Source organism: Eucyclogobius newberryi, unplaced genomic scaffold (assembly GCF_026437365.1).
Source record: "Eucyclogobius newberryi isolate DKJ021-1_F unplaced genomic scaffold, fEucNew1.0.hap1 SCAF_22, whole genome shotgun sequence".
Lineage (NCBI taxonomy): Eukaryota > Metazoa > Chordata > Actinopteri > Gobiiformes > Gobiidae > Eucyclogobius > Eucyclogobius newberryi.
In genome coordinates this window covers 1,146,244-1,218,332 of record NW_027315857.1, presented here as the reverse complement: position 1 = coordinate 1,218,332, position 72,089 = coordinate 1,146,244, and the positions used below count along the sequence as shown (strand labels likewise).

General features: G+C 50.0%; 1 protein-coding gene across 1 annotated transcript; it reads left to right on the top strand.

Moving 5' to 3' along the window:
* The first annotated feature begins 16,168 nt into the window (after positions 1-16,168).
* Positions 16,169-49,360, top strand: tmem102 (transmembrane protein 102). Its single transcript, XM_072459100.1, has 6 exons — positions 16,169-16,351; positions 27,724-27,927; positions 29,849-30,190; positions 46,279-46,469; positions 46,703-46,915; positions 48,765-49,360. The coding sequence occupies exons 2-6, from the start codon at positions 27,726-27,728 to the stop codon at positions 49,347-49,349; spliced, it is 1,533 nt and encodes a 510-aa protein (XP_072315201.1). The 5' UTR covers positions 16,169-16,351; positions 27,724-27,725; the 3' UTR covers positions 49,350-49,360.
* Positions 49,361-72,089: the final 22,729 nt, after the last annotated feature.

The following is a 72,089-nucleotide window of genomic DNA, read 5'->3' as shown; positions in this document are numbered from 1 at the left end:
TTAGCAGTGTGTTCATTTGGGCTGCTAAGTGCTCGTGGAGTGAGGCGAGTTTCTTAAGCCAGTATGTATCATGTCAGGGCCCGGTGCTGTCCAGTTTCTCATACCTGAGACTCTTTGCTGTATGTCTGCCACAGTGATGGTTACTATGGTAACTGGGTTCTGCTCAGGGATGTTGCTGTGGTCCTCTCTCAGAGCCATCGGCCCCTGAGCATCTCGGTTGTGGGATGCTTCCCTCTCCCATATGCCTTTCCAGTCCTGTTCAGTTTTGTGATAAAATGTGAACATATGATTATATTTCTGTGATGTATTTTATCTGCATAATAGTGATATTTTATCTGCATCATTAGTCTAAGAGAAAAACGGGTGTGTGACAAACTGCATTTGTGAAGGGGTCGTAAAGATGGGCCAAAGGATGTTTACCCGAGGGGGGGTGACAGCCCAGAGGAGTTTGGGTAATGTTTACCCAAGGCTTGATCTCTACGGAAAAATACCAACTGTAAAACAAGTGCCTTGATGTGAAGCTGACCAATGAGAAATGTGACCCGCCTATTCCAGAATATCTAATAAAACCAACCAGCATGGGAAAAAACGGGGTGAGACGCAGGAGGATCACGCAGGCTGCGTACCACAGCTTGCGTGATCAGTCCCGGCGTTTTCTCCCAAGCTTGTCATACAAATGTCTGATATTTCTGTGTCGTTTCATATTCTAAGTTGAATTGTGTTCTCGATGTGTTACGGAATAGCATCGGTGTATATCTCATTCCATGACATTTTCTGGTCCTTCGAGCCGGACGACAAGCAGCCCCTTCGCGGAGATTGTCGGGTGAATCGGTGAAAGTCTGTGTGCACAGCAGAAAGGAAGTCCACTTTTCCCGTGGCCGCCCATCGCACCTCATTCTCCGCGAGGAGAGCGCGTCGTTTCGAAGCAGCAGGAGAACACAGGCGACGAAGAAGGTCAGACAAAACTTTGTGTGTGAAAGAGTTAGCCATGAAACGTTTTATGCATAGGCTTTATGCAGGAGTTTAGTTACTCGCATAAAGAGGAGTTTAATATTTCTCACAGACAAAAAATACAGGAGTTTAATATTTCTCAGTCAAAAAATACAGGAGTTTAATATTTCTCAGTCAAAAAAATACAGGAGTTTAATATTTCTCATTGACAAAAAATACAGGAGTTTAATATTTCTCAGTCAAAAAATACAGGAGTTTAATATTTCTCATTGACAAAAAATACAGGAGTTTAATATTTCTCACTGACAAAAAATACAGGAGTTTAATATTACTCATTGACAAAAAATACAGGAGTTTAATATTTCTCAGTCAAAAATACAGGAGTTTAATATTTACTCATTAAATAAAATACAGGAGTTTAATATTTACTCATTAAATAAAAAACAGGAGTTTAATATTTACTCATTAAAAAAAATATATATACAGGCTTTATGTAAGAGTTGTTTCTCACATAAAGAGGAGTTAAATTGCTCACCACGAGTTAAGTTTCTCACCGAAAGAAAGTCATGAAGCCTTATGCCGAGTTGTTACTGACATAAAGATGAGTGAATGTAAGCGCTGTGCACGAGCGAAGTAAGTAAGAGAGAAGTGTGAATGTGTGAATGAGGATTAATAAGTGATTAACTAACAAGTGTGAATCACAATTAATCATACAAGGGTCACAAGGCGTTATTCTGAGAGATCTAAAATTTGCAGTCACGGGTGAATCATTAAACACCACGTTTATGTCCGGAGGAATCTAATATGGAATTTTCTCTAGAAGCTTGACATTGACCGTGACTGTAAAGCAAGTAGCATTTCTCTCAGACGACGAGACCACATAATGCCAAAATTATCACCCCAAACTATAAAAAGACAAAGGAAAAGTCATAAGAGGATTTTGGAGGGAGACTTCCAGTGTGCTCAGATGACGTGGCAGAGAGGGGGAGATAAGGGGGATCAACAAGGCAGGAGAAGGGAAAGCACTCAGAGGACGGTCTGAAGGAATGAATTAGGCGAACTAAACCCAGCTGGTTTTAAATTTTAGTATTTGAGAGCTCTGTAGAACAAATTTTAAGGGTTTTGTTTGATTGACAACAATCAATTATAAAGATTTTATTAAACTTGATAAGAGATGAAGATTAATTCAGATTTTTATAGATGGCCAATTTTTTGGGGAATGTGATCACAGACAGGACACTTCCTGTCCCCGACATAGAAGACAAAAGTTGTGTTTTTACGGTATCGTGTTTTTTTGAGTGCACAGAACAAACCTACGTTTTGTTTTGTTTTGTTTTAATTTTGGACTTGACGAAAATTATCTTTTTGGACTTAATGCATGACTAGATAAAAGTACAGGACGAAAAGACAGAAGTGTTTTTAAATTTAGGATCAAATGCAGGCATAGGCCTGGAAGTGATAATATGGGTAAATGAGTTTTTGGACATAAGAGTAGAACGGGCAGTAAGTAAAGTGATAGTAAAAGTTATATCAGTAACTTATTATTTGTATTATCATGAGGAAACCTCGTATTGCATGTAGACATCAGTGAGGGAATAAGTTAAATAGTGATGTGCTAATGCCGTCCCAAGACATGACTGTGTGTCATTAACTAGGGCAATTGACGCAGAAGTGGGGGGACATGGGACATACATGTGTTTATTAACTAACAGGGTGACAACACGACACCAAGTCATAAAAGATAGTCAGAGATAAGGGGCTATTGACTGGGAAATAATCTGGAGGACTCAGGATGGAGCAGATGTTGTTATCTTTACGGATCACAGGGACACCAACGGTTACACCTCAGGGGGGGTTGACTGATGAGTAATAGGAAAAGTTAACATTAACAGGGAAAGAATTTGACATTCTAAAGTAAATACCTGAAGGATTGTTGAGATTCAATCAAGAATTGAATAGATTTAAATTAGACAATATCATCTAAATTTAGACGCTATAGAAGTTATGAAACCAGTGATAACGGGAACTAAACAGGAGGAGTGAAGAACAATGGAATCCCAGGGGATGCAGCGTCTGATACTTATATCAGCAGCAATTAGAAAGTAAAAGCAGGTTACAAGTGAGGGTAAAGAGTAAGTGGAAAGAGAGAAAGAAAGAGCAGGTTTAGAAATTTGGAAATGGGTGTTTCCTCCGTTAAGAGGGGAAGACAGAGAGCAAGAAGGAAGAGAGACAAAGACAGAGGGGAAGACAGAGAGGAAGACAGAGAACAGACAGAGGGGAAGATGCATGCGTTACAGAGAAAAGACAAAGAAAGTAGGCAACAAGGGAAAAAAAGGTTGATAAAAGAAACGTGCCTTATAACCAAGGGGAAGGTTTAGAATCATTTTGATTTTAATACACATATAGACTTGCTAGAACAAACTAATACACAATGTTTGTAAAGCACCACATGAGCAGGTGTGAGTGATTGAGTTTGAAACTCACCTGAAGCACATATAGAAGATTAGCACATATTACATTAGATGTGTGACTTTATTCAGGCCACACCCACAGAGGAGATGAGAAATGTTATGTTAATTATGTGAAAAATTCTAAGTTGTGAACTGACCCTTATGGCCAGCTCAACGGGGGAATTATTGTGATAAATATTATTGTTTGATGTATTTTGAATTGCACACACCCACACACACATACATACATACGCGCGCACACGTGGAGACCAAACTTTTAGAGTTTGAAACAAATGGTGGTAAAACAGATAGGTTTGGCAGTGTCGGATTACAGACACAGACACATGGGCCCAGCGCCGTGTAAGGGGGGGCTCAGCCAGGGATGTGACCACTGAACTGTGAAAGGTCAAGAGGTGACATTGCGGAGTGGAGTGACAGACGCAATTCCATCTCTTCCTTGATTACATCCTGGATTAGTGAACGTTGTAAACTATCTGGATTATTTAATTTTGTTTAAATGTAGAAGTTTGAGAAATGGGCAAGGCCATATCTCAAAAAGGAGGGATATGTACGTGTAAACAAATATTCTGAATCAATAATTACTAAAAAAAAATTGTAAACAAGAAAACTGTTTGAAATACACTGAATTGTCAAAAAGACTTTGTTTATCACCGCAGAAACGTGTTGGAGATATGGTGTTTACAGAGACGGAGCCAAGTGGACGAGCCAAGTGGACGGAGCCACACCGTGTCGTCCTCACACCGACCATTGGAGGGACGAGAACATGGGTGCTCTCATGGGAAAGTGAGAGAAATGTCTGGACAACACAGCGGCAGATCCATAACATCACAGACGCAGGACTTCGTTTGTATGAGTTTTGTCCAGAGTCTACGGTAGAGTACGATACTTTGCTACAATGGATGGGGAGACAGATTCTACAGTACGCAAAATACTATACTCTGCTACGATGAACGAGAGCCAGAGGCTACGGTGCGCAGAGTACCATACTCTGCTAAAAGAATCAACAGTTATCATCATCACAGCGATGACGGTAATATGGGTGCTGAACACCTGTATTATACAATCGGGACAATCGAGACAATCGGGACAAACCGGACAATCGGGACAATTGGGACAATCGATCAACATACACAGACCTGGAATAGAGGGAAGAAAATGAGTGATCAACATGAAAGGTTATGAAATGTGAAATGTGAAATGTATAATGTATAATTGACATGACAGAGGCTGAAGAAACACAATGGCATATTACACTACAGCCACTGTTGTTTGCACTAATTAAGAGACGCTTTTTTATCTGCTACAACATAACTACATGCAATGTTAATGAGATTATGAATTAAGATGGGAAATGTACCAGTTCATATGTGTCATAGGTGTGACCGAAGCGAGCAGCGGAGGAAGGTCTCTTAAGAAACCAAGCGAGGACATATGGTGGTGTGGAGACACAGTGCTGAGAAGGCACTTGGAGGCAAAGGGTGTAGGACGTTGTGCCTATGTATCCCTTTTGTGGCCAGCCATGGTCATAACAAAGACCAGCATCACCCAGAACCATACCGCAGGGTCAAGGTCGAGAGGTTAGTGGACAATCTGGTCCCAGTAGCACCTGATACAACGTATTTGATTCTATTGGGGTGTCCAGAGAGGTCCCTGACGAGTCAAAGTGACTGACCAGAGAGCAGCGGGTTTAAGGGCTTTCCGCTTGTACTTCTATATTTCCCATCACACCGCACAAAATGATAGACAAGACAAATTGTCTGTTTGTCAAATTACAGAGATTGACCAATCTGACTCAAAATTTAGGACAGTAATGCAGTAGAAATGTTGTGGGCCGAGAGAAAAGAAGTGTGTTCAATGTTGAGAAATGTGCATTACCTTTTTTGTGTAAAAGTGTAATTTTAACACCAATATGAAAGACATGTTGAAAACTGAAAAGAGTAATATGTTTGGCATATGAGACAGTGACTAATGCTTTGATAAACAGGAGGGAAATGTGATAAAATGTGAATATATGATTATATTTCTGTGATGTATTTTATCTGCATAATAGTGATATTTTATCTGCATCATTAGTCTAAGAGAAGAACGGGTGTGTGACAAACTGCATTTGTGAAGGGGTCATAAAGATGGGCCAAAGGATGTTTACCCCAGGGGGGTGTGACAGCCCATAGGAGTTTGGGTAAACATTACCCAAGGCTTGATCTCTACGGAAAATACCAACTGTAAAACAAGTGCCTTGATGTGAAGCTGACCAATGAGAAATGTGACCCGCCTATTCCAGAATATCTAATAAAACCAACCAGCATGGGAAAAAACGGGGTGAGACGCAGGAGGATCACGCAGGCTGCGTACCACAGCTTGCGTGATCAGTCCCGGCGTTTTCTCCCAAGCTTGTCATACAAATGTCTGATATTTCTGTGTCGTTTCATTTTCTAAGTTGAATTGTGTTCTCGATGTGTTACGGAATAGCATCGGTGTATATCTCATTCCATGACATTTTACCAGCCTTGGTGGGTCTAATCTGCTGTTATTACTCTGCCATTGAGCTACACTTTCGCCGGTTGAGCTACCGGTATATAATATTTTTTGATATTATCTTTTTTGTTTGCCTGTGCAAATTGTCCTACATATCTGTAGGCTATTTGCACCTAATTTGACATAATTTAGCTACTTTGTTATATTTATTAGATTATAATGTTTGAGCTATTGTGTCTAGCATTTCCCTGAACAGTTTATTTAAGTCTAAATAATAAAATAATAGCCTTTTTTGACCATTTCGATGGCCTGAGTCTGTCCACTAACCTGACCACCACCAGACACTGTCTCACCTCGGGACAGAGGCTTTCTTAGGGATCGTCTCAAAATAGGTTGAACCTCAAAAGACTAAAAAACAAAAATGTCTGGCACCACGTAACATTTTACGCGTTGATAAAACGATGGTAGTTTGATAGACCTGCTCACCTCTGGTCCCTGAACATCCTTTGGTTTGTTTATCAGTAGAAGTTATCCATCCATCCATCTTCTGCCGCTTTATCCGGGGCCGGGTCGCGGGGGCAGCAGTCTGAGCAGGGACTCCCAGACTTCCTCCTCCCCAGACACTTTCTCTAACTCCTCCGGGGGGATCCCGAGGCGTTCCCAGGCCAGCCGAGGGACATAGTCTCTCCAGCGTGTCCTGGGTCTTCCCCGGGGCCTCTTCCCGGTGGGACATGCCTGAAACACCTCCCGAGGGAGGCGCCCAGGAGGCATCCGAAACAGATGCCCGAGCCACCTCAGCTGGCTCCTCTCGACGTGGAGGAGCAGCGGCTCTACTCCGAGCTCCCCCCGTGTGGCCGAGCTCCTCACCTTATCTCTAAGGGAGCGCCCAGCCACACGGCGGAGGAAACTCATTTCGACCGCTTGTATCCGCGATCTTGTTCTTTCGGTCACTACCCAAAGCTCATGACCATAGGTGAGGTCAGAACGTAGACCGACCGGTAAATAGAGAGCTTTGCCTTTCGACTCAGCTCCCTCTTTACCACAACGGTCCGATGCAGCGACTGCATCACTGCAGCCGCTGCACCGATCCGCCTGTCGATCTCACGCTCCATCCTTCCCTCACTCGTGAACAAGACCCCGAGATACTTGAACTCCTCCACTTGGGGCAAGGACACCCCACCCACCTGGAGAGGGCAAGCTACCTTTTTCCGGTCGAGAACCATGGCCTCGGATTTGGAGGTGCTGATTCTCATCCCAGCCGCTTCACACTCGGCTGCAAACCGTCCCAGTGCATGTTGCAGGTCCGGGTTTGATGGAGCCATCAGGACAACATCGTCTGCAAACAGCAGAGATGAGATCCTGTGGTCCCCAAACCGGACACCCTCCGACCCCTGACTGCGCCTAGAAATTCTGTCCATAAAAATTATGAACAGAACCGGTGACAAAGGGCAGCCCTGGCGGAGTCCAACATGCACTGGGAACAGGTCTGACTTACTGCCGGCAATGCGAACACAGCTCCTGCTCCGGTCATACAGGGACCGGACAGCCCTGAGCAAAGGGCCCCCAAAGGACACCCCGAGGGACACGGTCGAAAGCCTTCTCCAGATCCACAAAACACATATGGACTGGTTGGGCAAACTCCCATGAACCCTCGAGCACCCGATGGAGGGTATAGAGCTGGTCCAGTGTTCCACGACCAGGACGAAAACCACTCTGCTCCTCCTGAATCCGAGGTTCGACTATCGGTCGGATTCTCCTCTCCAGTACCTTGGAATAGACCTTACCCGGGAGGCTGAGGAGTGTGATCCCTCTGTAGTTGGAACACACCCTCCGGTCCCCCTTCTTGAACAGAGGGACCACCACCCCGGTCTGCCAGTCCAGAGGCACGGTCCCCGAACGCCACGCGATGTTGCAGAGACGTGTCAACCAAGACAGTCCTACAACATCCAGATACTTTAGGGACTCAGGGCGGATCTCATCCACCCCCGGAGCCCTGCCACCGAGGAGTTTGCGAACAACCTCAGTGACTTCAGCTTGGGTGATGGATGAGCCAGCCACCGAGTCCCCGGTCTCCACTTCCTCTTCGGAAGACGTGACTGAGGGATTAAGGAGATCCTCAAAGTATTCCTTCCACCGTCCGACGACATCCCCAGTTGAGGTCAGCAGGCCTCCACCCGCACCGTAAACGGTGTTGGTGAGACACTGCTTCCCCCTCCTGAGGCGCCGGACGGTTTGCCAGAATTTCTTTGGTGCCGACCGATAGTCCTCCTCCATGGCCTCCCCGAACTCCTCCCAGGCCCGGGTTTTTGCCTCTGCGACAGCACGAGCCGCGGCTCGCTTGGCCTGCCGATACCCGTCGATGACCTCCGGAGACCTACAAGCCAGAGTGGCCTGATAGGCCTCCTTCTTCAGTCTGACGGCATCCCTTACTTCCGGTGTCCACCACCGGGTTCGGGGGTTGCCGCCACGACAGGCACCGGAGACCTTGCGACCACAGCTCCGAGCAGCCGCATCAACAATGGAGGCGGAGAACATGGTCCACTCGGACTCAATGTCCCCAACCTCCCCCGGGACATGGGAGAAGCTCTCCCGGAGGTGCGAGTTGAATACCCTACTGACAGAGGGCTCCACTAGACGTTCCCAACAGACCCTCACAATGCGCTTGGGTCTGCCAAGTCTGTCCGGCTTCCTCCTCCGCCAGCGGATCCAACTCACCACCAGGTGGTGATCGGTTGACAACTCTGCCCCTCTCTTCACCCGAGTGTCCAAGACACGCGGCCGGAGGTCTGATGACACGACAACAAAGTCGATCATTGACCTCCGGCCTAGGGTGTCCTGGTGCCATGTGCACTGATGGACACCCTTGTGCTTGAACATGGTGTTCGTTATGGACAATCCGTGGCTAGCACAGAAGTCCAATAACTGAACACCGCTCGGATTCAGATCGGGGAAGCCGTTCTTCCCGATCACCCCTCTCCAGGTGTCACTGTCATTGCCCACGTGGGCGTTGAAGTCCCCCAGTAGAACAACGGAGTCCCCGGTCGGTGCACTGTCCAGTACCCCTCCCAAGGACTCCAAGAAGGCCGGGTACTCTGCACTGCTGTTCGGCCCGTAGGCCGCCACAACAGTGAGAGACCTGTCCCCCACCCGAAGGCGGAGGGACGCGACCCTCTCGTTCACCGGGGTAAACTCCAACACGTGGCGGCTGAGCTGAGGGGCTATCAGCAAGCCCACACCAGCCCGCCGCCTCTCCCCGCGGGCAACACCAGAGAAGTGGAGTGTCCAGCCCCTCTCGAGGAGATGGGTTCCAGAGCCCAAACTGTGCGTGGAGGTGAGGCCGACTATATCTAGTCGGTATCGCTCAACCTCCCGCACAAGCTCAGGCTCTTTCCCCCCCAGCGAGGTGACATTCCATGTCCCCAGAGTTAGTCTCTGTGTCTGGAGATCTGGTCGCCGAGGCCCCTGCCGTCGACTGCCGCCCAGATCTCTCTGCACCGGCCCCTTATGGATCCTCCTGCGGGTGGTGGGCCCACGGGAGGGCGGCCCCACGTCGCTCTTTCGGGCTGTGCCCGGCCGGGCCCCGTGGGGTAAGACCCGGCCACCAGGCGCTCGCCATGGAGCACCCATCCCAGGCCTGGCTCCAGGATGGGGCCCCGGTGACGCCGATCCGGGCGACGTAAACGGCCTTGTTCGTGTCGTCGTCATAAGAGGCTTCTGAACTGATCTTTGTCTGATCCGTCACCTAGGACCTGTTTGCCTTGGGAGACCCTACCAGGGGCATGAAGCCCCCGACAACATAGCTCCCGGGATCATTCGGGCACTCAAACCCCTCCACCACGTTAAGGTGTCGGTTCAAGGAGAGGAGTAGAAGTTATGAACTCTCCAAATAATTACGTTCACGTCACTGGAGCCAAATCTCTTGATCATTTGCTGCGCCGCTTCTTGCCGCAAAAAAGCGTTTCCAACTTTTCTGAACCAGCCGCGATGGCGACGGCGATGCCCGCCCACCCCCCGCCGTGCTCCCCGCCTGCACTGCCGCGCTCCCCGCACCCGCCGCGCTCCCCGCACCCGCTCCCTGCACCCGCCCACACCTGCCGCGCTCCCCGCACCCGCTGCCCAACAAAGTCCTGAGTGCTTCAATGTATTGAAGCGTCATAGCAACAAAAAGACGAAATGTAGGTTCAACCCCCCCAGGCCCTGCCCCCCCAGACAAAAGATATTACGTCTTTTCAGCTTCAACCTATTTTGAGATGATCCCTTAAATCACACCTGACCTGGCATCACAAATCCATCCGTGTGCGTCTCGCTCGTAAGAAGGGGCGTGCGTAATGATGCGTAAACCGCTCCGTCACCACCCCCCTCCCCGCGTGACCACCCCTCCCCCCGCGTCACCACCTCTCTCCCCGCGTCACCACCCTCCCTCCCCGCGTCACCACCCCTCCCTCCCCGCGTCACCACCTCTGCCCCGCGTCACCACCCCTCCCTCCCCGCGTCACCACCCTCCCTCCCCGCGTCACCACCCCTCCCTCCCCGCATCACCACCCCCCCTCCCCCCGTCACCACCCCTCCTCCCCGCGTCACCACCTCCCTCCCTGCGTCACCACCTCCCTCCCTGCGTCACCACCCCCCCTCCCCGCGTCACCACCTCCCTCCCCGCGTCACCACCTCCCTCCCTCCACACCACCCTCCCTCCCCGCGTCACCACCCTCCCTCCCCGCGTCACCACCCTCCTTCCCCGCGTCACCCCTCCCTCCCCGCATCACCACCCCCCCTCCCCCCGTCACCACCCCTCCTCCCCGCGTCACCACCTCCCTCCCTGCGTCACCACCCCCCCTCCCCGCGTCACCACCTCCCTCCCCGCGTCACCACCTCCCTCCCTCCACACCACCCTCCCTCCCCGCGTCACCACCCTCCCTCCCCGCGTCACCACCCTCCTTCCCCGCGTCACCCCTCCCTCCCCGCATCACCACCCCCCCTCCCCGCGTCACCACCTCCCTCCCCTCCACACCACCCTCCCTCCCCGCATCACCACCCCCCTCCCCCCGTCACCACCCCTCCTCCCCGCGTTACCACCTCCCTCCCCGCGTCACCACCTCCTTCCCCGTGTCACCACCTCCCTCCCTGCGTCACCACCCCCCCTCCCCGCGTCACCACCTCCCTCCCCGTGTCACCACCCCCCCTCCCCGCGTCACCACCTCCCTCCCCGTGTCACCACCTCCCTCCCTGCGTCACCACCCCCCCTCCCCGCGTCACCACCTCCCTCCCCGCGTCACCACCTCCCTCCCTCCCCTCCACACCACCCTCCCTCCCCGCGTCACCACCCTCCCCCCGCGTCACCACCTCCCTCCCCCCTCCCCGCGTCACCACCTCCCTCCCCGCGTCACCACCTCCCTCCCCTCCACACCACCCTCCCTCCCCGCGTCACCACCTCCCTCCCCCCTCCCCGCGTCACCACCTCCCTCCCTGCGTCACCACCCCCTCCCCTCCACCACCCTCCCCCCCCTCCCCTCCCCGCGCCACCACCTCCCCGCGTCACCCCCTCCCTCCCCGGTCACCTCCCTCCCTCCCCGCGTCAACACCACCTCCCTCCCCGCGTCACCACCTCCCTCCCCCCGTCACCCCCTCCCTCCCCGGTCACCTCCCTCCCTCCCCGCGTCAACACCACCTCCCTCCCCGCGTCACCACCTCCCTCCCTCCCCTCCACACCACCCTCCCTCCCCGCGTCACCACCCTCCCCCCGCGTCACCACCTCCCTCCCCCCTCCCCGCGTCACCACCTCCCTCCCCGCGTCACCACCTCCCTCCCCTCCACACCACCCTCCCTCCCCGCGTCACCACCTCCCTCCCCCCTCCCCGCGTCACCACCTCCCTCCCTGCGTCACCACCCCCTCCCCTCCACCACCCTCCCCCCCCTCCCCTCCCCGCGCCACCACCTCCCCGCGTCACCCCCTCCCTCCCCGGTCACCTCCCTCCCTCCCCGCGTCAACACCACCTCCCTCCCCGCGTCACCACCTCCCTCCCCCCGTCACCCCCTCCCTCCCCGGTCACCTCCCTCCCTCCCCGCGTCAACACCACCTCCCTCCCCCCGTCACCCCCTCCCTCCCCGGTCACCTCCCTCCCTCCCCGCGTCAACACCACCTCCCTCCCCGCGTCACCACCTCCCTCCCCTCCACACCACCCTCCCTCCCCGCGTCACCACCTCCCTCCCCGCGTCACCACCCTCCTTCCCCGCGTCACCCCTCCCTCCCCGCGTCACCACCCCCCTCCCCCCGCGTCACCACCTCCCTCCCTGCGTCACCAACCCCTCCCCTCCACCACCCTCCCCCCCCTCCCCTCCCCGCGTCACCACCTCCCTCCCCGCGCCACCACCTCCCCGCGTCACCCCCTCCCCTCCCCACGTCACCACCTCCCTCCCCGCGTCAACACCACCTCCCTCCCCGCGTCACCACCTCCCTCCCCCCGTCACCCCCTCCCTCCCCGGTCACCTCCCTCCCCGCGTCAACACCACCTCCCTCCCCGCGTCACCACCTCCCTCCCTGCGTCACCACCCCCTCCCCTCCACCACCCTCCCCCCCTTCCCCTCCCCGCGCCACCACCTCCCCGCGTCACCCCTCCCTCCCCGCGTCACCACCCCCCCTCCCCGCGTCACCACCTCCCTCCCCGCGTCACCACCTCCCTCCCCTCCACACCACCCTCCCTCCCCGCGTCACCACCTCCCTCCCCTCCACACCACCCTCCCTCCCCGCGTCACCACCCTCCTTCCCCGCGTCACCCCTCCCTCCCCGCGTCACCATCCCCCTCCCCCCGCGTCACCACCTCCCTCCCCTCCACACCACCCTCCCTCCCCGCGTCACCACCTCCCTCCCCTCCACACCACCCTCCCTCCCCGCGTCACCACCTCCCTCCCCGCGTCACCACCCTCCTTCCCCGCGTCACCCCTCCCTCCCCGCGTCACCACCCCCCTCCCCCCGCGTCACCACCTCCCTCCCCGCGTCACCACCTCCCTCCCTGCGTCACCACCCCCTCCCCTCCACCACCCTCCCCCCCCTCCCCTCCCCGCGTCACCCCCTCCCTCCCCGGTCACCTCCCTCCCTCCCCGCGTCAACACCACCTCCCTCCCCGCGTCACCACCTCCCTCCCCGAGTCACCACCTCCCTCCCCCCGTCACCCCCTCCCTCCCCGGTCACCTCCCTCCCTCCCCGCGTCACCTCCCTCCCTCCCCGCGTCACCACCTCCCTCCCCGCGTCACCTCCCTCCCTCCCCGCGTCACCCCCTCCCTCCCCGGTCACCTCCCTCCCTCCCCGCGTCAACACCACCTCCCTCCCCGCGTCACCACCTCCCTCCCCGAGTCACCACCTCCCTCCCCCCGTCACCCCCTCCCTCCCCGGTCACCTCCCTCCCTCCCCGCGTCACCACCTCCCTCCCCCCGTCACCCCCTCCCTCCCCGGTCACCTCCCTCCCTCCCCGCGTCAACACCACCTCCCTCCCCGCGTCACCACCTCCCTCCCCTCCACACCACCCTCCCTCCCCGCGTCACCACCCTCCTTCCCCGCGTCACCCCTCCCTCCCCGCGTCACCACCTCCCTCCCCGCGTCACCACCTCCCTCCCCCCTCCCCGCGTCACCACCTCCCTCCCTGCGTCACCACCCCCTCCCCTCCACCACCCTCCCCCCCTCCCCTCCCCGCGCCACCACCTCCCCGCGTCACCCCCTCCCTCCCTGGTCACCTCCCTCCCTCCCCGCGTCAACACCACCTCCCTCCCCGCGTCACCACCTCCCTCCCCCCGTCACCCCCTCCCTCCCCGGTCACCTCCCTCCCTCCCCGCGTCAACACCACCTCCCTCCCCCCGTCACCCCCTCCCTCCCCGGTCACCTCCCTCCCCGCGTCAACACCACCTCCCTCCCCGCGTCACCACCTCCCTCCCCGCGTCACCACCTCCCTCCCCCCGTCACCCCCTCCCTCCCCGGTCACCTCCCTCCCTCCCCGCGTCAACACCACCTCCCTCCCCGCGTCACCACCTCCCTCCCCGCGTCACCACCCTCCTTCCCCGCGTCACCCCCTCCCTCCCTGGTCACCTCCCTCCCTCCCCGCGTCAACACCACCTCCCTCCCCGCGTCACCACCTCCCTCCCCCCGTCACCCCCTCCCTCCCCGGTCACCTCCCTCCCTCCCCGCGTCAACACCACCTCCCTCCCCCCGTCACCCCCTCCCTCCCCGGTCACCTCCCTCCCTCCCCGCGTCAACACCACCTCCCTCCCCGCGTCACCACCTCCCTCCCCTCCACACCACCTCCCTCCCCGCGTCACCACCCTCCTTCCCCGCGTCACCCCTCCCTCCCCGCGTTACCACCTCCCTCCCCGCGTCACCACCTCCCTCCCCCCTCCCCGCGTCACCACCTCCCTCCCTGCGTCACCACCCCCTCCCCTCCACCACCCTCCCCCCCCTCCCCTCCCCGCGCCACCACCTCCCCGCGTCACCCCCTCCCTCCCCGGTCACCTCCCTCCCTCCCCGCGTCAACACCACCTCCCTCCCCGCGTCACCACCTCCCTCCCCGCGTCACCACCTCCCTCCCCGCGTCACCACCTCCCTCCCCCCGTCACCCCCTCCCTCCCCGGTCACCTCCCTCCCTCCCCGCGTCAACACCACCTCCCTCCCCCCGTCACCCCCTCCCTCCCCGGTCACCTCCCTCCCTCCCCGCGTCAACACCACCTCCCTCCCCGCGTCACCACCTCCCTCCCCGCGTCACCACCTCCCTCCCCGCGTCACCACCTCCCTCCCCCCGTCACCCCCTCCCTCCCCGGTCACCTCCCTCCCTCCCCGCGTCAACACCACCTCCCTCCCCCCGTCACCCCCTCCCTCCCCGGTCACCTCCCTCCCTCCCCGCGTCAACACCACCTCCCTCCCCGCGTCACCACCTCCCTCCCCGCGTCACCACCTCCCTCCCCCCGTCACCCCCTCCCTCCCCGGTCACCTCCCTCCCTCCCCGCGTCAACACCACCTCCCTCCCCCCGTCACCCCCTCCCTCCCCGGTCACCTCCCTCCCTCCCCGGTCACCTCCCTCCCTCCCCGCGTCAACACCACCTCCCTCCCCGCGTCACCACCTCCCTCCCCGCGTCACCACCCTCCTTCCCCGCGTCACCCCTCCCTCCCCGCGTCACCACCCCCCTCCCCCCGCGTCACCACCTCCCTCCCCGCGTCACCACCTCCCTCCCTCCTCCCAGCGTCACCACCTCCCTCCCCCCTCCCAGCGTCACCACCTCCCTCCCTGCGTCACCACCCCCTCCCCTCCACCACCCTCCCCTCCCCGCGTCACCACCTCCCTCCCCCCGTCACCCCCTCCCTCCCCGGTCACCTCCCTCCCTCCCCGCGTCAACACCACCTCCCTCCCCCCGTCACCCCCTCCCTCCCCGGTCACCTCCCTCCCTCCCCGCGTCAACACCACCTCCCTCCCCGCGTCACCACCTCCCTCCCCCCGTCACCACCTCCCTCCCCCCGTCACCCCCTCCCTCCCCGGTCACCTCCCTCCCTCCCCGCGTCAACACCACCTCCCTCCCCGCGTCACCACCTCCCTCCCCGCGTCACCACCTCCCTCCCCCCGTCACCCCCTCCCTCCCCGGTCACCTCCCTCCCTCCCCGCGTCAACACCACCTCCCTCCCCCCGTCACCCCCTCCCTCCCCGGTCACCTCCCTCCCTCCCCGCGTCAACACCACCTCCCTCCCCGCGTCACCACCTCCCTCCCCGCGTCACCACCTCCCTCCCCCCGTCACCCCCTCCCTCCCCGGTCACCTCCCTCCCTCCCCGCGTCAACACCACCTCCCTCCCCGCGTCACCACCTCCCTCCCCGCGTCACCACCTCCCTCCCCCCGTCACCCCCTCCCTCCCCGGTCACCACCTCCCTCCCCGCGTCAACACCACCTCCCTCCCCCCGTCACCCCCTCCCTCCCCGGTCACCTCCCTCCCTCCCCGCGTCAACACCACCTCCCTCCCCGCGTCACCACCTCCCTCCCCGCGTCACCACCCTCCTTCCCCGCGTCACCCCTCCCTCCCCGCGTCACCACCCCCCTCCCCCCGCGTCACCACCTCCCTCCCCGCGTCACCACCTCCCTCCCTCCTCCCAGCGTCACCACCTCCCTCCCCCCTCCCAGCGTCACCACCTCCCTCCCTGCGTCACCACCCCCTCCCCTCCACCACCCTCCCCTCCCCGCGTCACCCCCTCCCTCCCCCCGTCACCCCCCCTCCCTCTCCTCGCCTGCTCCTAATCCCTTCCCCGCGTGCATCCAGGAAATGTCCCATGGTATGTGGGCTGTATGTCCAGCGCATGGTCCAGGGGAAGAAGCTGGTGGAGCCGTGGACATGACAGCTGCGCGGACGGAGCTCCAGCACGAGGATCTGCAGAAGAGTAAACAAGAGAGAAGCGTTGACGTCCCGCCCGCCTCGGCCACAGCCGCGGACACGGTACGTGCGGCACCGTGTGGATCTTAGACACTGGGGAAATGTGGCACGTTTGGGGAGAAAAGTACGTGCAAGTTGTGAATTGGCGTCTTATTTCTTGCTTGGTTTTCACGCTTTTGGAGATCGCCTGACGCTAGTTGTGATCTTATGTTCTGCACAAATGTACAAACATGACTCTTTTCACACGTGAAGCTAAGTGGAATATCCAGGCGTGACTGTGGCAGATTATCAACGCGTGTTGGACGTGTTGTGGCGCAAAATGACGTTCAAACTTAAACTTGATGAAATGTCACACTAACGTGGTTTGGGGAGAAGTTAGCGCGTTAGCTCGTGGTTCTGGTGCTAAATGTGGCTCCAGCTAACGTGTTTTTCTGTGAGGATCTGCGTGTGAGCTAAAGTAATCCTGCGGCACCTATCGTTAGCACCTGTCGTTAGCACCTGTCGTTAGCCCCGTGTGCTAGTGATTATCTGTTTAATCCCCCCCCCCCCCCCCCCCTCGTGGCCCCGGGCCCCCGGGGGTCTTCACTGTCGTTACTTTGGTGCGTAATTCCAGCTGAAATGTTTCGGTGTCATTATAAGAGACAAAAGTATGAGTTTCTCCCGAGACAGCAGTGGTGGCTAATTAGCTGTGCTAGTTAGCTTAGCAGCTGCTGCCTGACCTAGATACACGTGACATGCCGCCTGACTGTGAGTGAGCCGCCTGACTGTGAGTGACTGTGAGTGAGCCGCCTGACTGTGAGTGAGCCGCCTGACTGTGAGTGAGCCGCCTGACTGTGAGTGAGCCGCCTGACTGTGAGTGAGCCGCCTGACTGTGAGTGACTGTGAGTGAGCCGCCTGACTGTGAGTGAGCCGCCTGACTGAGTGACTGTGAGTGAGCCGCCTGACTGAGTGACTGTGAGTGAGCCGCCTGACTGAGTGACTGTGAGTGAGCCGCCTGACTGTGAGTGAGCCGCCTGACTGTGAGTGAGCCGCCTGACTGTGAGTGAGCCGCCTGACTGTGAGTGAGCCGCCTGACTGAGTGAGCCGCCTGACTGTGAGTGACTGTGAGTGAGCCGCCTGACTGTGAGTGAGCCGCCTGACTGTGAGTGACTGTGAGTGAGCCGCCTGACTGTGAGTGAGCCGCCTGACTGTGAGTGACTGTGAGTGACTGTGAGTGAGCCGCCTGACTGTGAGTGAGCCGCCTGACTGTGAGTGAGCCGCCTGACTGTGAGTGAGCCGCCTGACTGTGAGTGAGCCGCCTGACTGTGAGTGAGCCGCCTGACTGTGAGTGAGCCGCCTGACTGAGAGTGAGCCGCCTGACTGAGTGAGCCGCCTGACTGTGAGTGAGCCGCCTGACTGAGTGAGCCGCCTGACTGTGAGTGACTGTGAGTGAGCCGCCTGACTGTGAGTGAGCCGCCTGACTGAGTGAGCCGCCTGACTGTGAGTGACTGTGAGTGAGCCGCCTGACTGTGAGTGAGCCGCCTGACTGTGAGTGAGCCGCCTGACTGTGAGTGAGCCGCCTGACTGTGAGTGAGCCGCCTGACTGTGAGTGACTGTGAGTGAGCCGCCTGACTGTGAGTGAGCCGCCTGACTGAGTGAGCCGCCTGACTGTGAGTGAGCCGCCTGACTGTGAGTGAGCCGCCTGACTGTGAGTGAGCCGCCTGACTGTGAGTGAGCCGCCTGACTGAGTGAGCCGCCTGACTGTGAGTGAGCCGCCTGACTGTGAGTGAGCCGCCTGACTGAGTGAGCCGCCTGACTGAGTGAGCCGCCTGACTGTGAGTGAGCCGCCTGACTGTGAGTGAGCCGCCTGACTGTGAGTGAGCCGCCTGACTGTGAGTGAGCCGCCTGACTGAGTGAGCCGCCTGACTGTGAGTGAGCCGCCTGACTGTGAGTGAGCCGCCTGACTGTGAGTGACTGTGAGTGAGCCGCCTGACTGTGAGTGAGCCGCCTGACTGAGTGAGCCGCCTGACTGTGATTGACTGAGTGAGCCGCCTGACTGTGAGTGAGCCGCCTGACTGTGAGTGAGCCGCCTGACTGTGAGTGACTGTGAGTGAGCCGCCTGACTGAGTGACTGTGAGTGAGCCGCCTGACTGTGAGTGACTGTGAGTGAGCCGCCTGACTGTGAGTGAGCCGCCTGACTGTGAGTGACTGTGAGTGACTGTGAGTGAGCCGCCTGACTGAGTGACTGTGAGTGAGCCGCCTGACTGAGTGACTGTGAGTGAGCCGCCTGACTGTGAGTGACTGAGTGAGCCGCCTTACTGTGAGTGAGCCGCCTGAGCGCCTGACTGTGACTGACTGTGAGCCGCCTGACTGACTGTGAGCCGCCCGCCTGACTGTGAGCCGCCTGACTGACTGTGAGCCGCCCGACTGACTGTGAGCCGCCCGACTGACTGTGAGCCGCCCGACTGACTGTGAGCCGCCCGACTGACTGTGAGCCGCCCGACTGTGTGACTGTGAGTGAGCCGCCCGACTGTGAGTGACTGAGTGAGCCGCCTGACTGTGAGTGAGCCGCCTGACTGTGAGTGAGCCGCCTGACTGTGAGTGAGCCGCCTGACTGAGTGACTGTGAGTGAGCCGCCTGACTGTGAGAGACTGTGAGTGACTGTGAGTGACTGTGAGTGAGCCGCCTGACTGAGTGACTGTGAGTGAGCCGCCTGACTGTGAGTGACTGTGAGTGAGCCGCCTGACTGAGTGACTGTGAGTGAGCCGCCTGACTGTGAGTGACTGTGAGTGAGCCGCCTGACTGTGAGAGACTGTGAGTGACTGTGAGTGACTGTGAGTGAGCCGCCTGACTGTGAGTGACTGTGAGTGACTGAGTGAGCCGCCTGACTGAGTGACTGTGAGTGAGCCGCCTGACTGTGAGTGACTGAGTGAGCCGCCTTACTGTGAGTGAGCCGCCTGAGCGCCTGACTGTGACTGACTGTGAGCCGCCTGACTGACTGTGAGCCGCCCGCCTGACTGTGAGCCGCCTGACTGACTGTGAGCCGCCCGACTGACTGTGAGCCGCCCGACTGACTGTGAGCCGCCCGACTGACTGTGAGCCGCCCGACTGACTGTGAGCCGCCCGACTGTGTGACTGTGAGTGAGCCGCCCGACTGTGAGTGACTGAGTGAGCCGCCTGACTGTGAGTGAGCCGCCTGACTGTGAGTGAGCCGCCTGACTGTGAGTGAGCCGCCTGACTGTGAGTGAGCCGCCTGACTGTGAGTGACTGTGAGTGAGCCGCCTGACTGTGAGAGACTGTGAGTGACTGTGAGTGACTGTGAGTGAGCCGCCTGACTGTGAGTGACTGTGAGTGAGCCGCCTGACTGTGAGTGACTGTGAGTGAGCCGCCTGACTGTGAGTGACTGTGAGTGAGCCGCCTGACTGTGAGTGACTGTGAGTGAGCCGCCTGACTGTGAGAGACTGTGAGTGACTGTGAGTGACTGTGAGTGAGCCGCCTGACTGTGAGTGACTGAGTGACTGAGTGAGCCGCCTGACTGTGAGTGACTGTGAGTGAGCCGCCTGACTGTGAGTGACTGTGAGTGAGCCGCCTGACTGTGAGTGAGCCGCCTGACTGAGTGAGCCGCCTGACTGTGAGTGACTGAGTGAGCCGCCTGACTGTGAGTGAGCCGCCTGACTGTGAGTGACTGTGAGTGAGCCGCCTGACTGAGTGACTGTGAGTGAGCCGCCTGACTGTGAGTGACTGTGAGTGAGCCGCCTGACTGTGAGTGAGCCGCCTGACTGTGAGTGACTGTGAGTGAGCCGCCTGACTGAGTGACTGTGAGTGAGCCGCCTGACTGAGTGACTGTGAGTGAGCCGCCTGACTGTGAGTGACTGAGTGAGCCGCCTTACTGTGAGTGAGCCGCCTGAGCGCCTGACTGTGACTGACTGTGAGCCGCCTGACTGACTGTGAGCCGCCCGCCTGACTGTGAGCCGCCTGACTGACTGTGAGCCGCCCGACTGACTGTGAGCCGCCCGACTGACTGTGAGCCGCCCGACTGACTGTGAGCCGCCCGACTGACTGTGAGCCGCCCGACTGTGTGACTGTGAGTGAGCCGCCCGACTGTGAGTGACTGAGTGAGCCGCCTGACTGTGAGTGAGCCGCCTGACTGTGAGTGAGCCGCCTGACTGTGAGTGAGCCGCCTGACTGTGAGTGACTGTGAGTGAGCCGCCTGACTGTGAGAGACTGAGTGACTGTGAGTGACTGTGAGTGAGCCGCCTGACTGTGAGTGACTGTGAGTGAGCCGCCTGACTGTGAGTGACTGTGAGTGAGCCGCCTGACTGTGAGTGACTGTGAGTGAGCCGCCTGACTGAGTGACTGTGAGTGAGCCGCCTGACTGTGAGTGACTGTGAGTGAGCCGCCTGACTGAGAGACTGTGAGTGACTGTGTGACTGTGAGTGAGCCGCCTGACTGTGAGTGACTGTGAGTGACTGAGTGAGCCGCCTGACTGTGAGTGACTGTGAGTGAGCCGCCTGACTGTGAGTGACTGTGAGTGAGCCGCCTGACTGAGTGACTGTGAGTGAGCCGCCTGACTGTGAGTGACTGTGAGTGAGCCGCCTGACTGTGAGTGAGCCGCCTGACTGAGTGACTGTGAGTGAGCCGCCTGACTGAGTGACTGTGAGTGAGCCGCCTGACTGAGTGACTGTGAGTGAGCCGCCTGACTGTGAGTGAGCCGCCTGACTGTGAGTGAGCCGCCTGACTGTGAGTGAGCCGCCTGACTGTGAGTGACTGAGTGAGCCGCCTTACTGTGAGTGAGCCGCCTGAGCGCCTGACTGTGACTGACTGTGAGCCGCCTGACTGACTGTGAGCCGCCCGCCTGACTGTGAGCCGCCCGACTGACTGTGAGCCGCCCGACTGACTGTGAGCCGCCCGACTGACTGTGAGCCGCCCGACTGACTGTGAGCCGCCCGACTGACTGTGAGCCGCCTGACTGACTGTGAGCCGCCCGACTGACTGTGAGCCGCCCGACTGTGTGACTGTGAGTGAGCCGCCTGACTGTGAGTGAGCCGCCTGACTGTGAGTGAGCCGCCTGACTGAGTGAGCCGCCTGACTGTGAGTGAGCCGCCTGACTGTGAGTGACTGTGAGTGAGCCGCCTGACTGTGAGAGACTGTGAGTGATTGTGAGTGACTGTGAGTGAGCCGCCTGACTGTGAGTGACTGTGAGTGAGCCGCCTGACTGTGAGTGACTGTGAGTGAGCCGCCTGACTGTGAGTGACTGTGAGTGAGCCGCCTGACTGAGTGACTGTGAGTGAGCCGCCTGACTGTGAGTGACTGTGAGTGAGCCGCCTGACTGTGAGTGACTGTGAGTGACTGTGAGTGACTGTGAGTGAGCCGCCTGACTGTGAGTGACTGTGAGTGACTGTGAGTGAGCCGCCTGACTGAGTGACTGTGAGTGAGCCGCCTGACTGTGAGTGACTGTGAGTGAGCCGCCTGACTGAGTGACTGTGAGTGAGCCGCCTGACTGTGAGTGACTGTGAGTGAGCCGCCTGACTGTGAGTGAGCCGCCTGACTGAGTGACTGTGAGTGAGCCGCCTGACTGAGTGACTGTGAGTGAGCCGCCTGACTGAGTGACTGTGAGTGAGCCGCCTGACTGTGAGTGAGCCGCCTGACTGTGAGTGAGCCGCCTGACTGTGAGTGAGCCGCCTGACTGTGAGTGACTGAGTGAGCCGCCTTACTGTGAGTGAGCCGCCTGAGCGCCTGACTGTGACTGACTGTGAGCCGCCTGACTGACTGTGAGCCGCCCGCCTGACTGTGAGCCGCCCGACTGACTGTGAGCCGCCCGACTGACTGTGAGCCGCCCGACTGACTGTGAGCCGCCCGACTGACTGTGAGCCGCCCGACTGACTGTGAGCCGCCCGACTGACTGTGAGCCGCCCGACTGACTGTGAGCCGCCCGACTGACTGTGAGCCGCCTGACTGACTGTGAGCCGCCCGACTGTGTGACTGTGAGTGAGCCGCCTGACTGTGAGTGACTGAGTGAGCCGCCTGACTGTGAGTGAGCCGCCTGACTGTGAGTGAGCCGCCTGACTGTGAGTGAGCCGCCTGACTGTGAGTGACTGTGAGTGAGCCGCCTGACTGTGAGTGAGCCGCCTGACTGTGAGTGACTGTGAGTGAGCCGACTGACTGTGAGCCGCCTGACTGCGTTGCATATACGTTTATTGCGTTGTATTGTCAGAAAGAACATATATTTATCATGTGTTATAATAATATATATATTTAGATTTGTCATTCTTAAAAAGTAAAACATAGTTTTAATTTGTGTTAAAATGTTGTATAAATTTAGTGTCTCAAATGTTTAATGTTTCAATATCGACATCAATTGTTATTTATTTGGTGTTTGTCATAAAACTCAGAAGTGATGGATAAACCTTCTGTGTTACTGAAATGTTTAGTTTCTTGCTCTAGCCGCTCACTGCTCTCCCCAAGTCTTTTTAAGGGACGGTAAACAGGCTGACCAAAAGATTTTCAAAGTTAGGGGCCCCCCAGCAATTTCAAGGGCCCACAAGCGCGCGCGGCGACATAAGAATGAGATAAATGTGTTTTAAACCTGGTTATTAGCTGTAAAACAATTTAAAGTACTTTTATCTGTTATTTGATATGAAGAGCACAAATAGTGAATCATATAAACCAGAGATCATGATCTTTAAAACTGTTTAATTCAATATAATCATGTTTATTAGATTCAAAATAAATACTGTTTACAGCATTTGACACAAGGAGATCTTGTGGAATATATAAAATCCCAGCCTACAAAATAAACCACTAACATACATTGCCCCGATGCTAACAACTCCAAAGGGCGGGGCCCCTGGGGCCCTTGGATACTTCCACATTGACACAGCTTTTGTTCCAAACAACTTTAAAAAGACTGAATTGTTGGACTGAGTAGAGATTGACGCCGCCAACATAGATATCACTTTTGGGCAAAATTAGACCGAGCATTTCTGAGTACAACCGAACACGACCGAACGCAGCGGCCAATCAGATCAGCCCGCTTTCATTGAAATTAGATCACGGACACCGCTCGGCCAATGAGAAGTGAGAATACTATGAAGTGGCATGTCTGTCAAAACGAAACTTAAGCGATGAAAATGCCCCAAATATAGTCAAATTACTAGTTAAAATTTGGAATTTCGATACAGGGGCACGGCGGGCCCCTTCCTAATTCAAACCCCGGGCCCGCCGGGGATTTGAGGGCTTACGGGCCCCGGGCCCCCGTCTATTTCGCAGCCTGGTAAATTTATGTACACAATGATTATAATGACATACTACTACATGGTGTATAAGTCTAAACACACTATTACATGGTGTATAAGTCTAAACACATTATTACATGGTGTATAAGCCTAAACACACTATTACATGTGTATAAGTCTAAACACACTATTACATGGTGTATAAGTCTAAACACACTATTACATGGTGTATAAGTCTAAACACACTATTACATGTGTATAAGTCTAAACACACTATTACATGGTGTATAAGTCTAAACACACTATTACATGTGTATAAGTCTAAACACACTATTACATGTGTATAAGTCTAAACACACTATTACATGTGTATAAGTCTAAACACACTATTACATGGTGTATAAGCCTAAACACACTATTACATGTGTATAAGTCTAAACACACTATTACATGGTGTATAAGTCTAAACACACTATTACATGGTGTATAAGTCTAAACACACTATTACATGGTGTATAAGTCTAAACACACTATTACATGGTGTATAAGTCTAAACACACTATTACATGGTGTATAAGCCTAAACACACTATTACATGTGTATAAGTCTAAACACACTATTACATGGTGTATAAGTCTAAACACACTATTACATGGTGTATAAGCCTAAACACACTATTACATGGTGTATAAGTCTAAACACACTATTACATGGTGTATAAGTCTAAACACACTATTACATGGTGTATAAGTCTAAACACACTATTACATGGTGTATAAGTCTAAACACACTATTACATGGTGTATAAGTCTAAACACACTATTACATGTGTATAAGTCTAAACACACTATTACATGGTGTATAAGTCTAAACACACTATTACATGGTGTATAAGTCTAAACACACTATTACATGGTGTATAAGTCTAAACACACTATTACATGGTGTATAAGTCTAAACACACTATTACATGGTGTATAAGTCTAAACACACTATTACATGGTGTATAAGCCTAAACACACTATTACATGGTGTATAAGTCTAAACACACTATTACATGGTGTATAAGTCTAAACACACTATTACATGGTGTATAAGTCTAAACACACTATTACATGGTGTATAAGTCTAAACACACTATTACATGGTGTATAAGTCTAAACACACTATTACATGGTGTATAAGTCTAAACACACTATTACATGGTGTATAAGTCTAAACACACTATTACATGGTGTATAAGTCTAAACACACTATTACATGGTGTATAAGTCTAAACACACTATTACATGTGTATAAGTCTAAACACACTATTACATGGTGTATAAGTCTAAACACACTATTACATGTGTATAAGTCTAAACACACTATTACATGGTGTATAAGTCTAAACACACTATTACATGGTGTATAAGTCTAAACACACTATTACATGGTGTATAAGTCTAAACACACTATTACATGTGTATAAGTCTAAACATACTATTACATGGCGTATAAGTCTAAACACACTATTACATGGCGTATAAGTCTAAACACACTATTACATGGTGTATAAGTCTAAACACACTATTACATGGCGTATAAGTCTAAACACACTATTACATGGCGTATAAGTCTAAACACACTATTACATGTGTATAAGTCTAAACACACTATTACATGGTGTATAAGTCTAAACACACTATTACATGGTGTATAAGTCTAAACACACTATTACATGGTGTATAAGTCTAAACATACTATTACATGGTGTATAAGTCTAAACACATTATTACATGGTGTATAAGCCTAAACACACTATTACATGTGTATAAGTCTAAACACACTATTACATGTGTATAAGTCTAAACACACTATTACATGGTGTATAAGTCTAAACACACTATTACATGGTGTATAAGTCTAAACACACTATTACATGGTGTATAAGTCTAAACACACTATTACATGTGTATAAGTCTAAACACACTATTACATGGTGTATAAGTCTAAACACACTATTACATGGTGTATAAGTCTAAACACACTATTACACGGTGTATAAGTCTAAACACACTATTACACGGTGTATAAGTCTAAACACACTATTATACGGTGTATAAGTCTAAACATACTATTATACGGTGTATAAGTCTAAACACACTATTACATGGTGTATAAGCCCCTAAACACCATCATGACATTTTGGAGCCTGGCATATGTGTTGCCACCTTAACCGCTCCACCACTGGGCAGTGGTTAAAGTTGCAGATTTCCTTCATTGACGGTGAGCGGTGGTAAGCACCTGTTGATCAAATGAAAGTGTAACAGGCACAATATGAAGCGTCGCCTTGTCAGAGCAGACTTAAGTGAAAGTGTAAATGCCCTTCATCAGGAGGCTCCGCCCAGTGGGCAGGACTGGATTTGCAGATTGAGAATGACTCTTGGATGAGAACTGAAACGTCTTGTTTTTCTAGAATCACAGTCCAGATGATAGAACTGTGTCGTGGGTTCGGGTCCCGTCTGTTTGCTGCGTGTCCTCCCCTCTCTCTCATCCCCCACTTCACCCTGGGCTCTCCTGTCTAGTAAAGCCTACTGGCCACAAAAATGAAATATGTCCATACTGTGACTCAGTATCGATATTGCGCTGTATCCATTTTTTGAACACAACCCTGGTCCACAGCGCCTCTACTGGTGAAGGGGAGATATGTCCTTCTGCAAATTTGGTTCCATGGATAAAAGTGCATTGTGAAGCTCAAAGAGACAATGTTACAACTTTGAGTCCATTTCAATTAGTCAAAGCCACCTTATAGTCCATATGTTTGACCTATGCTAATCACCAAGGCTAATCGGCATTATTATTTTCTACATAACTCACAACAACAAAGCCACATTTGTGTTTTAAAATGCACGTTTGCGGCGCCTGTGAAGGAAATGAGTAGAGCTGGGTTTCGATTCGAATTTCAATAATCGATTCAATTCCGATTTTTATGTTTCAAAAACGATTTTTTTCCGATTTCTCAGATTCCATCCGATTCGATCCGATTTCGATTCGATCTGGGGGTTAATGTTATTAAAAATGAAAAATGTGTTTGAACCGTTTAATTCACTTCATGACTGTGTAGAGAAGCAACATATTAAAACTAGTATTCTATCAATATTAAACAGAGTATTGGTAGTTACTGATGGAAGACTGATGAAAGGTTAAGGGTCAATCTACCTTCAAGAAAGATAATCCAGGAGTCCTGAATTATCTTTCTTGAAGGTAGATTGAAGTTCACTGAGGGAAATGTAGAAAAGAATTTTAATAAAAAAAATAAAAAAAATCGATCTTTTGGACGTATGAATCGATAATCGGTCATTAATATGCGAATCGATTAAAAATCGGAAAAATTGATTATTTCAACCCAGCTCTAGAAATGAGGTTTAAGGTGTAGAATGTGTTGAAGCCGTGAGGCGGGAGAAGCCCTCAGAGACTCAGAGGAGGATCAAGTCCCAGACTCCATTTGCAGATTGAGAATGACTCTTGGGTGAGAATCGAAACGTCTTGTTTTTCTAGTGTAACAGTCCAGATGATGGAACTGTGTCGTTTCTGCAGTGGAACACGAATGAGGATTACACAGACACTTAACAGTTGTTAACGTTGAGCTATAAAGAGGCAGTAACACTTCATTTGCTCTGAAGACTGTATCATAATGATTATATATGAAACAATCATTCATTCATTTTCTATTTATTTCATTCTTATTCCTGGTTCGTGGGTGACTGGATTATTTATATCAAGTATTCTGTCCAATATTGTCTTCAATTAATCGATAAATTGGTTAAAGGTTGAATTGATGATTTTTTTGGCCCAAATCTGAGTCTTATTTCCTCGTGGTGTGGACTGCAGATTAGTCCTGTATCAATCATAAAACGCACCTACTGCTCACCTGCAGCCGCGTGCGGATCGTCCCCATGAGCTGCACGGTTCCACATTATCTATCATAATATAGTTCCCTCAGTGTACGGGACAAAATGAAGACGGAGAAAGACAGTTTGAGCTCGTAAGAGACTGAAGTGTGTGTGTGTGTCTGTGTCTGTCTCTGTCTCTGTCTCTGTCTCTGTGTGTCACTTCTCACCAGACACTAACTGTTACAGTAGCTACGAAATTTCTTATTTGGTCAAAAAAAATCCTGTTTCATTCTGTTTCTCAAGTGACTCAACAGCCTTTAACTGCTTTTGACCATGAATGTTTCAGAGATGGAGACGCTGATGAGTGCGGTGGCCCCGCGCTCCCCGGCCCCAGCCAAGCGGCCCTCGGAGGTGGACTTCAGATCCGGGGCCCCTCTAGAGCAGCTCTCTGAACATGTGACGGAGCTGGTGAACCAGGAGCAGGGCGAGTTTGGAGACCAGACGGCCTTAGAGGTCCACACCGCCAAGGACTTCATCTTCAACATGCTGGGTACTTGTTCTGAGCGTCTGGCTCTTGTTTGTAACATCTTTAGTCTGTAATACTCCTTAAATCATATTCATACGTAGAAATCCCTCTTCTTGATATCAGGGGTGTCCATTACGTGGAGCGCGGTCAGTCGGTCGATCTCTGAGGCCCGGTCAGGCTGTAGGTTATTGTCTGTGACAGTCCAGAGCTCTACAGCAGCGCGAGTGAACCGAGAGCTACAATCGCCACGAGTGCAGTTCTTATTGTGGCCACTTGTCCGTGAGTTTCTGGGCTCGCTGTAGGACACCGCACCAGCCTAAATCATGAGCCCAAAATCTGAGCTGTTAATGCCTCCGGTCAAAGGAGAAAGAGTCATGTTCTTGCTGCAAACTCAGTCCCTCGTGAGTGTGGGCGTTACAAAAATAAATGGAATTGAATTGAAATCAATTGAATTCCCACTGGATTTCACTACTACTTGGGCTTTAAAACTCCTGCAATGGACTCTGTAAATGAGCATTACAAAGAAATGGATGATGCAAACTGAACCAGCGATTAACCTGTTTCCATCCACTTATTTCCCCCTGTGCACAAAGGTTGGACCCAAATGGCATTGCTCATTAAAAGAGGATCTTAAGTTCCACATGCAAGTGTGATGCATCATCAGACCTGATCATCAGACCTGGTTTGGGTCAGACCTGGTTCGGTCCTGGTTTGGGTCAGACCTGGTTCGGTCCTGGTTTGGGTCAGACCTGGTTCAGTCCTGGTTTGGGTCAGACCTGGTTCAGTCCTGGTTTGGGTCAGACCTGGTTCAGTCCTGGTTTGGGTCAGACCTGGTTCAGTCCTGGTTTGGGTCAGACCTGGTTCAGTCCTGGTTTGGGTCAGACCTGGTTCAGTCCTGGTTTGGGTCAGACCTGGTTCAGTCCTGGTTTGGGTCAGACCTGGTTCAGTTTGTTCACATGACGTTACACAACACACTCAAAACACAAGTGGTTTATATTTTTGAATAGTCTTAACGCTCTATTCAGAGGAAGCATTTACAGGATTAACTGTAATCCCTGTGGAGCCTTGTGTTCTACAGCCCTATGCACAGATCCCACTCTGGCAAACTGCCCCACAAACTCCAGTCCATCTCCTGCACGAAGTTGATTGAACTCTTTGAAACAACCTTGACTTTGAGATGCTTTGAGCTTCTTGCTAATTGATGCACTCTCTCTCCTCTGCTTCTCCGTCGCAGCCATAACTTTGCCTTTTTATTGTCATTTTTCCCCATCTCTCCATTCCCTTTTTCTCGCCTATTTGATCCAATTTATCAGCAGAAGATAAAGCCCAAACAAATCAGAGCAGCCTTTAAAGCTGGTGCCCTTTGGGTCTGAGTCTGAAGTTCCTGTGCCTTTCATCCACCCACTCACTCATTCTTGACTATTTTTGCCTCCAGTTTCAGATCTCTTCTTCTGATCATCACTTCATCATGATTCTCCTCACCTCGTAAAGAGCAGAGCAAGTGCTGCTCCAATGTGAAACGAATACTCTCTATAACTCAGTCAATGGTGCATTCTCCTCTCACAAAGGTGTTTTATTTTAGAGATTTGAGTTTAGCTGTAACACGTGTTAAAGATCCCATATCATGCTATTTTTGTTACATTTCGTAGTCTACACTAAGGGCATATTTGATCATCAGTGTTGTGCAACACCCATAACATAAAGGTTATAAAATATCTCCCATATCTCGCTTAGTTTAAGATTTAACCCCCCCTCGCTCCGAGCACTCCGCCTCCCCCGCTCCACCTGTGACGTAGTCTCAGCGAGAGACTACGTCACAGGTTTAGCAATTAGTAGTTTAGCAATGACAATTTCCTTTTCCAGGTCTCAAATGTCCATGCTCCAATTTCAGTCTGGATACATTTATCAAATGATTTAACTCAAACTGTAATTTCCTCTGTTGCAGGTCTCGTCCAGAAAATTGACCAGCGCCTCCCAGTGGCCAATGAGTACCTGCTGCTGTCGGGAGGAGCCCGTGACGGTGTGCTGGACCTGAACCCCGCTGATCTGGGGAGCTATGCCAAAGGAGCGGACTACGACCTGGACTTTACCCTGCTGGTGCCCGCGCTCAAGCTCCACGACCGCAACCAGCCCGTCACCCTTGACATGCGCCACTCCCCGCCCTGCCACTCCTGGCTCAGCCTCCGCCTCTGCGACAACGCCGTGCTGTCCCGCTGGAGCCTGTGCTGCGAGGAGGAGGGAGGGCCGGTCCCAGAGGAGGAGGAGGACGACGAGGGAGACGACGGAGGTGAGTGACGCTCTGCAATCTGGGTTTGTTTTGTATTCAGGCGAGAGATGTTTGAGGCACCGTAACCATTTTCTATTGTGCATGAAAACCTTCACAAACGTAACGGCTGCTAAAACTACACAAACAATTGAATCCCATTCAAATTGAATGAAATTGACCGACACCTTAACGTGGTGGAAGGGTTTGAGCGTCCGAATACAACATAGCCTTAGGCAAACAGATCCTAGATGACGGGTCGGACCAAGAGCGATTCAGAAGCCCCTTATGAATAGAGAGACACCAAGGCCAGTTGCGTCGCCCGAATTGGCGTTACCGGGGGCCCATCCTGGAGCCAGGCCAGCATCTGGTTGCCGGGCCTTTCCCCACGGGCCCGGCCAGGCACAGCCCGAACGAGTGAAGTGGGGCCGTCCTCCCGTGGACCCACCACCTGCAGGAGGAACCGTAAGGGGCGGGTGCAGAGAGATCTGGCCGGCAGTCGACTGCAGGGCCCTCGCCTCAACTCTGGGGACATGGAATATCACTTCGCTAGGGGGAAAAAAAGAGTCTGAGCTTGTGTGGGAGGATGAGCGGTATCGACTAGATGGTCGGCCTCACCTCCACACAGTTTGGGTTCTGGAACCCATCTCCTTGACACGGGCTGGATGCTGCACTTCTCTCGTGGTGTTTGCGGGGAGAGACGGCGGGCTGGTGTGGGCTTATAGCCCCTCAGCTCAGCCGCCTCGTGTTGGAGTTCATCTCGGTGAACGAGAGGGTCGGAGGTCTCTGAGCCGGTGCCCCAGCATCGCCACGCTCAGCCAAGAACAGCTGGCCGGGTGGATCCGCTACAGAGTATCCGGCCTTCTTGGAGTCCTTGGGAGGGGTACTGGACAGTGCACCGACCGGGGACTCCGTTGTTCTACTAGGGGACTTCAATGCCCACGTGGGCAATGACAGTGACACCTGGAGAGGGGTGATCGGGAAGAACGGCTTCCCCGACCTGAACCCGAGCGGTGTTCAGTTATTGGACTTCTGTGCCACGGATTGTCCATAACGAACACCATATTCAAGCACAAGGGTGTTCATCAGTGCACATGGCACCAGGACACAGGCCGGAGGTCAATGATCGACTTTGTTGTCGTGTCATCTGACCTCCGGCCGCGTGTCTTGGACACTCGGGTGAAGAGAGGGGCAGAGTTGTCAACCGATCACCACCTGGTGGTGAGTTGGATCCGCTGGCGGAGGAGGAAGCCGGACAGACTGTTGGGAACGTCTTGCGGAGCCCTCTGTCAGTAGGGTATTCAACTCGCACCTCCGGGAGAGCTTCTCCCAGATCCTGGGGGAGGTTGGGGACATTGAGTCATTGTTGTTCTCCGCCTCCATTGTTGATGCGGCTGCTCGGAGCTGTGGTCGCAAGGTATCATACTCCTCAGCCTCCCCAGTAAGGGTACTGGAGAGGAGAATCCGACCGATAGTGGAACCTCGGATTCAGGAGGAGCAGAGTGGTTTTCGTCCTGGTCGTGGAACACTGGACCAGCTCTAGACTCTCCATCGGGTGCTCGAGGGTTCATGGGAGTTTGCCCAACCAGTCCACATGTGCTTTGTGGATCTGGAGAAGGCTTTCGACCGTTTCCCTCGGGGTGTCCTTTGGGGGGTGCTCCGGGAGTATGGGGTCCGGGGGTGCTCCGGGAGTATGGGGTCCTGCTGAGGTGGCTCGGGCCTCTGTTCCGGAGGTGTTACGGGCATGTCCCACTAGGAAGAGGCCCCTTGGAAGGGGCACGCTAAAGGGACTATGTCTCTCGGCTGGCCTGGGAATGCCTCTGAATTTCCCTGGAGGGTTTGGAGGAAGCGTCTGGGAGTCCCCCGCCACCCGGCCCCGGAGAAACTGAAGAAGATGGATGGCTTAAATAGTACTCAATTTTCCTATGAAGAAAATAAATGCACATCCAAAAATAGTCACCGCCTGGATTAAACTAAGGAAATAAGTGTGAGCCTCTTGTCTTCGCCTGTGAATAAGGGCTGGGCGATGTGGGAAAAACATAAGATTTATACATTTATTTGGTGTTTTAGTAAAAATGGCCTTAAGTAATTATTTCATGAATATTAATCTGTGCCATTTAACCTGTTCCCATCCACCTGTAGCCGGTGTAGGGTCTCAAAACTACATGTATTCAGTTTATGATTAAGGAAGATTTCTTAGCAGAAACGAGACAAGACGGGGCACCAGGGTTAAACCCAAAGAGCTAAGATACGGTCCTTAATCGCGCTCGTTAAAAAGGTCTGAAGGGTGTTTCACGATTCAGGGACTTACACATAGTCTAATCAAACAAACAATAGTCAATAACTCTTTCGTGTAGTTTATTTATCAAAAGGGTAATCAAAACACCGGAGCAGAAATGCGCACAGGTAAATCACAGGTGATGTTATATCAGATTTAACAGCAGATTTCATGCAGATAATGTTAAACCAGGGTTTTGCCTTTGATAACCAAACGTGTCTATGCTAATCTATATCAAAAAGAGGGAAAGTGAGAAGCTAAAGGGGGAAGGGACAGCTGAGCTCTACCCAAATCACGCCACAAGCGAACCGCACAGTTGTCTCGGCTTACGGTTCCGTAGAGATTCGGTCCGACTGGTCCTTGTCCGCGGACGAGGTCCGTAGCGGGGCGTCGCGTGGAGCGGTGTGGCGGCGAAGGTTCGTGAAGCGAGCGGCGGCCGTGGAGCTGGCGGCGGTCGGGGAGCGATGCGTCGCGTGTGGTGGAGGAGGCTGCGACGTGCTGTAGGGTCCTTGGCGCCAGGGAGCGGAGGAGGCTGCGCCGGGGAGCGATGCGTCCCGTGGAGCGGAGGAGGCTGCGACCTCCTTGAAGCGGCGGCGGCAGCGGAGGCGATGTCGGGGAGTTCCTTGGCGGTAGAACGCTTTAGCGGTGTGTTAGCTCCTCACGCGGCCTTTACTCAGATGAGGACGTAGCGCTGATCCACGTAAACTGCGTAGATTACTTCAAAAAGAAAAGAAACGAAGTAGCAAAGAAAGTCTCTGTCCGGTTTAGCGCTTAAGCGTAGTTCCAGGTAGTTCCAGGTAGTTCCAGGTAGTTTCAGGTGGTTTCAGAGTCCTAGACTGGTATGGCCTTGTCGACCACGTGACGGACGGATTTTGTTGAGACAAAGGAAAAGTGAAAGGCCTGTCCGTGGAGACAGCTTCCAGAGAGAGGACAAAGGGGATGAAGAGAACAAGAGGAGAACAAAGAGAGGTCGTTTCTAGCTTGGAGCGTCCTTTTGATACCTGGCCCGCAGGGCATGCTGGGAGCGAAAGGGGCGGGCGCTACTGCGAAAACTTCCTGTTTAACATTTTCCTGACCGAGAAAATAAAACTGGAGTAACGTAAATAATAATGGCAAAAACATTGAACCCTGTTTTAACATTTACACGTTAAACACTTTTGGCAGTTTGTGCACATTATTTCTTGAGGTAGACACATTTTACATCTTCTTTCACCTGTGATAAAAAATAGAGTTAAAGCATTGGGAATATAAAACCTTAAACAGTGGAAAAATACGTAACACAAGGTGAAACATGAGTTGATTCGAAAAACATTCATGGCATAATCACATAAAACAGTTCATCGGGGCGTCTTCCTGTAAGACTGTGGGGAGAAGAAGGTCTTTTATCACACAAGTCACAGCGGCTCCCCTGCGGTGAGGGACAGAGGGAGAACAAAAAACCCCCAATGTTCAAAGAGATTTTCTGTTATCTGGCCGTGGAATGTCCATCTCCATTCCCCTACACCGGCGCGCATTTTCCATATCTCAAATATTCTCTTACATCACTTTTATTTCCGTGGTCAATACCAGCAAGTTATACATCATTTTAAAGCTTTTTTTCTCAACAAAACGAATGTCATTGATTGAATAATTTGCCCCAAGAAGCAATTGCCAATAGCTTGTTTCAACTTTTACAAACGCATGTCCTGTTTGCTGTTTATGACGGACGAAACGGCTTTAATTCTGTACATCCTTGTGCTCAGTCTGTCCGTAAGGAATCATTGAACAACAATATCCACTTGTATTTTTCCTGAAGTTTTCCGATTTCGAGATCTTTTCAAGTAAAAAAAGTTTTCTTCTCTGACGATATTCAGGATTAAGGCTCGTCCGGCGCATTTCTCCGTCCATAACAAATTACCCGTTTGACTTATAAGATGGTGTTTGGCATCGATCTCTTTCTTCAAACTGTTACCTACAGAATGAGACCATCCACCATCTGTCACCGGGTTTGTTTTCTACAACCTCCGGAGCAAAAAAATGCGCCGCTTCCGACGCGCAAAGCTAACTTGTTTTTAGCCACATAGCTAACGTCAGCAGTGACGTAGACTTTGATTGACATATTATTCTAGCCTATAAGAATAGCTTTAGAATGTGGGGCGGGACTTAGGGGTCCCACACACAGAATCCTCTGTATTCTCGTGCGTAACGGCTGGAAAGAGCCTAGATTTTTGGGCAGGAGGCGACTAGATCTTACGCATCACGTTTTCTGATTTTATTAGCCTTTTGGACGTGCATTTTGTTATATGTATTATTATACCAATACAAAAATAAAATAAAAATATTATCTTTTTTTCCTTTTTCTTTTTTTACACATACATACTATATGGGAAATTCATGGGTAAACTCATATTTTCACATAAATTGTTTTTAGCAGTTATAATGGGTATTGGTGGCCTACAAAACATCAAAATGTATGTTTTATGATCATAGAGGAGCTAAAATTGTAATAAAACAGTTTGGCACAGTTGGCACATATTTGGATCACTTGTTCCGAATATACTTTTTGATACAAAAAGGTCAACAGCACCAAAATGCCTGTTCCTAGAGATCTGAAACTTTACACAGTTGTTGTCATGACAACAGCATGTGCAGTGAACAGCATATGCACACAATGAAGTATGTCATGCTCAGGACCATTACAAATTGACAATATTCAGCAGAGACTAAAAAAAGGATGTTTTGTTTATGTTTGGGCCTCTGTAGTGTAAGTTCTGAAGCCCTGACAGTGTAACATGTGCACATCTGCAGAAACTAGAAGCTTTCTAATGATGCATCACACTCACATGTGGAACATAAGATCCTCTTTAATAAGCAATGCCATTTGGGTCCAACCTTTGTGCACAGGGGGAAATAGGTGGATGGAAACAGGTTTTAATAAAAGTAATAGTTTAAAGGTGCCATAACATGCTTTGTTCACGTTTCGTAGTCTATCCTAAGTGATTGATAATAATAAGGGTTGTGCAACACCCTTAACATAATAGTTAAGAAATATCACCCAGACCTTGGACCCCCTCACCAACCCGGAAATGCAAACGGCTTGGTTTGATATTCGCCCCCACCCTTGCGAAGAGTGATCTGGCTCCTCCGCCCACCCGTGACGTAGTCTCAGAGAGAGCGTGTGTGCCCCGCCCACCCGTGACATAGTCTCAGAGAGAGCGTGTGTGCCCCGCCCACCCGTGACGTAGTCTCAGAGAGAGCGTGTGTGCCCCGCCCACCCGTGACGTAGTCTCAGAGCGTGTGTGCCCCGCCCACCCGTGACGTAGTCTCAGAGAGAGCGTGTGTGCCCCGCCCACCCGTGACGTAGTCTCAGAGAGAGGGTGTGTGCCCCGCCCACCCGTGACGTAGTCTCAGAGAGCGTGTGTGCCCCGCCCACCCGTGACGTAGTCTCAGAGAGCGTGTGTGCCCCGCCCACCCGTGACCTAGTCTGAGAGAGCGTGTGTGCCCCGCCCACCCGTAACGTAGTCTCAGAGAGAGCGTGTGTGCCCCGCCCACCCGTGACGTAGTCTCAGAGAGAGCGTGTGTGCCCCGCCCACCCGTGACGTAGTCTCAGAGAGCGTGTGTGCCCCGCCCACCCGTGACGTAGTCTCAGAGAGCGTGTGTGCCCCGCCCAACCCGTGACCTAGTCTGAGAGAGCGTGTGTGCCCCGCCCACCCGTAACGTAGTCTCAGAGAGAGCGTGTGTGCCCCGCCCACCCGTAACGTAGTCTCAGAGAGAGGGTGTGTGCCCCGCCCACCCGTGACGTAGTCTCAGAGCGCGTGTGTGCCCCGCCCACCCGTGACGTAGTCTCAGAGAGAGCTTGTGTGCCCCGCCCACCCTTGACGTAGTCTCAGAGCGCGTGTGTGCCCCGCCCACCTGTGACGTAGTCTCACGAGACGGTGGGGGTGTAAACAAACTAACTCAATCACGTTTTCGATTCTAGCGGCGCTGAAAGAAGACGGGGCCGGTCCTGACTATACGACCCCTCTCCACAGTGTAGAAATAACGCACATAACAAAGTATACATCGTGTACTCGATGTGTAACACATTAGGTCATGATACGTCACTCGTCATGTAAAGGTAAAGAGATGGTTCATATGGCACTAACATGTCTGAGATGTACTTTGGTGCTAGGCCATGGAGAGACTTGTTCACAAGCAGAGCTGCTTTAAAGTCTCTTCTCTGAGCCACAGGGGGCAGTGCAGAGACCTGAGAACAGGACTAATGTGATGGTACTTCCTGGTTCTGGTCAGGACTAATGTGATGGTACTTCCTGGTTCTAGTCAGGACTAATGTGATGGTACTTCCTGGTTCTAGTCAGGACTAATGTGATGGTACTTCCTGGTTCTAGTCAGGACCCGAGCAGCAGCGTTCTGGATGAACTGCAGCTGTTTTACAGCTCGTTTGAAGAGGCCAGTGAGCGGCCGTTACAGTCTAATCTACTGGAGACAAACACATGGATAAGTCTCTCTAAATCTGGTTTTGACACTATATTTTTGATTTTGGCAATGTTTTTTTGATGGTAAAAAGCTGCTGATGTTATTGATTTGATGTGGCGGTCGAAATTCAGGTCTGAGTCCATTATTACTCTAAATGTTTTACCTTGTTTACGGATTTTAGACTCTGGAGGTGACGCTAACACTTTCTCTTTGTTTCTGTGTCAAAGACGATGATTTCAGTCTTGTCTGAGTTCAGCTGGAGAAAGTTGTTTTGCCTCCACACACTGATCTGTTGCACCAGCAGGAGGCCCTCTAGCACCAGCAGGAGGCCCTCTAGCACCAGCAGGAGGCCCTCTGGCACCAGCAGGAGGCCGGTCCACACACTGATCTGTTGGATGCAGTGACAGAGTGAATCCACTGGTCCATATTCACCTGCGACAGTGAAACATAGATCTGACTTGTCTGCATCATTGTGATTGGACACATTTTCACTGCGTATCAGCTGACCTAACGGCAGCATGTAGAGGTTGAAAAGGAGGCATCAAGCTCTGTAGTGTTTCCTTCACAAACATTGGAAGCATCTCAGTAAAATCCTCAATAAAACGTTTGCAGTGCTGGAGAGGCTTGTATAAAACATGGATAGAGATGGTTTTAGCTCCATTTTAAAACATACATACTTGAATGATAAACGGCCCAGAAGACGACCTGTGGGTAATGATGTCATCTCTAAAACTGAACACATAAGTCTTCTGGGATGATGGACATGTCTGTCTGGCTGCGGTCGAACCCGTGGAAATGATTCATCTTTATTACGGGTTTACCTGGGGAAGCCTGATATTTTTTACGTAGAAGCAGACCCATGAAGAAGCTGGACACTTGGATGTCATTTGTGTAGTAAAATAGGATATAGTGCAGGGGGGTGCCCAATGCGTCGATAGCGATCGACCGGTCGATTGCCAAGACGTGCTAGAAGATCACCCGGGTCTCCCTTTTCAGTTAGGAAAAAATAGTAAATGCACAGCATCAAAAGAAGCTGATGAATGATGGGCTGTCATCCAATTGCATCCACCTGTTTGTGTTTGACATGCCGGTCAGCCAATTGGATGTCTCATCACCTATTAGCGATCAGCCAATCTGACTCTTATCACCTTCGGGCTACCACCCGTACGCATGCGTAACTTCGCCTAGGCCACTTAGCAAGCTAGGTATTGCCAACAGTTTATTTTACACAAAATATAAGAACGGGTAAAATGAGTCCCTTAGCCCGTCCAAGTAAAAAAATAAATAAATCTTAGCACTTCCATACGGAATGGGAGGAGGATTTTTTGCGAAGTGCGTCCGTCTCATCTGCCAGTGCGTCCGTCTCATCTGCCAGTGCGTCCGTCTCATCTGCCAGTGCGTCCGTCTCATCTGCCAGTGCGTCCGTCTCATCTGCCAGTGCGTCCGTCTCATCTGCCAGTGCGTCCGTCTCATCTGCCAGTGCGTCCGTCTCATCTGCCAGTGCGTCCGTCTCATCTGCCAGTGTGCCGTTGCTATTCCAAAAAAGGGAAACGTAGAGCGGCATTTCCGGACTGTCCACAAAAACTATGACACCGACTTCCCTCCGAAAAGAAAAGCGAGTTGAGAAAGAGAAAAGTGAAGGAACTGAAATCCAGGTTGATCGGACACATGTCCAATCAAGTCCATGTTTTCCCATCCAACCACAAAAGCGAAGGCAGCCACTGAAGCATCGTTCTGTGTGATCCACTTAATTGTGAAGCAAAAGAAGTCTTTCCAAGACGGAGAGATGGTAAAAGAGGCGTTTATTTCAAGCTGATTTTATTTTCAAGATTTGTCGTTCCGAGTTTCCAAAAACAAAGCAGAATTAAAGCCGCAAGCGGCATCCAACGGCCCTCGCGGGCCGCCGGCCTTCCGACTCTGCGCTTTTGACTTGATAAAGATGGCGCCCTTATTGTGTCTTGAATAAAAAAAGAACTTGACAGACGGCGACACATTGGACATGGCCAATCCAGTGCAAATGAACACAAGTGTCAGTCAAATTTGCTGCGCCGCCGCACAGAGACCGTAGCACTTGGAATAAAAATATGGATACCTTTTGATGCCCCGCTTGTGTAGATGATTTTTCCCAAAGTAAAGCTTGATCGAGCTATTGCCCACGGAGGAGTTTGTTCAAGTGTGAAGCGTAAATGTGAACATTTCAAGGATTTGGCGTTTTTCCCATTTGTGACAGTATATTTGCAGCTCCACGGCACAGAGACCGTACCACTTAAAATCAAAATATGGATAACTTTTGATGCCCCGTTTGTGTAGATGATTTTCCCCAAATATGAGCTTGATCGGGCAATCGCCCTAGGAGGAGTTCGTTAAAGTGTGAAGCGTAAAAATGTGGTGATTTTAGAGATTTCGCTGTTTTCCCATTTCTGACATATATTTGCGGGTCCGCCACACAGAGACCGTAGCACTTAGAATCAAAATATGGGTAAGTTTTGATGCCCCGCTTGTGTAGATGATATTCTCCAAATATGAACTTGATCGGACAATCGCCCTAGGAGGAGTTCATTAAAGTGTGAAGCGTAAAAATGTGGTGATTTGAGCGATTCTACGATTTTCCCATAAGGATAACATGGGATGTTTCTGTCAACGCTACGGTTACGCCGTACAAAATATGACTTTGGCTCTCATACTTTTATGATCAGGATGGCAAATTAGAATTTTGTTCAAAATATCATGTCATTTGGAAAAACTCTATTGTTTATAGGCCACTCTGAAGGCCAAATAGTCAGAATTCTGGGAAACGTTTGCGGCTCCGTCGCACAAAGACCGTAAAAGTTATCCTTAAAATTTGGATAACTTTAGATACACCACTTGTCTAGAGGACGTACACCGATTTTGAGGTTGGTGGGCAAAACGCACTAGGAGGACTTCGTTAAAGTGTAAAACATAAAAATGTGGTAATTTGAGAGATTTTGTGGTTTTCCCATAGGGATAACATGGGAGGTTTCTGTCATCGCTACGACTACGGCGTAAAAATTTAGGCATTTTTGTGATTGGCTTTTGTGATCGGGACGGCAAAATAGAATTTTGGGTAAAGTTTAGACAATTTTGGTAAAACTAATTTTTGACCTTCAATGTTAATTTAAAGGTCACTCTGTAGGGGGCGCTATCACTGCCATTTCAATTTTGTCAGCCTAAACTGGTCCAAACTAGAAAGTTTAACAACTGATTCAAATTTGGTCCTAATCGGACTGGTTTTGATCAAATGGGAGCAATTTTTAGACCTGCAATATTCCAAAATAAGTTGTCCAACTTTGCGGCTGCGCCGCACACAGACCGTAAAAGGTATCTCAAAAAATTGAATAACTTTAGATGCCCCACTTGTCCAGAGGACGTACGCCGATTTTGAAGTCGGTGGGCAAAACGCCCTAGGAGGAGTTCGTCAAAGTTTGACGTAAACAAAATGGCTAACTCAGCTTGTTTTCATTTTCAAAGGAAGATGGCGGCCATAGGGTAAGTTTGGGGGCGTGGCCACAATGTTTTTTTTTGTTTATCCTCACGAGAGGAATGCGTGTCCCGAATTTCGTAGCTTTACGCCAAAGTTGACCTCGGGGCGTCTCCCATAGGCGCAATGTATTTTGACTTTTGTCGGTGGCGCTGTCGCGCCATTTTTTAACGAAAAAAAAAATGGCCCAGAAAAAATAAAATTTTTCACCGATTCTGAATTTTGGGCAAAGTTTGGTGAGTTTTTGAGCATGTTCAGGGGGTCAAATTAGAGATCAAAGCGCTGAAGAAGAACAAGAAAAATAATAATAATAATAATATTTTTAGCAAAAACAATATAGCCGTTTTTACTATAACAACAAATGATACATCGTTTGAAAGCTCTAAGCCTTCCCGATGCCGCCATGGGGTGGAATTATCATTACGAGCGCTTACGCGCTCGTCACTCCCTATTCCGTCGGGATGCCCCGCCCACTCCCCATAGACTTCCATTGATTTGAGCAGATACAAGCATGGCCCATGCCTGCGGCATGGATTCTCGCATACGGGACGATGCCAGGAGGGTTTTTGGAGGAATGCAGCGCTTCGCGCTGCTGTCAACAATTAGTGAATGGGCTACGCCCATTCACTAATTGTTGACTATTTCTGTCATAGCAGGAGTAAGTATGCATGATCCATGCCTTCGGCATGGGCTAGTTCACTGTACTTGCCAGGGGCGACGGGGTACCAAACATGCGGGCTGCGCCCGCATGTTTGGTCAGACAGTTGCAACGCTGCCTTCGGCAGCGTTGCGGGAGCAATAGGCCCTCCCCCTGCTGGGGCTCGGGCCTAAATATTAACTTCAATCAAAGCTCTCCAGCTATTGCGGATTACAGTGACACGGCGCTCTGAAGCCGTGGCCGAGGATTTATGCCTGCAAATTTTGAAGGACATCGCCGACTGTGAGTGTTTCTCGCTGCAATTAAACGAGTCAACAGACGTAAGTGACACAGTGGTGCATTTTTATTCGGATGGTTTTTACTGACATGAATGTTAAAGAGGAGCTGCTGACACTACTGCCCATGAAAGAGCACACGCCAGGAGAGGACGTTTTATCAACAACTTTATCCAGAAAACCCTGTTCCCTATTTGCAAGCTCGTGTCCATGACCACGGATGGAGCACCCGCCATGGTTGGCTGCACATGGGTTCATCGCTAAGTGTAGAGCGGATGATGCTCTCCCGGACTTTCTCAATTATCACTGCATAATAAACCAACAAGCGTTATGCGCTATAATGCTCAACATGAAGGAGACGATGGATGTGACAAAGATCACCTGTTCTATCCAGAGCTCTTCAAAGACGGCTGTTTCGTGCTCATCTGGAGAAGACTGACAGCGAGTCGAGGGAAATTCCTGCTGAGATTTTGGGAGCTCTGTCCAGAAATGAGGAAGGCATTTTTACTTGTAGCTAAGCACGCAGAATACAGCCAACTAAATGATGAACATTGGCTTCTAGACTTGGCTTTTCTAACCGATCTGACCAACATGTTAATGACCTTAATGTAGAGTTGCAAGGAAAAGACGAAGCTGTTATCCATATGATCAGCTTTGTTAACGCGTTCAAAGGAAAGATGCGCAATGATTTGGCAAACTTCCAGAATGTTGCGTCGGAGCTGGAGATGCAGAAGAAGACGAAGACCTCGACCGTGGCTCCATGTTCACATGGAGACCTGTCTGTCACAGTTTGACAGACGCTTTCAAGACTTTGCTTTATTGGAACCAGTTGCTACATTCATGTGCGATCCGTTTGGGGAAGATGTTGATTCACTTGCATCCAAAATGTCAACTCTGTTTCATGTGAACGTGTCTGCGGTGGAGAATGAGGTTTTGACTCTACAAGCTGACGTTGAACTAAAGTCCAGGGCTCAGGGACAATTCTGAAACCTGCAGAGGAAAAGTAGATGTGCCACCTCCCCGACTGCATTCTTTTGTTCCACCTATTTATGCCAATCAGCCTTTTCCCACATGAAGATTGTCAAGTCCAAATATCGTTCTACCAGGACTGATGCACATCTGGAAGCGTGCCTGAGGCTGGCTATCAGCAGCTACTGTCCTGACTATGCAGCCTTAGTGGATCCATCCAGTGCAAATCTTCAGAAAAACAAACGTACAGAGTTGAATTTTGCAATATGAGTTAATACAGTTATGCAAGAATAGCAGTTTGTGTGTGTGTTGCATTGTTTGTGACTGAAAGCTGAACTCGGAGCAGACAAAGAAATGGACCTGGCTAAAATGTTGTAAATATGAAACATTCTTTTTCCTTGTCAAATAAACCCGAAAAAGAAGCAGCAGTGCTTATTTGTATTGTGGATGGCGCCAATGCTACAAACAAAGGTCAATTTAGCTGCAAAAGGCAATGAGAACTGTTCCTTGTACATTTAAGTCTCAAGGTCTCAAATGTCTTTTTATATTGCACATTTGTATATGATAAACAATCTTAGGCTCTTAATGAAATACTACATTGTGTTTCTATAGCCTAATTATGGCTAAACAAAAATAAAAAACCTGTTTAATACTGAAATATATATAAAAATATTAACAATTTAGATCTATAGTAGATCTTTGGGCTTTGTTGAATATATAAATGTAGCTCGCGAGCCGAAAATGTGTGGCGCCTCTGACGTAGAGTAAAAAGGACATAAACACTGCAGTTTTACATTATAACTTTACAAGAGGTGAGTTATATTATTATAAATACAATTTTGACCAATTTGATTTGCGTGTTCCATTTGCCTTGTCTGTTCTGTAGCTGTAATATACAATTGTGCCACTAGAGCGTGCAAGAGCCCCTTTACAAATCAACTTTACAATAATGCTTTTTCCCATCATAAAGACACTTGCAAATGTAAGAAGTTAAAGCTCACCACTTTACACTGTAGCTCTTTATTTCAGAGTGTTTTGCTCATTGGCTTCTCATCGTGGCTTTCATTTGCCTTTGTGCTGTTCTGCTCGGCCTTCACTGCATTATTATGGACCCGACCAGGAAAAACAGTACAATATTAACATAATCTGTTAACCCTTTTATGATTGCGAAGGGCTCCAAGTGTTAAACATTTGAAAATGTGCAAACTGATTCTAAATCCAACCACTGAAGCTTTGTTCACAACATTTTAAGTCCAGATGGAGAGGTTGACAAATAGGCGTTTAGATTTCTAAGTGAAGATATTGTGAGTTGACAATTGTGACAATTTAAATTTCTTTTGGATTGTATTTGATTTTTAGCTGAAAAGTGCGAACATGCCATATATATTTTTGAATCCGTTTTGTCTAATATTTAGCACACGCGGTTTGAACATTTATGAAATATGCAAAATATTTCAGACAAAAGTGATTCAAAAATATACATGGCATGTTCGTACTTTTCAGCTAAAAATCAAATACAATCCAAAAGAAATTGCAATTGCAATATTTGCACAATTGCAAATACATAATATGTAGTAAATAAAATCTAGCCAATTGAATTTGTCATGGGCAACAGTTTTGGGAAATGACTCGAATATTTATTTTAGAGACTGTATTTATTAATTAAAATAAATGAAACCAGAGAGACCAGATTAATTTGTCATTTGCTAAGGCACATTTTTCTTGGTTCCCGGGGTCAGGGGCTGTGTCTCTGGAGTGTGTAAATGACATAGCAGGTCTAACATTTGTCTATCAAACAATTTAAACCAGTTTGTCAAAATCTTCGTGCTACATGGGGCATTATTAACTAAAGATTTTTAATATTTTATGCTACATTCCTTGTTCTTTATTCATATTTTAGATGTTTTACTGCCCCATTTGAAAACACAGGCCCGGGGTGGCCTACACTGCCAGTCATGCTAGAGAAACAAAGTCTCCATTCAAATCGGACGCTACGAACAAGGGCAAAACTATCACTCATCTTGAAGAAGAGATCGTTTGACTGTCCCCTGAACTTCAAAAGAACAAAGACATTTTATCAAACGCTCAACAGCGCCCTCATGGACACAGTGGTGTGGGACCTGCCTGCTTCCCCTCAGCCCTTCTGCTCAACTCCTCCAGGTTCGCCCGAGATGAGTCAGACACAACGCAGACGCACACTTGGAGCTACAATTGTCCCCAGTTTAAGCCTCACTAACCTCACTAACTGGTAAATGACTCGCCTGCTCCAGCCGCTCCGGTTCTGATGGTTTCCAATTTGGATTCATCTGTTGATTTCGCTCCATGATGGTGTCCCGAGTCACCTGTCCATCACAATTGAGGACCCGGCTCAAGCTCCAGTGTGTCCCGAGGCAGCCACCTCCACCTCCACCTCCTCCGAGTCCATTGGGTTTAGGACTTCTGAACGGCACTCAAAATAATCGGCCAGACTAAACTTAATCAGAGTCTTGAGACGATCCAGTGGTGCTCGGTCCTCTGCTCCAGCCTTGCCGCTTTCCCCAGCGCTGACCTGTGGGGGCCCCAAGGGTCAATCCTTGGACCCCTTCTGTTCAATCTGTACATGCTGCCATTGGGACAGCTAATCCAAAACAGTTGTGTGTTCTATCACAATTGTGCAGACGACACTCAGATCTATGTCTCACTATCGGCAGGTGAATATGGACCAGTCGATTCACTCTGTCATTGCCTTTAACAGATCAGTGTGTGTTGACCATTTTAGTAAGAGTTCAACTTTCTCCAGCTGAACTCAGACAAGACTGAAATCATCATCTTTGACCCACCGAAACAAAGAGAAAGTGTTAGCGTCACCTCCAGTCCCTAAAATCCGTGAACAAGGTAAAACATTTAGGAGTAATTATGGACTTTTCGACCGCTACATCAAATCAATAACATCAGCAGCTTTTTACCATCTAAAAAACATTGCCAAAATCAAAAATATAGTGTCTAAACCAGATTTGGAGAGACTTATCCATGTGTTTGTCTCCAGTAGATTAGACTGTAACGGCCGCTCACTGGTCTCTCCAAACGAGCTGTAAAACAGCTGCAGTTCATCCAGAACGCTGCTGCTCGGGTCCTGACTAGAACCAGGAAGTACCATCACATTAGTCCTGACTAGAACCAGGAAGTACCATCATATTAGTCCTGACTAGAACCAGGAAGTACCATCACATTAGTCCTGACTAGAACCAGGAAGTACCATCACATTAGTCCTGACTAGAACCAGGAAGTACCATCACATTAGTCCTGACTAGAACCAGGAAGTACCATCACATTAGTCCTGACTAGAACCAGGAAGTACCATCACATTAGTCCTGACTAGAACCAGGAAGTACCATCACATTAGTCCTGACTAGAACCAGGAAGTACCATCACATTAGTCCTGACTAGAACCAGGAAGTACCATCACATTAGTCCTGACTAGAACCAGGAAGTACCATCACATTAGTCCTGACTAGAACCAGGAAGTACCATCACATTAGTCCTGACTAGAACCAGGAAGTACCATCACATTAGTCCTGACTAGAACCAGGAAGTACCATCACATTAGTCCTGACTAGAACCAGGAAGTACCATCACATTAGTCCTGACTAGAACCAGGAAGTACCATCACATTAGTCCTGACTAGAACCAGGAAGTACCATCACATTAGTCCTGTTTGTAAGTTGTAGCTCTTTGAATTGCGCTTTGTACGAATTGTGCTCTATGAATAAATTTAATTTGAGAAATCGGCCCCGATCGGTCTAAAAAATAAAAATCATATTTTTGTCAATAAAAAAGTGACATTTGGTTGGTTTAGTCACTGATGGAAAAGATCAGGTTAAAATGTGTCATGAAATATCCAAAAGATAAATTGAGTTTATATTCTGTCCTGTAAAGAAGCTTTATCCTGTTCATTAAAAGTTCTCGAACTCGAGCCCACTTGTTTGTGCCCTGTTCTAGGGAAAGACCCTCCCTCCCTGGCCTCGCCTCAGGCCCTGGACGGCTGTTACTTCTCACCCTCCCTGGTCATAGACTGGTTCTGGGGTGTGGTCCGGGAAGCTGTGGACGAGCTGAGAAGAAGTCCACAGAGAGGCATCCCCACCCCGGAGAGATTGGAGCGCAACGGGCCCCTCACCACCATCATTCTACAGGTACTACATGCATAACACTGCAGTACCTGTAGAGCGGGCGGGTTGGGTGTGCGAGTGAGCGGGCGGGCGGGGTGGATGGCTGTGCGTGCGGGCAGGCGGGGTGGTTGTGCGAGCGGGCGGGCGGACAGGGTGGATGCGTGTGCGAGCGGGCGTGCGGGCATTAAACTTGGTGAATACAATTTTGACAACACTGAGTTGTGTTCAGATGCTTTCCGTTGCTGTGCCTCCCTTAGGCGGGCTCCAGCCGGGTGCTGTACGACCTGCTCCCGGTGGTCTCCTTCAGGGGCTGGCCTGCAGTGGCTCAGGGCTGGCTCACTGCAAACCACTTCTGGGACGGAAAGATCACGGAGGAGGAGGCCATCTCTGGGTTCTACCTGCTGCCCTGCCCCGCCCCTGCAGGTGGCAGAGTGGACCGGGAGTGGAGGCTGGCCTTCTCCCGCAGTGAGGTCAGTCCATGGTGCTCTTTACAGGGCTCAATCTGCTCTGAAGGAACTGGTCCAGGTTTTAGTCGCTTTCTTTCTGATGTGTTGAGTTACACAGCCAGTATTCTTCTCTTGTTTAGCCAAAAATAGACTTCTCCAAGTTAGGAATGTGTCCACTGGAAGAAGTCATCTTGCTTTGCGTTCTGAGAAGCTTGTTTTAGTCAGGAAAATACAGGAAATGGGCACAAAGACAACAGTGTAATTTCAGCCAATCAGAGACTGTTCTGTAGTTATATAATCCAGTTAAAATGTGACCTGCCGTTTTAAAACAAGGAAGACCACTCCCCAGAGACATTTTGAGTTGAACACCGAATTAGGCGAGTTTTTTTTGCTCGCCCACTTCAAAAACGGAGATTTTAAATGTATTTTTCCTGTTTTCACGGATTTTCCGCATTTTTTTGGCAGAAACCTCAATAAAAATATGTCTTCTGCACCAGCATCTCCGACCTCAAACAATTTCTGCACTACCCCGAGTTCGTCCGAACGTCAGAGCTTTAAAACTCTTGACACTCACGGCTTCATAGATCCATGAGATTCACATGAAGGAGGCGGGGTGGGCGTGGCGGGCGTGGCTTTGGCTCGGGCTCCCATTCATTGAACTCATGTTCAAACGGTTTGTCTGGAACAGCCCTCATAAAAACAGATGTACCGCCATCGCGGCAAATTTAACGCATGGTCCTTAAACGTTTCCACATACCTGGCGTGCGTAAAAGGTGACGTAGAACATTTTGATTGACATATTCTAGCCAATGAGCCAAGCTTTCAAACGGTGGGTGGGTTTTAGGAAGCACCAGACAGAATCTTCTCTAGGCTTATGTGTAAAAGCAGTAAAGAGACAGTTTTAGACAGACTTTACGCGCCTCGTTTTTTGATTTTCTTAGCCTTTTGGACGCACATTTCGTTTGATATATGTATTATTATTATTATACCAATTTTTTAAAATGTATATTTTTTTTCGGGAGTGTCTACAGAGCCGCGGCCGAAACTGCCATGTTATTTCGTGCCGCGGCTCCTGAAACTGCTGCGCTATTTGTTAGGGTCAGGGTCAGAGTTAGGGTCAGAGTTAGAGTTAGAGTTAGAGTTAGGGTTAGGGTTAGGGTTAGAGTTAGGGTCAGCCATGAGGCCATTTGACCGCGCCACGGCCATTTTTAAAAAATAAGATATTCCTTTATTGTCCACACATTTCATTGTTGCAACGCAGGTAGATACAGAGGAAAAGAACAGTATTCACTAACCCTTTCCACCTCTATATGGGAAATTCATGGGTAAACTCATTTACACATTTTCACATAAATTGTTTTTAGCAGTTATAATGGGTATTGGTGGCCTACAAAACATCAAAATGTATGTTTTATGATCATAGAGGAGCTAAAATTGTAATAAAACAGTTTGGCACAGTTGGCACATATGTGGATCACTTGTTCTGAATATACTTTTTGATACAAAAAGGTCAACAGCACCAAAATGCCTGTTCTAGAGATCTGAAACTTTACACAGTTGTTGTCATGACAACAGCATGTGCAGTGAACAGCATAAGCACACAATGAAGTATATCATGCTCAGGACCATTACAAATTGACAATATTCAGGCGAGACTAAAAAAGGATGTTTTGTTTATGTTTGGGCCTCTGTAGTGTAAGTTCTGAAGCCCTGACAGTGTGACATGTGCACATCTGCAGAAACTAGAAGGCCTAAGCTTTCTAATGATGCATCACACTCACATGTGGAACGTAAGATCCTTAAACAATACTATAAAACTAGATTTGCATATCCCCACATCCCTAATATTTGACTTTGTTTTCCTCCTCTGCAGGTCCAGCTGAAGAAGTGCATCCCGTACCCCATGGCCCAGGCCTTCCAAGCAGCTAAATCCATCTTAGCCCCTGTTCTAGCTCGCCCACGCTCCGGCCTTAGTTTGTACCACCTCCGCACACTCCTCTTCTGGGCGTGCGACCGTCTCCCTTCGGCCTATCTCTCCTGCCCTGACCCTAACACGCCTGGGCGCCTCATGTTGGGACTCCTTGATGACCTGGCCCACTGCATTCTGAGCAAAAACTGCCCCAACTACTTCCTGCCGCAGTGCAACATGCTGGAGCATCTGTCCGACAGCCAGGCATTGTTCCTCGCGCGTAAGCTAGCATGCGTGAGGTCGGACCCGCTAGAGCACCTCCGCGCAACGCAACAGGCGGGGCAGCTAAAGAAGGAGCTAATGGCTAACGCTAACGGACACGGGTCGCCGGGCCACCACTCCAACGGGATCATATCACCATCGGAGGACAGGCTCGCTCAAAGACTGCAGCAGCTCGTGACGGAAAACCCCGGGAAATCCATATCGGTGTTTCTTAATCCCGACGATGTCACGCGGCCGCATTTCAGAATCGATGACAAATTTTATTAAAGAAAAAAAGTTGTGACGTGTACGAGAATTTAAATGTTCTACAGTCAGTTAGGATTGCTATGATTTACCATGAACAAGAAATCATCTTTGTTTTAATAGAAGTGCAATAGGGATGGGCTTTTATTTGAGATGATACGATATTTGTTTTGCTGCTGTTGCTGGGAGTCGATATTTGCCGATACCGATACTTAGATTTGATAGCAGAGGCCCTCAAATCTATTAAGTTGAGGTAAAGTTCTCAAATTTAAATTAATACACATTTCACTTATAAATACATTCGAACAAATGGCAAAAATAACAACTGTCTGTATACTGCAATACAATATCTGTTGCATGATTGTGTAAACTTAGGTTTTCTATATGTATATAACATGTATAATATATATATATATATATATATATATATATATATATATATATATATATATATATATATATATATATATATATATATATATATATATATATATATAACACCAAATATCAGGAGTTGTTTCGATATCGGCCAGTATCGATACTGGAACAGAGATATTTGCCCATCCCTGAAACGCTGTGCCCCATGATTACTATTGCTTTGGCGATATTTATTTTAATAAATAAAATGACCAACATAGAAAGTCAAAAAAGTAACAAAAACTTACAAGGTTTAAAGGACACATATTATGCAAATATGTTCCGCTTTTAACCTGTTGACATTGTTCATCTAAAACACGCCTCATTCTCACGTGTTTGGTGTGTTTGGATGTCATTGGTCAGAGATGATCTGTTCCGTTCTAAGTCCATATTTCTTTGAGCTTTTCTGCCATCTACTGGACGTTCATTATAACTGCACGCTTGCATTAGCACGTCGGGGAAAGCTAGCTTTATGTATTTCCTCTGCATTTACACAAGGACATGTTAAATAATGTGGAAATAATGCATAATATGTGTCGTTCAAGGGGCACTGCCTTTGTTTTCTTAACATATTTTTATTTACACATTTATTCTTTTTGCATTATAACGTTAATCAGATTGTCACTTATCAAACTAGTTAATTTATCCCGCAGTGACATTTACATCTAATAATACTGTAATGTATAATAATGTAAAGAGTATTAATGATTGTTGCTCCTGTTGCTACGACAACGTGAAGACTTCTTACACATAACAGGACATTGAACTTCCAGCAGGGGGCAGCAAACCCGCTGCTGCAGCTAACGCTAAAACAAGTGCAACACAGCCCGACTTTCTAAAACCACATGAACTTCTAACCGGCTTTTATTGGAAGAGTAACGAGGCGAAGAGGGCGGGGTCATTGTTACACACACACACACATATACATGCGCACATACACACACACTAACATATATACACGCACACTCACATATATACATGCACGCACACACACACACCTGGCCTTAACCATCAGCCCCGTGTACAAGGAGGTTGCGTGCAGCCCCGGGTACACGGGGGTTGCGTGCAGCCCCGGGTACACGGGGGTTGCGTGCAGCCCCGGGTACACGGGGGTTGCAGCCCCGGGTACACGGGGGTTGCGTTCATGTTGTAGAATTTGATATCAAAATCTCAAATGGAGACAACCAAAGATCAAATGATTTGTTATTTTTAAATATTGATAAAGAAAATGTATAAATATTGAACCTGATTATGATTTCTTTTTTTTCAAACTTTGGTCATTCAATCTTTTGTACCACAACAAATGGAAACTGAAAGCACAACTAGCACAAACATAAGCCTCAGTGTCGTTGAGTTATTCTGCCACGTCATGAAGGTTAATGGCCCTGAATTGTCAAGTTCAAAAGTTCCATGGCCTGTTCTCCATCCAGGAGCTTTGTCCCGACGGGAGCTTTGTCCCGACAGGAGCTTTGTCCCGACAGGAGCTTTGTCCCGACAGGAGCTTTGTCCTGACAGGAGCTTTGTCCCGACAGGAGCTTTGTCCTGACAGGAGCTTTGTCCTGACAGGAGCAAAGTCGAGAAATCCAGGGAATAAGTTGCACCAGCCATGTATTGCATTCATGTCCATGATATAATCCAGACGCCTCTTGTTGGGCATAAAATGAACTCGTCAGAGATAGAAATAAATCCACGTTCTTTTGTTTTATAATTCTAAATGCCTCTAATGGGCATGGAACCTCCAAGCTCCTTAAATGAACCTGGCAGATTATTCCAGAGCTTCTTGATGGTTCAGAAGTTGAAGTCCCTCCCATCACTATAGAAAGAGCTCATCGCCATGGCAACCAAGACCAGCAGCTGATAAACCACCAGGCCTGAGAATGAGGATCGTGTGAAGGAACATGTCTTGAGGCTGTAAGTGTTAAAGGAGACCTCCGGGGTTAAAGGAGACCTCCGGGGTTAAAGGAGACCTCCGGGGTTAAAGGAGACCTCCAGTACAACGGCAATCGCTTCTTCTTTGCTCCAGATCTTCCATATGAAGTTCATCAACAATGACAAAGGTTCCACCACATCTGTGACGAGCTCAGGAGGAGAAAACTGAGACATGGGTTCTCTTTCCGTATGACTTCTGTAACTTTAGAAGGTAAAAAATACATGCTCAGAACACCAGGAGGGACAGGGGTACTCCTCAACACCAGGAGAAGCAGAGGTGCTCCTCAGAACACCAGGAGAAGCAGAGGTGCTCCTCAGAACACCAGGAGAAGCAGAGGTGCTCCTCAGAACACCAGGAGAAGCAGAGGTGCTCCTCATAACACCGGGAGAAGCAGAGGTGCTCCTCAGAAGACCAGGAGAAGCAGAGGTGCTCCTCAGAACACCGGGAGAAGCAGAGGTGCTCCTCAGAAGACCAGGAGAAGCAGAGGTGCTCTTCAGAACACCGGGAGAAGCAGAGGTGCTCTTCAGAACACCAGGAGAAGCAGAGGTGCTCTTCAGAACACCGGGAGAAGCAGAGGTGCTCTTCAGAACACCAGGAGAAGCAGAGGTGCTCCTCAGAACACCAGGAGAGGCAGAGGTGCTCCTCAGGAGAGATGGAGTCACCAGTGTGGGGCATGTGAGTTCAGGTTGTGGTCACCATGGTGATACATTCTGTTCATTTGAAGAGACTGATGACATGATGTATTTGTGTTTAACATCAGACTTTATTCTCCATGTTGGCGTCTGGTTTAGGACATAAACTCTGACTAAATACATCGACTCATCCATTTGGCAAATGTGGAAAATATTGAATAATTTCTTTCTGAGAAATGATTATGACTGATCAGGTTTTGGGTTCGATGTCTGGTTCCAGCATGAACCATTTTGTTTTCTTTTTTACCCCTTCAGTTTCTCTGTTTCTATATTTCTTATGTATTTTTGTTGTTTTCAACCAAAGAGATTAAAGTTTTCAGCGCCTCGATCAACCCAACGACATCAGAAGTGTTACAAGTCGCATCCTTCAATGTGAACGGCCCTGAACCACATCAAACCAACAAAGATTTTAACAAAAATAAAAAAGAAAGATTAGACACATTTGAATTATACTGAACATCAAAAAATAAAAAAAGTTTGTTATAAAAATTCTTATTTATCATACAAAGGTAAACATAGAGGGGGAGTTGCTATATTGACCAAATCGTTTTTGAACAGAGTTTTGAACGTGAGGATAAAGAGGCAGATATGAACTGGTTAAAGGGAATATGAATGGAAAGGTTTTCACTCTTTTAAATGTGTTTGCTCCACCAGGGGGCGATCACCTTCTCTGCTGATGTCATGGACCTGACCCTGAACCACTCTGAGGGAACCCTGACCCTGAACCACTCTGAGGGAACCCTGACCCTTGACCCTGAACCACTCTGAGGGAACCCTGACCCTGAACCACTCTGAGGGAACCCTGACCCCTGACCCTGAACCACTCTGAGGGAACCCTGACCCTGAATCACTCTGAGGGAACCCTGACCCACTCTTAGGGAACCCTGACCCTGAACCACTCTGAGGGAACCCTGAACCACTCTGAGGGAACCCTGACCCTGAACTACTCTGAGGGAACCCTGACCCTGAACCACTCTGAGGGAACCCTGACCCCTGAACCACTCTGAGAGAACCCTGACCCCTGACCCTGACCCTGATCTGTGGAGGAGATTGGAATCTTCACATTCAGCTACATTAGACGTGTGGAGCTCAAGATGCTCTGGAGGAACAAGAAATGACAAGTTCTGTCTCTTATTGAAGAAAACAGGATTGATTGACATGTGGAGGGAGATGAACCCTAGAGCACAACATTATCCTCATGTTTCTAATCCACATACAATATATTACAGAAGAACTACTTTTTGGTTCTCAACAAAGACAGATGTAAAATGAAGCAGTTAAAGGCACAATAGACCTAAGTGATCATGTTCCCATCTAAATTTCTGTGGAAATAGAGGAAAAACTTAAAAACACAATGTGGAGGTTCAATGCAGCTGCTTAATGACCCTTTGTTGAAGGAAAAAATGTCCAACAACATTAAGACGTATCTGGAGGATAAAAAAATGATACTAGGGAAATGTCTCTAAACATCCTTTCAGATGCTTCCAAAGCAGTCTAGAGAGGGACAATTATAGCCATAGCCTCAGAAAAAAATAAACAAATGAAGAAAAAGCTAAAAGATGAGAGGGAAACCATGTAAAAAAAGACATGTCCTAAAATTCTACATTCTACTTTCTTGCTATTTACCAAACAAAGATATTATTAGAGTGGATCAAAAGGTTCTAAATTACCATCTTTGAAACTTAAAAAACTACAAGCTTAAAGAACCATTTTTCAAATACGGGAGAGGCAAAATGACGTAATCTTTACCAAACAAGATCAAATTCAATCAGCATTTGAATCCTTCTATAAAAGCTAAGCAATGGGTTCACCTCAGAGTGGTATAAAGCTCTAAAGACACACCTCAGAGTGGTATAAAGCTCTAAAGACACACCTCAGAGTGTATAAAGCTCTAAAGACACACCTCAGAGTGTATAAAGCTCTAAAGACACACCTCAGAGTGTTATAAAGCTCTAAAGACACACCTCAGAGTGGTATAAAGCTCTAAAGACACACCTCAGAGTGGTATAAAGCTCTAAAGACACACCTCAGAGTGTATAAAGCTCTAAAGACACACCTCAGAGTGTATAAAGCTCTAAAGACACACCTCAGAGTGGTATAAAGCTCTAAAGACACACCTCAGAGTGTATAAAGCTCTAAAGACACACCTCAGAGTGGTATAAAGCTCTAAAGACACACCTCAGAGTGGTATAAAGCTTTAAAAAAACACTTACTCCTTTCCTTTTGACAACTTTTAACTGGACATTTAATAAAACTCCTCCCCTCCTCGTGTGAAAGATACCATCATGTCCCTGATACCAAAAGAAGGGAAGGACTGTGCCTCTTATAGACTATTTCTATTCTGAATGTGAACGTTTGTATATTCACCTCAATTATGTCCAAAAGAATGGTAGAATTAGATTAGACAGGATTCATGACCAAACGACAAACACAAGACAACATAAGACAATCCTCACACAGAATGAATCATATACAAGAACAACAAATTGATGGGTTCTCGAGATCGTCCATTTGGTCCATCATCGTGTTAACCTGGCTCTGTTCTCCATCTCCTTAGTCTTTGAGTTTAGTTCCTGCATGTGCCACCGAGCGCTGCATCTATCTTTGAGTCCACTGCCTTTATGTGATCCTTGATCTCCCGCAGAGCCTCCACGAGAGCTGGATCCATCCTGCTCCTGTTCTCTTCCAGAGCTGTGCTCAGAGTCCAGTGACCGCAGCAACAACAGAGTCCAGTGACCGCAGCAACAACAGAGTCCAGTGACCGCAGCAACAACAGAGTCCAGTGACCATAGCAACAACAGAGTCCAGTGACCGCAGCAACAACAGAGTCCAGTGACCGCAGCAACAACAGAGTCCAGTGACCATAGCAACAACAGAGTCCAGTGACCGCAGCAACAACAGAGTCCAGTGACCGTAGCAACAACAGAGTCCAGTGACCGTAGCAACAACAGAGTCCAGTGACCGCAGCAACAACAGAGTCCAGTGACCGCAGCAACAACAGAGTCCAGTGACCGCAGCAACAACAGAGTCCAGTGACCGTAGGGAGAGCGGAAGATCGTTCCAGAGTCTGGGGGCAACAGCCTGGAAGGATCTGTCTCCTCTGGTCCGAAAACGGGTGCGAGGAACCAACAGTTCCTGGTCCAAAGACCTTAGTGAGCGAGAGGGAGTGTACGGTTTGATCAGATCGATAATGTACGATGGGACCTGACCATTTAAAGCTCTAAAAGTCAGAACTAGAATTTTAAGTGAAAAGCTCTGAGGGTGAAATGTGGGCCCTTCTATTTGTGCGAGTCAAGATCCTCGCTGCAGAGTTCTGGACCAGCTGTAGAGCTCTAAAGACATGTCTTTGTCAAAGACAACACCCAAGTTTCTAATTTACAGTCTGGCCTAAATCACCCAAGGAGGCTTATTCCTCCTCCCCCCTCCCTCCCCTGGGCAGCTCGGACCACAACCTTGTACATCTGAGGCCTGTGTATGAACCCATCGTGCGCAGGCAGCCTGTGGTGTCCCGTGAGGTGAGGATGTGGTCTGCTGAGAGCGAGGAGGCTCTGAGGGACTGCTTCAGCACCACTGTCTGGACTGAGCTTTACGGCCATGGGGAGGACATCAACACCATCACAGAGCATCACGGACTACATCAACTTCTGTTTTGAGAACATTGTTCCCTCCCGGACGGTGCGGTGTTTTCCAAACAACAAGCCATGGATTAACCGTGAACTGAAGGCTCTGCTGAAGGAGAAGAAGAGAGCCTTCAGGTCAGGGAACAAGGAGGAGCTGAGGACTGTGCAGAAGGAGCTGAGGAGGAAGATCAGGCAGGCTGAGGCCGGCTACAAGAGGAGGATGGAGGAGCAGCTGCAGCAAAAGAACATTCAGGGAGTGTGGAGGAGCCTGAAAACCATCTCGGGCTTCAAAATCCCCCCTGCCCAGACAGAGGGGGATCTACAGTGGGTGAATGATTTAGATGCTCACTTCTTGAGGTTTGATCGGTCACCCGCCCCTCCCCCTGCACAGCTGCATGCTCCCTCTTCCACAGCTGGACATGCCCTGCATCTGTTCCTCTTCGCTTATCTGCCCCGGACCATCAGCTCCCCACTTCGCCTGGACTCACCCATCCCCCCAGCACACAGTCCCCCTGCCAACCACTGACTGTCACAGCAGCACAGGTGAGGAGTGAGCTGAAGAGGATTAAAGTGAGGAAGGCAGCAGGACCTGACGGCATCAGCCCCAGGCTCCTTAAGTCCTGCAGATGAACTGTGTGGAGTTATGGAGCATGTCTTCAACATGAGCCTGAAGCTGAGGGTGGTACCACAGGTCTGGAAGACCTCCTGTCTGGTACCTGTGCCTAAGACACCGCGCCCCAAAGACCTCAACAGCTTCAGGCCGGTGGCTTTCACGTCCCACCTGATGAAGACACTGGAGCTGCTGGTCCTGGACCACCTCCGCTCCACCGTGAGCTCAGCCATGGACCCGCTGCAGTTTGCATATCGGTCTGGCATCGGAGTGGAGGACGCCGTCATCTCCCTGCTGCACCGCTCTCTCTCTCACCTGGAAAAGCTTGGCAGCTCTGTGAGGATTCTGTTCTTCGATCTTTCCAGCGCCTTCAACACCATCCAGCCGCTGCTCCTGAGGGACAAGCTGGAGACGGCTGGTGTGGAGTACGACCTGCAGAGTGGATCCTGGACTACCTCACAGACCGACCCCAGTTTGTGAGAGCCCGGAACTGTGTGTCTGACACTCGGACCTGCAGTGTGGGGGCGCCCCAGGGCACTGTCCTCGCGCCCTTTCTCTTCACCCTTTTACACTGCAGACTTCAGACATGACACGGACAGCTGTGTCCTGCAGAAGTTTTCTGATGACTCTGCCATCATCGGACTCATCACGGGCGACGATGATGCGGAGTACAGAGGACTGGCGCAGGACTTTGTGGACTGGTGTCAGCGGAACCACCTCCTCATCAACGTGGGGAAGACCAAGGAGATGGTGGTGGATTTCCGCAGACGCCACCCCACTGCCCCCTCACCAGTGAACATCCAGGGACGGGACATTGAGAGAGTGACTCATACAAGGACCTGGTGTTCATCTGAACCACAAACTGGACTGGACTCATAACACAGACGCACTGTACAGGAAGAGCCAGAGTCGGCTCTACCTCCTGAGGAGACTCAGGTCTTTTGGAGTGACAGGGCCACTCCTGAAGACCTTCTCTGACTCTGTGGTGGCATCAGCTCCTGTAGGTGTGGCCTGCTGGAGCAGCAGCATCACAGAGAGGGAGAGGAAGAGGCTGGACAGAGTCATCAAGAAGTCCAGCTCCGTCCTGGGCTGTGCTCTGGACTCGGTGCAGGAGGTGGGGGACAGGAGGGTCCTGGCTAGATTCACATCTATGCTGGACCATGAGTGTCACCCTCTACAGGACACTCTGTCCACTCTGGAGAGCAGCTTCAGTGAGAGACTGATCCACCCTCGATGTGTGAAGGAAAGGTTCCGTAGGTCTTTCCTTCTGCTGCTGTTAGACTTTATAACAAAAACTGTTAGTACTGAACACTCGCAATACTGACCTAACCTAATACTGATGTGCAATTCTGTCAAATGTGCAATTGCTGTTGGAATTCATATGCAATTCATGTGCAATTACTGTGAAATTCATGTGCAATCTATGTGCTGTCGTGACACATATTCATGTGCAATTACTGTCGTGATCACATGCAATGGTATTTATGTATTATTTATTTATTTATTTGTCTATGGGAGTTTTTATTTATTTATAGGAGATCTTCTACTGAAAGTGTTTTTCAGACTTCCTATAAGTGATCTGTTCTTCTGTATCTACCTCTGTATCTACCTGTGTTGCACCAATGAAATTTCCCCATGTGGGACAATAAAGGAATATCTTATCTTATTCCTGGAATGACATCATCAGTGTTTCTGTTTTGTCAGTTTTTAGCTGCAGAGTTTTGACTCAGCCATTGTTTTATTTGCACTAAACAACTGACAAAGGAGTTCAGCTTCTGGATCTCAGAAGGTTTAAAAGAGAAATAGAGCTGAATATCGTCATGAACAGGTGATAGGACACGTCACTAAACTCTTTAATGATCTTTCCCAGGTGAATTATATAAAGCAGAAATAAGACGGGACCCAAAACGGAGCCCTGAGGAACTCCACACAACAGATCAGCTGAATAAGACATTATTTGGTTTGCAGCGACACTAAAGCTCCGAGCGGATAAATATGAGGAAAACCAATGAAGAACTGACCCCGATCGTCCAATCAGGTCCCTCAGACTGTTTAACAGGATATGATGGTCGACGGTGTCAAAGGTCAACTGTGCAGACAGATCCAACAGAACTAGAACAGTGCATGTCACTGGAGACTTTTAGCAATGCGGTTTCTGTAGAATGATGTTTGTGGAAACCAGATTGAAAAGAATCGTGAATGTTAGAATGTTCAAGGAAATCTGACAATTGTTCAGAGCCTGATCTAAGAGAATCATCTGAAGCTTTGAGAAGCTGAAATATCATTTGACTCAGAGAAACAGGACTTTTATAGGTCTTTACAAATGAGGTAAAAAGTATTAAACTATCACGTGTGTTTGGATTGTCCTGTTGTTCAAGTTTAGACTGGGATCAACAAAGTCTTACAAAGAATTTATGACATCACCATCCACTGGATTTATGAACTCTGTATTTGGGCCTCAGGACTCTGTATTTGGGCCTCGGGACACTGTATTTGGGCCTCATGACTGTATTTTGGCCTCAGGACTTTGTATTTTGGCCTCAGGACTCTGTATTTGGGCCTCAGGACTTTGTATTTGGGCCTCAGGACTTTGTATTTGGGCCTCAGGACTCTGTATTTGGGCCTCAGGACTCTGTATTTGGGCCTCAGGACTTTGTATTTGGGCCTCAGGACTTTGTATTTGGGCCTCAGGACTCTGTATTTGGGCCTCAGGACTTTGGATTTGGGCCTCAGGAATCTGTAGTTGGGCCTCAGGACTCTGTATTTGGGCCTCGGGACACTGTATTTGGGCCTCAGGACTCTGTATTTGGGCCTCGGGACACTGTATTTGGGCCTCAGGACTCTGTATTTGGGCCTCAGGACACTGTATTTGGGCCTCATGACTCTGTATTTTGGCCTCAGGACTTTGTATTTTGGCCTCAGGACTCTGTATTTGGGCCTCAGGACTCTTTATTTGAGCCTCGGGACACTGTATTTGGGCCTCGGGACACTGTATTTGGGCCTCAGGACACTTTATTTGGGCCTCATGACTGTATTTTGGCCTCAGGACTTTGTATTTTGGCCTCAGGACTCTGTATTTGGGCCTCAGGACTCTTTATTTGGGCCTCAGGACTTTGTATTTGGGCCTCAGGACTCTGTATTTGGGCCTCAGGACTCTGTATTTGGGCCTCGGGACACTGTATTTGGGACTCGGGACACTGTATTTGGGCCTCGGGACACTGTATTTGGGCCTCAGGACTCTGTAGTTGGGCCTCATGACTCTGTATTTGGGCCTCAGGACTCTGTATTTGGGCCTCAGGACACTTTATTTGGGCCTCAGGACTCTGTATTTGGGCCTCATGACTGTATTTGGGCCTCATGACTCTGTATTAGGGCCTCAGGACTCTGTAGTTGGGCCTCATGACTCTGTATTTGGGCCTCAGGACAGTGTATTTGGGCCTCATGACTCTGTATTTGGGCCTCAGGACTCTGTATTTGGGCCTCATGACTCTGTATTTGGGCCTCATGACTCTGTATTTGGGCCTCAGGACTCTGTATTTGGGCCTCAGGACTGTGTATTTGGGCCTCAGGACTCTGTATTTGGGCCTCAGGACTGTGTATTTGGGCCTCATGACTCTGTATTTGGGCCTCAGGACTCTGTATTTGGGCCTCGGGACTCTGTATTTGGGCCTCATGACTCTGTATTTGGGCCTCAGGACAGTGTATTTGGGCCTCATGACTCTGTATTTGGGCCTCAGGACTCTGTATTTGGGCCTCAGGACTCTGTATTTGGGCCTCAGGACTCTGTATTTGGGCCTCAGGACTCTGTGTTTGGGCCTCATGACTCTGTATTTGGGCCTCATGACTCTGTATTTGGGCCTCAGGACTCTGTATTTGGGCCTCAGGACTGTGTATTTGGGCCTCAGGACTCTGTATTTGGGCCTCAGGACTGTGTATTTGGGCCTCATGACTCTGTATTTGGGCCTCAGGACTCTGTATTTGGGCCTCGGGACTCTGTATTTGGGCCTCAGGACTCTATATTTGGGCCTCAGGACTGTGTATTTGGGCCTCATGACTCTGTATTTGGGCCTCAGGACTCTGTATTTGGGCCTCAGGACTCTGTATTTGGGCCTCAGGGGACGTTTACTTTGGGTTCTGTGTGACTTGATTTTTCTCTTTTATTTTAATTTATGGCTGTTATTGGATGTTTGCTTCTTCTTGCTTATGTCGCTCTGGTCCAGTTCTTTTCTTTTCTTGTCTTTTGTTTTGTTTTGTTATAAATTTGAAAAATAAAAACATTTAAATATTTTTTTAAAAGAAAGTAGATAAAAATATGAATCTGTTTTTTATGGACCATCGAGGTTTCTTACAAAGTTTCGCACTCTACATTTTGTAACATTCTACTTTCCCCTGCAGTTCTTCCTCCTCCCGCCCCCGTGAGCAGAGCAAGTATCCAGAGTTCAGGCGAGTTTATCCAGTCTGTCAGCTGCAAATGAAGGTGACACTTATTTACTCCAGTGGCTCCGCCCTGCCAGAGCCCAGGTCACGCCCCCTTCTCTTCATAACCATAACCACGGCCCCTCAGATGAACAGGACATCAATACATCCTCCATTAACCCCTTCACCTCTGCACTCTTCATGTGTCGCTTACAAGCCCTGAGACTGGCAGGGTCACACCTCCGCTTCATCACCGCGGTAACGTGTGTGTGCAATGTGGGACTCAGCTTCCCATCAGCCCCGGGTGACGTGCTGTGACTCATCTGGCTTTGAGTGATGTCCATCCATCTTCTTCTTCCTCTTATCCATCTTATCCATCTTACACCATTCCTGTGTCAACCGGTGGTAAGAAGAGCACATTCTTTAAAAGAAAAACTGCTACTTTCAACCTAAACCGCAGTGAGTTTGTGACATTTCCAAAACTGTCTAAAAACCAGAAAGACCAGGCTGTTTCTTGGAACAAACTCGGGGCAAAGCCTAAACGATACAATGATAACGTAAAGTCACCTAAAATACAGCTCACCAACAGATTTTTACCACTTTCAGAGACGGAATTAAATGAAAAAAGGAAAACTGACATGGCCAAAATACAGCGAGGAGGATCTGTGCCAAGAGCCAAGGTCACACACACACAGAGTGTTTTGATTGGAGACGGGGCGATAAGTCATATGACACATGAAAAGATAAAAACACATTCTTTTCCCAGCGTCATTGTTTCTGAGATAACGTCACTCTTTCAAAATGTTTTGGCCAAACATGGAGGAGTGAAACAGCTGATTGTGCTCGTGGTGCAGTGGAGATACGGCGAGAACAGACTGAAGTTTAGAAAAGAGACTTCTTGAAGTTATTCGACATGCTGAGGTGAGGGTGCAGAGGTGGAGTGAGGGTGCAGAGGTGGAGTGAGGGTGCAGAGGTGGAGTGAGGGTGCAGAGGTGGAGTGAGGGTGCAGAGGTGGAGGGAGGGTGCAGATGTGGAGGGAGGGTGCAGAGGAGGAGTGAGGGTGCAGAGGTGGAGTGAGGGTGCAGAGGTGGAGTGAGGGTGGAGTGAGGGTGCAGACAAAACCTGCTCCACGCTCTGAGGCATTGGACTGGGCCTGGACAGATAGTTAGAGAAGAGAGGAATGAGAGACGAATTCCTGCTCCATCAGCCAGAGACCGAGCCAATGTTTCAACATCAACAGCACCACAACCACAGCCTCCACCAAAGGATTCATCAGCAGCTGCTCCACCACCACCACCAAAGGATTCATCAGCAGCCGCTCCACCACCACCAGCAAAGGATTCAGCTCCAGCTGCTCCACATTCACCTCCACCGGCTCCAGTGAAGGACTCATCAGCAACAGCACCACAACAATCTTCACTGCAGCCAGCGCAGGAGTCATTCCCCATAGGGTCTTCATCAAAGGCCTTGGACCCATCTGTGACAGGCCCGACAACATCCCTGTCATCGCCCCTGCCTTCAGGCCAGCCCTGAGTTCCCCCTGCAACATCTACTCCCACTAAAGATTCCTCATTCTCCTTCTCATCTCCACCCTCACCCAGGGGCCTTCCCAGCCATTTTGAAAGTCTGATCAAATCAGGCCTTAAGATGGCTCCACTCACGCCCAATATAGGAAGATCAAGGGTAATGTCAATACTTATCAACTCTTCCCTGCACAAGCCGACTACACCAACAAAAGCCCCACCACCCATCCCCCCTCGTCCTTCGCCTGGTATCTCCCATAAATAGGATGCACTGGGTCTCAGCGTTGCCGGGACTTATAGTCAAATTATAAATCAAACCAACCCGGGGCCCTATGTAAAAAGAGCCCCCCCTAGTGCTATTTCTGTGTCACATCACACAGATGGGAAAACAGAATTCGAGTCAGGCGGCCCGATCTGAGAAATGTGATTCATATTCCCTGTGAAAAGATAAAGCCCAGTCCCACTGAAACTCGTCTGAAACTTGCTGTGCTAAATGTCAGATCCTTATGTAACAAATCACTCTAATTAATCATTTTATTTCTTCTTATAATCTTGATTTTATGTTTTTAACTGAAACATGGCTTGACAAAAACACAGGAAATGTAGTTCTAATATAATTTGCTCCATCCAACTTTAAGTTTGAATCTGAAACACGAGAAAACAAAAAAGGGGGTGGAGGCTATCTGTAGAGATTAAATAATTACCCGCAGGTTGTCTTTTGGGGTGTTTTCATCATTTAAATATGTTTCCTTTAAAATGGAGCTAAAACAGTCTCATTCTCTTCATTGTTTTATACAAGCCTCTCCAGCACTGCCAACGTTTTATTGATGATTTTACTGAGATGTTTCAGTCGTATGCACAGACTTTGATGGTTTGGTCATTACAGGTGGTTTCAATGTGCATGTTGATAATATTTGTGGCAGAAACGCTAAAGAGCTTGATGCTGTCCTTGAAACCTTCAGTCTTACTCAGCATGTGAGAGGCCCCACCCACAGCAGAGTGGCGCCACCCACAGCAGAGTGGCCCCACCCACAGCAGAGTGGCCCCACCCACAGCAGAGAGGCCCCACCCACAGCAGAGGGCACAGTCTAGATCTCATAATTACAAAGGGGGTGAATATTTCAAATGTCATTGTGGTCGATGCTGCTCTGTCTGATCATTTCTGTGTCTTCTTTGACCTGTCTGTTTTTCCCAAACCACCAGCTGGTCCTGCAGCTGTTCAGAGGCTGGTCCTGCAGCTGTTCAGAGGCTGGTCCTGCAGCTGTTCATAGGCTGGTCCTGCAGCTGTTCAGAGGAGACACATAAGTGATGGCACAGGTGCACTGTTTATGGAAATGATAAACTTTGAAAATGTCTCATGTTCTAATGTAAATGATTTGTTGAACTCTGTTACATCGAGTGTTTTGAATGTTCTGGACACCATCGCCCCTATAAAGGCTAAAATGGTTAAAAATAAGCGAAAGTTGCCTTGGAGACATGATGATTGGGTCAGGACACAGAAAAGGGAGTGCCGCCGGGCCGAACGGAAATGGCGCAAGTCAAAGCTCCAGGTTCAAAAAGAGATTTACAAAGAAAAGCTGAACATGTACAACCTCATTTTATGTAGAACTAGGGAAAGATATTTCTCTGAAATTATTGGAAGCTGCAGTAACAACTGGCGTGTCCTGTTTGCCACAGTAACAGATGAACAAACCCTCAAGCTCAGCTGCCGTTAGAACTCATTTCCACATCAAGTGTAATGAGTTTACATTATTCTTTAATGACAAAGTTCAGGGCATTAAAAATGCTATAAATCCCACAATGCAAAAAATTACCCTAAAACCACCAAGACACTTAGAACTAACTCACTTTGCACCTGTAACTGACAAAACTGTCCATGAGATCATCACCAGTCTGAGTTCATCTACAGCTGCCTCCATGTGTGAGCCTCCAGATTTCTAAAGTCTGTGCTGAACAGTTTGTTAGCATCATCACTCACATAGTTAACATGTCGCTTCAATCTGGAACATTCCCAATGTCTTTGAAAATTGCGGTCATAAAGCCTCTATTAAAGAAGAGCAGGGGTCAGGGGGAGGAGTCATAAAGCCTCTATTAAAGAAGAGCAGGGGTCAGGGGGAGGGGTCATAAAGCCTCTATTAAAGAAGAGCAGGGGTCAGGGGGAGTGGTCATAAAGCCTCTCCTAAAGAAGAGCAGTCTTGATGCTGCAGTCCTGAGTCATGACCGGTCCATCTCTAATCTGCCATTTTGGGGCAAAGTCCTTGAAAAGGTCGTTTACAACAGTCACAGATTTCCTCTTAATAAACAACTCATTTGATGTTTTTCAGGTTTTAGACCTCATCACACTGAGACTGCTGTTGTCATGGTGACTGAGACTGCTGTTGTCAAGGTGACAAATGACATCCGCCTGAACACTGACACGGGCAAAGCCTCAGTCTTAATTCTGTTAGATCTGAGTGCTGCTTTTGACACTGTCGATAATGGGATCCTCTTACAGAGACTAGAGGACTGGGTGGGCATCACTGGCCCCGGCGTAAACTGGCTAAGGTCCTATCTGGAAGACAGGAAGTACTTTGTTGAAATTGGCAGCTGTGTCTCAGATCACATGACCCTGACCTGTGGAGTGCCCCAAGGGTCAGTCCTGGGTCCCCTTCTGTTCAACCTCTACATGCTACCGTTAGGTCAGTTGATACGCAGTGAAAATGTGTCCTATCACAAATGAAGCCTCCACCATCTACATCAAGGCCACCTGCTCCCAGCTCAACCAACGCACCCAGTCCGGCCTGTCCGTCTGTGAGAGTCAGATCTCTCCTTCACCACAGAACTCCTCCAGGTTTCTACTTTTTCCTGTGGTGGTTTCTGTAGTTTTTCCTGGCCGAGAAGGAGAGTCCCAAGGACAGGGGATTCCCAGAACATCGCCCCTCGCACCTGCTCCCCATCTTCAATCAACGCACCCAAGTCACTCCTCCCCGTGGCACGTCGCACCTCTGCTCCCAATCAGCGCACAGCCGGTCTGATATTAACCCTCACCCAGTTGGCTCGGCAGCATGAGACCGTACTGCGACCCACCACCTCCCCTCCTCCTCCTCTGCATCCCTCTCATCCTAATCATCTACCCTCTCACCATATCTACCACCACCAGTCTCCAGGCCCTGGGGGGAGAGATCTAATACAAATAGATCATGGAGTGCCCATGATCGCAATGTCTTCCACCGGGGTCTGAGCGCCAAATAGCCCACGTAATAAAGCTTCCTAAACAGTCCTTTCTTTGTCGTCTTTGAGTCTCTCCAGGGTGAATGATGCAGACGACACTCAGATCTATGTTTCACTGTCGCAGGTGAATATGGACCAGTGGATTCACTCTGTCACTGCATCCAACAGATCAGTGTGTGGACCGGCCTCCTGTTGGTGCCTTAGGGCCTCCTGCTGGTGCCAGAGGGCCTCCTGCTGGTGCCAGAGGGCCTCCTGCTGGTGCCAGAGGGCCTCCTGCTGGTGCCAGAGGGCCTCCTGCTGGTGCCAGAGGGCCTCCTGCTGGTGCCAGAGGGCCTCCTGCTGGTGCAACAGATCAGTGTGTGGATGTAAAACAACTTTCTCCAGCTGAACTCAGACAAGACTGAAATCATCGTCTTTGTCACAGAAACAAAGAGAAAGTGTTAGCGGTCACCTCCAGAGTCTCGCTCTAAAACCTACAAACCAATTTAGAAATCTGGAGGTAATAATGGACTCAGAGGGTATATATGCTCCCTCTCTCCCTTCATTCCCTCGTTAGTCTATAGGAGTATATATATGCTCCCTCTCTCCCTTCACTCCCTCGTTAGTCTATAGGAGTATGTCCCCACACTGTCATGGAGACTTACGTCCCCACACTGTCATGGAGACTTACGTCCCCACACGGTCATGGAGACTTACGTCCCCACACTGTCATGGAGACTTACGTCCCCACACTGTCATGGAGACTTACGTCCCCACACTGTCATGTAGACTTACGTCCCCACACTGTCATGTAGACTTATGTCCCCACTGTCATGGAGACTTACGTCCCCACACTGTCATGTAGACTTACGTCCCCACACTGTCATGTAGACTTATGTCCCCACTGTCATGGAGACTTACGTCCCCACACTGTCATGGAGACTTACGTCCCCACACTGTCATGGAGACTTATGTCCCCTTCTGAAGTGAGAGCAGGATTCACAACACAATAACTAACTGTACAGATTGTAAAGGGGACGAAAGCGTAAATTGTCCCTCAGATCATTTTTTATTGGCCCAAACAACCAAAAGTAGTAATTTTGATTGCAATTTAAAAATATCTGCCATTATCACTAAGAATAAAAGTCATGTTCTAAGCGGTGTTAAATGTGCTCAGTACAACTAGGTCACATGATGAAGGTGGTTTCAGGCCCTCGACCTCTGCCACAGAGCGACTTGACACATCTGTTTTAGTCTCACGTCACTTTATCTGACAAATGCCAAAGCTGTGAACCAATAGTACGATTAGATTTTGACGACAACCAATCAGAGAGCAGCAACATAATGGCTGTTCACATGCGACACAAACAAAGCCTAATCACAGCTGTAGATCATCTTCATGTCAGAGTTTTTGTTTGTCATATTCATTTATGCTTTATAATAAAGTAAAGTATTGAACATGATTTGCATACAAAGAATTCTACTGTTCTTAAGCCTGAAACATTAAGGTGAATCTGTGGCGCTTGTTTCACATGAACCTGCAGCAATTAAAGAGAGAGAAGAGACTCACACGTGTCTGTGAAGTGTAGAGCGGTCAGATCCTCTGACCTACAGGTCTGCGGTGCCAATGCCTCAGGGGAAAGTGCCTTAGGGTTAGGGCCCAACACTTAACCCGCTCCATCTGAAACTGGGACACATTTGACAGACTTTGGACTGAGTGGGGCCTAGTTTGGGTTTGTATGCCGTGATTTTATTTCTTTTGATTTTTAGTTGATTTCTACTCTCTTCTTATTTAAATGTTGTGTTCTGTATTGGTCAGTGTTTTATGTTTAAAATGTAAAATGCAATGAATGTTTGAAACATTTAGAGTGGATTAGTGTACATGAATGGTGATTTTAAAAAATAACAAATGTTTTTTCATAAAAAGTAAGAAATGTAGACTTCTTTCTTTGGTTGTGTTACTCATTTAGTTTTTTCTGTCGTATATCAACCAACATAACGTTGTTGTTAAAAGTAGATTGGTCAGGGCCATCAAGGCACTTAGTGATGGGCCAATCAAATCTAAAATGACCCTGTGCCACAACTTCATTTAAATAGTCCTGGAAATATATCAAACTGAAGCAGTTTCGCCCTGACTTCTGCGGCTGAAGCTTGGTAACCGAGCACTCCTGCAGGAAGCTTGGTTCAATTCAATTCTGTGACATTTATTTTTGTAACACCCAAAATCACAACAGCATTTACCTGGAGGGGCGAAGGTTCTTGGTCTCCTGCAGCTGTTCAGTCTGTGAGCGTGTTCAGAGGCCCGTCCATGCTCCGCCCTCTAACATGAGCTTTAGAACCAGAGCGACAGCAGCTGGTTTTAGAGCTCTGCACATGTGCTCTGAGGACAAACTCAAACCACGTTGAATGAACCTGAATGAAAAATAGTTGTCTTTGCCCAAACGAAGCATGTGCAGCAGGAAGAAGGCAGCGCTGCAAACTCACTGAACCCTTTCAACAAGCGAGGAGGGGTGAGGGTGCAGAGGAGGGATGAGGGTGCAGAGGTGGAGTGAGGGTGCAGAGGAGGAGTGAGGGTGCAGAGGGGGGGTGAGGGTGCAGAGGAGGGGTGAGGGTGCAGAGGTGGGGTGAGGGTGCAGAGGTGGAGTGAGGGTACAGAGGAGGGGTGAGGGTGCAGAGGTGGAGTGAGGGTGCGGAGGAAGGGTGAAGGTGCAGAGGAGGAGTGAGGGTGCAGAGGAGGAGTGAGGGTGCAGAGGTGGAGTGAGGGTGCAGAGGTGCAGAGGTGGAGTGAGGGTACAGAGGAGGTGTAAGGGTGCAGAGGAGGGGTGAGGGTGCAGAGGAGGAGTGAGGGTGCAGAGGAGGAGTGAGGGTGCAGAGGGGGGGTGAGGGTGCAGAGGAGGGGTGAGGGTGCAGAGGTGGGGTGAGGGTGCAGAGGTGGAGTGAGGGTACAGAGGAGGGGTGAGGGTGCAGAGGTGGAGTGAGGGTGCGGAGGAAGTTTGAAGGTGCAGAGGAGGAGTGAGGGTGCAGAGGAGGAGTGAGGGTGCAGAGGTGGAGTGAGGGTGCAGAGGTGCAGAGGTGGAGTGAGGGTGCAAAGGTGGAGTGAGGGTGCAGAGGAGGAGTGAGGGTGCAGAGGTGGAGTGAGGGTGCAGAGGTGGAGTGAGGGTGCGGAGGAAGGGTGAAGGTGCAGAGGAGGGGTGAGGGTGCAGAGGAGGGATGAGGGTGCAGAGGTGGAGTGAGGGTGCAGAGGTGGAGTGAGGGTGCAGAGGTGGAGTGAGGGTGCAGAGGTGGAGTGAGGGTGCAGAGGGGGAGTGAGGGTGCAGAGGTGGAGTGAGGGTGCAGGGGAGGGGTGAGGGTGCAGAGGTGGAGTGAGGGTGCAGAGGTGGAGTGAGGGTGCAGAGGTGGAGTGAGGGTGCAGAGGAGGGGTGAGGGTGCAGAGGTGGAGTGAGGGTGCAGTGGTGGAGTGAGGGTGCAGAGGAGGTGTGAGGGTGCAGAGGTGGAGTGAGGGTGCAGAGGGGGAGTGAGGGTGCAGAGGAGGGATGAGGGTGCAGAGGTGGAGTGAGGGTGCAGAGGGGGAGTGAGGGTGCAGAGGAGGAGTGAGGGTGCAGAGGTGGAGTGAGGGTGCAGAGGAGGAATGAGGGTGCAGAGGTGGAATGAGGGTGCAGAGGGGGAGTGAGGGTGCAGAGGAGGAGTGAGGGTGCAGAGGAGGGTTGAGGGTGCAGAGGTGGAGTGAGGGTGCAGAGGAGGTGTAAGGGTGCAGAGGAGGAGTGAAGGTGCAGAGGAGGGGTGAGGGTGCAGAGGAGGAGTGAGGGTGCAGAGGTGGAGTGAGGGTGCAGAGGTGGAGTGAGGGTGCAGAGGAAGGGTGAAGGTGCAGAGGAGGGGTGAGGGTGCAGAGGAGGGATGAGGGTGCAGAGGTGGAGTGAGGGTGCAGAGGTGGAGTGAGGGTGCAGAGGTGGAGTGAGGGTGCAGAGGTGGAGTGAGGGTGCAGAGGAGGTGTGAGGGTGCAGAGGTGGAGTGAGGGTGCAGAGGTGGAGTGAGGGTGCAGAGGTGGAGTGAGGGTGCAGAGGTGGAGTGAGGGTGCAGAGGAGGGGTGAGGGTGCAGAGGTGGAGTGAGGGTGCAGAGGAGGTGTGAGGGTGCAGAGGTGGAGTGAGGGTGCAGAGGGGGAGTGAGGGTGCAGAGGAGGGATGAGGGTGCAGAGGTGGAGTGAGGGTGCAGAGGGGGAGTGAGGGTGCAGAGGAGGAGTGAGGGTGCAGAGGTGGAGTGAGGGTGCAGAGGAGGAATGAGGGTGCAGAGGTGGAATGAGGGTGCAGAGGGGGAGTGAGGGTGCAGAGGAGGAGTGAGGGTGCAGAGGAGGGTTGAGGGTGCAGAGGAGGTGTGAGGGTGCAGAGGAGGAGTGAGGGTGCATCCTTTGAGTTTGTCTCCTTTAAAATGGAGCTAAAACAGTCTCATTCTCTTCATTGTTTTATACAAGCCTCTCCAGCACTGCCAACGTTTTATTGATGATTTTACTGAGATGTTTCAGTCGTATGCACAGACTTTGATGGTTTGGTCATTACAGGTGGTTTCAATGTGCATGTTGATAATATTTGTGGCAGAAACGCTAAAGAGCTTGATGCTGTCCTTGAAACCTTCAGTCTTACTCAGCATGTGAGAGGCTCCACCCACAGCAGAGTGGCCCCACCTACAGCAGAGTGGCCCCACCCACAGCAGAGTGGCCCCACCCACAGCAGAGTGGCTCCACCCACAGCAGAGTGGCCCCACCTACAGCAGAGGGCACAGTCTAGATCTCATAATTACAAAGGGGGAAATATTTCAAATGGCATTGTGGTCGATGCTGCTCTGTCTGATCATTTCTGTGTCTTCTTTGACATGTCTGTTTTTCCCAAACCACCAGCTGGTCCTGCAGCTGTTCAGAGGCTGGTCCTGCAGCTGTTCAGAGGACACACATAAATGATAATATATGTTTGAATTTGCATTGTTCATCCTGGCTGCTGTTTACATCCTGCAGAGCGAGAGCGCACAGGAGGCAAATCGCATGCTCGCGGACCAGGTTCTGAGCGTGGAGCGGACCTTCCTCGACTCCTTGTGTATCATCCTGTGCGATTTTAACAAGAGGAATCTCAGCCACGAACTACCAAAGTACAAACCGTTTATTAAAGTCCCGACCAGAGAGCAGAACACGCTGGATCATTCCTTCATTCCTACACACCAGTCAGCCACGCCTTACACGCCGTGGGCGGAGCCACGCTGGGCTCGTCAGACCACGTCATGGTTCACCTGATCCTCACGTACAGACAGAGGCTGAAGCTCTGCAAACCTGTAGTGAGGACTTCTAAGAGGTGGACCAATGAGGCAGAGGAGGAGGAGCTACGTGTGTGTTTGGACGTTAAAGACTGGGAGGAGCTACACGGACACTGTGACGTCATACATTCTGTGAGGACAGCATTATACAAACACACACCGAAGTCATCTACAACAATGACAAACCCTGGTTCACACCCAAACTGAGGCAGTTGGGGCGGCAGCAGGAGGCAGCGCACAGGGCCGGAGATAGAGAGCGCTACAAAGAGTACGGATTTAGCAGAGAGGTATCGAGAGCAAGATCCCAGTACAATACGCGTCTGAAGCAGTAGGTCTCAAACAACAACCCCGCCTCTGTGTGGAGGGGCCCCGCCGATGTGTGGAGTGGCCCCGCCTCTGTGTGGAGTGGGCTCCGGCTTCCCACCAACTACAAGCCCAGAGCCCCCCTTCTGCAATAGACAGAAAACTGGCAACTCAACTCCTACTGTAGATTTGACACCCCCGTCCCCCACTGTGGCCACCTCTGCCATGGACCTCAGGAAAGTCACAGCCTTCCAGCCCCCCCTCACCATCTCAGAATCCCCCATCTCCACTGTAGACCCCCTCCACTTCCTCTGCACCACCATCACCAGGACCTCAAGTGGGAGCCACCATCAGCTCCTCATCAAGAAGGTCCAGCAGAGGATGTACTTCCTGCAGCAGCTGAGGAAAGACAAGCTGCCAGCGGAGATGATGGTGCAATTCTACACGGCCATCATTGAGTACATCCTCACTTCCTCCATCACCTCCTCCATCACCGTGTGGTATGCTGGAGCCTGCTGAGAAGGTGATCGGCCGCGGACTTGCATCTCTGCAGGACCTGTATGTCTCCAGGGCTCTGGAATGTGCAGGTCGGATCACCCTGGACACGGACTATCTGAGCCCCTCCCCGACCTACCACGTCAACCTGCTGAAGGAGTGGACGGAGTCTCTAGTTCCAGTTCCTGTGGTGTCCCTTCTAGTGACTGAGGTGGACAGTCAGGGGGAAGAGGACTCTACTAGAGATGCACCGATAAATCGGACGCCGATTAA

Excerpts from the sequence above, each read along its gene's own strand:
- tmem102 (XM_072459100.1), top strand. The coding sequence starts at position 27,726 with ATGGAGACGCTGATGAGTGCGGTGGCCCCGCGCTCCCCGGCCCCAGCC. Across the intron at positions 46,470-46,702 it reads TCACCACCATCATTCTACAG|GCGGGCTCCAGCCGGGTGCT; the intron begins GTACTACATGCA and ends TGCCTCCCTTAG. Across the intron at positions 46,916-48,764 it reads TGGCCTTCTCCCGCAGTGAG|GTCCAGCTGAAGAAGTGCAT; the intron begins GTCAGTCCATGG and ends CCTCCTCTGCAG.